This window comes from Salvelinus alpinus, chromosome 19, assembly GCF_045679555.1.
Source record: "Salvelinus alpinus chromosome 19, SLU_Salpinus.1, whole genome shotgun sequence".
NCBI lineage: Eukaryota > Metazoa > Chordata > Actinopteri > Salmoniformes > Salmonidae > Salvelinus > Salvelinus alpinus.
The window spans coordinates 49,182,343-49,254,431 of record NC_092104.1 but is presented as its reverse complement, the minus strand read 5'-3'; the positions used below and the strand labels follow the sequence as shown (position 1 = coordinate 49,254,431).

At 42.5% G+C, this 72,089-nt stretch overlaps 2 protein-coding genes and 1 long non-coding RNA gene across 10 annotated transcripts in view; 1 reads left to right on the top strand and 2 right to left on the bottom strand.

Moving 5' to 3' along the window:
- Window positions 1-27,563: 27,563 nt before the first annotated feature.
- On the bottom strand, window positions 27,564-36,402 carry LOC139545768 (uncharacterized). The gene is made up of 3 exons (XR_011669134.1): window positions 35,738-36,402; window positions 29,964-29,992; window positions 27,564-29,618 (listed from the first exon to the last, which is right to left on the bottom strand). It is a non-coding gene; the product is annotated as an uncharacterized lncRNA (long non-coding RNA).
- Window positions 36,403-37,500: 1,098 nt separating this feature from the next.
- Window positions 37,501-45,168, top strand: nr2f1a (nuclear receptor subfamily 2, group F, member 1a). Its single transcript, XM_071353920.1, has 3 exons — window positions 37,501-38,772; window positions 40,058-40,585; window positions 43,938-45,168. The coding sequence occupies exons 1-3, from the start codon at window positions 38,346-38,348 to the stop codon at window positions 44,210-44,212; spliced, it is 1,230 nt and encodes a 409-aa protein (XP_071210021.1). The 5' UTR covers window positions 37,501-38,345; the 3' UTR covers window positions 44,213-45,168.
- Window positions 45,169-68,908: 23,740 nt separating this feature from the next.
- Window positions 68,909-72,089, bottom strand: part of LOC139545765 (cotranscriptional regulator ARB2A homolog) — a 199,689-nt gene continuing 196,508 nt past the window's right edge. For all 8 annotated transcript variants that reach the window (XM_071353913.1, XM_071353906.1, XM_071353918.1 and 5 more), the window contains one exon: window positions 68,909-70,944. In XM_071353913.1, the coding sequence (XP_071210014.1) occupies window positions 70,881-70,944 (64 nt within the window). In that variant the 3' untranslated portion in view covers window positions 68,909-70,880. The remainder of the gene's footprint in view (window positions 70,945-72,089) is intronic.

Below are 72,089 nucleotides of genomic sequence, written 5' to 3'. Positions count from 1 at the left end.
CTAACCTGTCACACACTGAAGACCTATAGGTTCACCACTGTACTAACCTGTCACACACTGAAGGCCTATAGGTTCACCACTGTACTAACCTGTCACACTGAAGACCTATAGGTTCACCACTGTACTAACCTGTCACACACTGAAGGCCTATAGGTTCACCACTGTACTAACCTGTCACACACTGAAGGCCTATAGGTTCACCACTTTACTAACCTGTCACACACTGAAGGCCTATAGGTTCACCACTGTACTAATCTGTCACACACTGAAGGCCTATAGGTTCACTACTGTACTAACCTGTCTCACACTGAAGGCCTATAGGTTCACCACTGTACTAATCTGTCACACACTGAAGGCCTATAGGTTCACCACTGTACTAACCTGTCACACACTGAAGACCTATAGGTTCACCACTGTACTAACCTGTCACACACTGAAGACCTATAGGTTCACCACTGTACTAACCTGTCACATACTGAAGACCTATAGGTTCACCACTGTACTAACCTGTCACACACTGAAGACCTATAGGTTCACCACTGTACTAACCTGTCACACACTGAAGACCTATAGGTTCACCACTGTACTAACCTGTCACACACTGAAGACCTATAGTTCACCACTGTACTAACCTGTCACACACTGAAGACCTATAGGTTCACCACTATACTAACCTGTCACACACTGAAGACCTATAGGTTCACCACTGTACTAACCTGTCACACACTGAAGACCTATAGGTTCACCACTGTACTAACCTGTCACACACTGAAGACCTATAGGTTCACCACTGTACTAACCTGTCACTCACTGAAGACCTATAGGTTCACCACTGTACTAACCTGTCACATACTGAAGACCTATAGGTTCACCACTGTTCTAACCTGTTACACACTGAAGACCTATAGGTTCACCACTGTACTAACCTGTCACATACTGAAGACCTATAGGTTCACCACTGTACTAACCTGTCACTCACTGAAGACCTATAGGTTCACCACTGTACTAACCTGTCACATACTGAAGACCTATAGGTTCACCACTGTACTAACCTGTCACATACTGAAGACCTATAGGTTCACCACTGTACTAACCTGTCACATACTGAAGACCTATAGGTTCACCACTGTACTAACCTGTCACTCACTGAAGACCTATAGGTTCACCACTGTACTAACCTGTCACATACTGAAGACCTATAGGTTCACCACTGTACTAACCTGTCACACACTGAAGACCTATAGGTTCACCACTGTACTAACCTGTCACACACTGAAGACCTATAGGTTCACCACTGTACTAACCTGTCACACACTGAAGGCCTATAGCTTCACCACTGTCACATACTGAAGGCCTATAGGTTCACCACTGTACTAACCTGTCACACACTGAAGGCCTATAGGTTCACCACTGTACTAACCTGTCACACACTGAAGGCCTATAGGTTCACCACTGTACTAACCTGTCACACACTGAAGACCTATAGGTTCACCACTGTACTAACCTGTCACACACTGAAGACCTATAGGTTCACCACTGTACTAACCTGTCACACACTGAAGACCTATAGGTTCACCACTGTACTAACCTGTCACACACTGAAGGCCTATAGGTTCACCACTGTATTAACCTGTCACACACTGAAGGCCTATAGGTTCACCACTGTACTAACCTGTCACACACTGAAGACCTATAGGTTCACCACTGTACTAACCTGTCACACACTGAAGGCCTATAGGTTCACCACTGTACTAACCTGTCACACTGAAGACCTATAGGTTCACCACTGTACTAACCTGTCACACACTGAAGGCCTATAGGTTCACCACTGTACTAACCTGTCACACACTGAAGGCCTATAGGTTCACCACTTTACTAACCTGTCACACACTGAAGGCCTATAGGTTCACCACTGTACTAATCTGTCACACACTGAAGGCCTATAGGTTCACTACTGTACTAACCTGTCTCACACTGAAGGCCTATAGGTTCACCACTGTACTAATCTGTCACACACTGAAGGCCTATAGGTTCACCACTGTACTAACCTGTCACACACTGAAGACCTATAGGTTCACCACTGTACTAACCTGTCACACACTGAAGACCTATAGGTTCACCACTGTACTAACCTGTCACATACTGAAGACCTATAGGTTCACCACTGTACTAACCTGTCACACACTGAAGACCTATAGGTTCACCACTGTACTAACCTGTCACACACTGAAGACCTATAGGTTCACCACTGTACTAACCTGTCACACACTGAAGACCTATAGTTCACCACTGTACTAACCTGTCACACACTGAAGACCTATAGGTTCACCACTATACTAACCTGTCACACACTGAAGACCTATAGGTTCACCACTGTACTAACCTGTCACACACTGAAGACCTATAGGTTCACCACTGTACTAACCTGTCACACACTGAAGACCTATAGGTTCACCACTGTACTAACCTGTCACTCACTGAAGACCTATAGGTTCACCACTGTACTAACCTGTCACATACTGAAGACCTATAGGTTCACCACTGTTCTAACCTGTTACACACTGAAGACCTATAGGTTCACCACTGTACTAACCTGTCACATACTGAAGACCTATAGGTTCACCACTGTACTAACCTGTCACTCACTGAAGACCTATAGGTTCACCACTGTACTAACCTGTCACATACTGAAGACCTATAGGTTCACCACTGTACTAACCTGTCACATACTGAAGACCTATAGGTTCACCACTGTACTAACCTGTCACATACTGAAGACCTATAGGTTCACCACTGTACTAACCTGTCACTCACTGAAGACCTATAGGTTCACCACTGTACTAACCTGTCACATACTGAAGACCTATAGGTTCACCACTGTACTAACCTGTCACACACTGAAGACCTATAGGTTCACCACTGTACTAACCTGTCACACACTGAAGACCTATAGGTTCACCACTGTACTAACCTGTCACACACTGAAGACCTATAGGTTCACCACTGTACTAACCTGTCACACACTGAAGACCTATAGGTTCACCACTGTACTAACCTGTCACACACTGAAGACCTATAGGTTCACCACTGTACTAACCTGTCACACACTGAAGACCTATAGGTTCACCACTTTACTAACCTGTCACACACTGAAGACCTATAGGTTCACCACTGTACTAACCTGTCACACACTGAAGACCTATAGGTTCACCACTGTACTAACCTGTCACACACTGAAGACCTATAGGTTCACCACTGTACTAACCTGTCACACACTGAAGACCTATAGGTTCACCACTGTACTAACCTGTCACACACTGAAGACCTATAGGTTCACCACTGTACTAACCTGTCACACACTGAAGACCTATAGGTTCACCACTGTACTAACCTGTCACACACTGAAGACCTATAGGTTCACCACTGTACTAACCTGTCACACACTGAAGACCTATAGGTTCACCACTGTACTAACCTGTCACACACTGAAGACCTATAGGTTCACCACTGTACTAACCTGTCACACACTGAAGACCTATAGGTTAACCACTGTACTAACCTGTCACACACTGAAGACCTATAGGTTCACCACTGTACTAACCTGTCACACACTGAAGACCTATAGGTTCACCACTGTACTAACCTGTCACACACTGAAGACCTATAGGTTCACCACTGTACTAACCTGTAACACACTGAAGACCTATAGGTTCACCACTGTACTAACCTGTCACACACTGAAGACCTATAGGTTCACCACTGTACTAACCTGTCACACACTGAAGACCTATAGGTTCACCACTGTACTAACCTGTCACACACTGAAGACCTATAGGTTCACCACTGTACTAACCTGTCACACACTGAAGACCTATAGGTTCACCACTGTACTAACCTGTCACACACTGAAGACCTATAGGTTCACCACTGTACTAACCTGTCACATACTGAAGGCCTATAGGTTCACCACTGTACTAACCTGTCACATACTGAAGACCTATAGGTTCACCACTGTACTAACCTGTCACACACTGAAGACCTATAGGTTCACCACTGTAATAACCTGTCACACACTGAAGACCTATAGGTTCACCACTGTACTAACCTGTCACATACTGAAGACCAATAGGTTCACCACTGTACTAACCTGTCACACACTGAAGACCTATAGGTTCACCACTGTACTAACCTGTCACATACTGAAGACCTATAGGTTCACCACTGTACTAACCTGTCACACACTGAAGACCTATAGGTTCACCACTGTACTAACCTGTCACATACTGAAGACCTATAGGTTCACCACTGTACTAACCTGTCACACACTGAAGACCTATAAATTCGCCACTGTACTAACCTGTCACACACTGAAGACCTATAGGTTCACCACTGTACTAACCTGTCACACACTGAAGACCTATAGGTTCACCACTGTACTAACCTGTCACACACTGAAGACATATAGGTTCACCACTGTACTAACCTGTCACACACTGAAGACCTATAGGTTTACCACTGTACTAACCTGTCACACACTGAAGACCTATAGGTTCACCACTGTACTAACCTGTCACACACTGAAGACCTATAGGTTCACCACTGTACTAACCTGTCACACACTGAAGACCTATAGGTTCACCACTGTACTAACCTGTCACATACTGAAGACCTATAGGTTCACCACTGTACTAACCTGTCACACACTGAAGACCTATAGGTTCACCACTGTACTAACCTGTCACACACTGAAGACCTATAGGTTCACCACTGTACTAACCTGTCACACACTGAAGACCTATAGGTTTACCACTGTACTAACCTGTCACACACTGAAGACCTATAGGTTCACCACTGTACTAACCTGTCACACACTGAAGACCTATAGGTTCACCACTGTACTAACCTGTCACACACTGAAGACCTATAGGTTCACCACTATACTAACCTGTCACACACTGAAGACCTATAGGTTCACCACTGTACTAACCTGTCACACACTGAAGACCTATAGGTTCACCACTGTACTAACCTGTCACACACTGAAGACCTATAGGTTCACCACTGTACTAACCTGTCACTCACTGAAGACCTATAGGTTCACCACTGTACTAACCTGTCACATACTGAAGACCTATAGGTTCACCACTGTTCTAACCTGTTACACACTGAAGACCTATAGGTTCACCACTGTACTAACCTGTCACACACTGAAGACCTATAGGTTCACCACTGTACTAACCTGTCACATACTGAAGACCTATAGGTTCACCACTGTACTAACCTGTCACACACTGAAGACCTATAGGTTCACCACTGTACTAACCTGTCACACACTGAAGACCTATAGGTTCACCACTGTACTAACCTGTCACACACTGAAGGCCTATAGCTTCACCACTGTCACATACTGAAGGCCTATAGGTTCACCACTGTACTAACCTGTCACACACTGAAGGCCTATAGGTTCACCACTGTACTAACCTGTCACACACTGAAGGCCTATAGGTTCACCACTGTACTAACCTGTCACACACTGAAGACCTATAGGTTCACCACTGTACTAACCTGTCACACACTGAAGACCTATAGGTTCACCACTGTACTAACCTGTCACACACTGAAGACCTATAGGTTCACCACTGTACTAACCTGTCACACACTGAAGGCCTATAGGTTCACCACTGTACTAACCTGTCACACACTGAAGGCCTATAGGTTCACCACTGTACTAACCTGTCACACACTGAAGACCTATAGGTTCACCACTGTACTAACCTGTCACACACTGAAGGCCTATAGGTTCACCACTGTACTAACCTGTCACACTGAAGACCTATAGGTTCACCACTGTACTAACCTGTCACACACTGAAGGCCTATAGGTTCACCACTGTACTAACCTGTCACACACTGAAGGCCTATAGGTTCACCACTTTACTAACCTGTCACACACTGAAGGCCTATAGGTTCACCACTGTACTAATCTGTCACACACTGAAGGCCTATAGGTTCACTACTGTACTAACCTGTCTCACACTGAAGGCCTATAGGTTCACCACTGTACTAATCTGTCACACACTGAAGGCCTATAGGTTCACCACTGTACTAACCTGTCACACACTGAAGACCTATAGGTTCACCACTGTACTAACCTGTCACACACTGAAGACCTATAGGTTCACCACTGTACTAACCTGTCACATACTGAAGACCTATAGGTTCACCACTGTACTAACCTGTCACACACTGAAGACCTATAGGTTCACCACTGTACTAACCTGTCACACACTGAAGACCTATAGGTTCACCACTGTACTAACCTGTCACACACTGAAGACCTATAGGTTCACCACTGTACTAACCTGTCACACACTGAAGACCTATAGGTTCACCACTATACTAACCTGTCACACACTGAAGACCTATAGGTTCACCACTGTACTAACCTGTCACACACTGAAGACCTATAGGTTCACCACTGTACTAACCTGTCACACACTGAAGACCTATAGGTTCACCACTGTACTAACCTGTCACTCACTGAAGACCTATAGGTTCACCACTGTACTAACCTGTCACATACTGAAGACCTATAGGTTCACCACTGTTCTAACCTGTTACACACTGAAGACCTATAGGTTCACCACTGTACTAACCTGTCACATACTGAAGACCTATAGGTTCACCACTGTACTAACCTGTCACTCACTGAAGACCTATAGGTTCACCACTGTACTAACCTGTCACATACTGAAGACCTATAGGTTCACCACTGTACTAACCTGTCACATACTGAAGACCTATAGGTTCACCACTGTACTAACCTGTCACATACTGAAGACCTATAGGTTCACCACTGTACTAACCTGTCACTCACTGAAGACCTATAGGTTCACCACTGTACTAACCTGTCACATACTGAAGACCTATAGGTTCACCACTGTACTAACCTGTCACACACTGAAGACCTATAGGTTCACCACTGTACTAACCTGTCACACACTGAAGACCTATAGGTTCACCACTGTACTAACCTGTCACACACTGAAGACCTATAGGTTCACCACTGTACTAACCTGTCACACACTGAAGACCTATAGGTTCACCACTATACTAACCTGTCACACACTGAAGACCTATAGGTTCACCACTGTACTAACCTGTCACATACTGAAGACCTATAGGTTCACCACTGTACTAACCTGTCACATACTGAAGACCTATAGGTTCACCACTGTACTAACCTGTCACATACTGAAGACCTATAGGTTCACCACTGTACTAACCTGTCACATACTGAAGACCTATAGGTTCACCACTGTACTAACCTGTCACACACTGAAGGCCTATAGGTTCACCACTGTACTAACCTGTCACACTGAAGACCTATAGGTTCACCACTGTACTAACCTGTCACACACTGAAGACCTATAGGTTCACCACTGTACTAACCTGTCACACACTGAAGACCTATAGGTTCACCACTATACTAACCAGTCACACACTGAAGACCTATAGGTTCACCACTGTACTAACCTGTCACACACTGAAGACCTATAGGTTCACCACTGTACTAACCTGTCACACACTGAAGACCTATAGGTTCACCACTGTACTAACCTGTCACTCACTGAAGACCTATAGGTTCACCACCGTACTAACCTGTCACATACTGAAGACCTATAGGTTCACCACTGTTCTAACCTGTTACACACTGAAGACCTATAGGTTCACCACTGTACTAACCTGTCACACACTGAAGACCTATAGGTTCACCACTGTACTAACCTGTCACATACTGAAGACCTATAGGTTCACCACTGTACTAACCTGTCACACACTGAAGACCTATAGGTTCACCACTGTTCTAACCTGTCACATACTGAAGACCTATAGGTTCACCAATGTACTAACCTGTCACACACTGAAGACCTATAGGTTCACCACTGTACTAACCTGTCACACACTGAAGACCTATAGGTTCACCACTGTACTAACCTGTCACACACTGAAGGCCTATAGCTTCACCACTGTCACATACTGAAGGCCTATAGGTTCACCACTGTACTAACCTGTCACACACTGAAGGCCTATAGGTTCACCACTGTACTAACCTGTCACACACTGAAGGCCTATAGGTTCACCACTGTACTAACCTGTCACACACTGAAGACCTATAGGTTCACCACTGTACTAACCTGTCACACACTGAAGACCTATAGGTTCACCACTGTACTAACCTGTCACACACTGAAGACCTATAGGTTCACCACTGTACTAACCTGTCACACACTGAAGGCCTATAGGTTCACCACTGTACTAACCTGTCACACACTGAAGGCCTATAGGTTCACCACTGTACTAACCTGTCACACACTGAAGACCTATAGGTTCACCACTGTACTAACCTGTCACACACTGAAGGCCTATAGGTTCACCACTGTACTAACCTGTCACACTGAAGACCTATAGGTTCACCACTGTACTAACCTGTCACACACTGAAGGCCTATAGGTTCACCACTGTACTAACCTGTCACACACTGAAGGCCTATAGGTTCACCACTTTACTAACCTGTCACACACTGAAGGCCTATAGGTTCACCACTGTACTAATCTGTCACACACTGAAGGCCTATAGGTTCACTACTGTACTAACCTGTCTCACACTGAAGGCCTATAGGTTCACCACTGTACTAATCTGTCACACACTGAAGGCCTATAGGTTCACCACTGTACTAACCTGTCACACACTGAAGACCTATAGGTTCACCACTGTACTAACCTGTCACACACTGAAGACCTATAGGTTCACCACTGTACTAACCTGTCACATACTGAAGACCTATAGGTTCACCACTGTACTAACCTGTCACACACTGAAGACCTATAGGTTCACCACTGTACTAACCTGTCACACACTGAAGACCTATAGGTTCACCACTGTACTAACCTGTCACACACTGAAGACCTATAGGTTCACCACTGTACTAACCTGTCACACACTGAAGACCTATAGGTTCACCACTATACTAACCTGTCACACACTGAAGACCTATAGGTTCACCACTGTACTAACCTGTCACACACTGAAGACCTATAGGTTCACCACTGTACTAACCTGTCACACACTGAAGACCTATAGGTTCACCACTGTACTAACCTGTCACTCACTGAAGACCTATAGGTTCACCACTGTACTAACCTGTCACACACTGAAGACCTATAGGTTCACCACTGTTCTAACCTGTTACACACTGAAGACCTATAGGTTCACCACTGTACTAACCTGTCACATACTGAAGACCTATAGGTTCACCACTGTACTAACCTGTCACTCACTGAAGACCTATAGGTTCACCACTGTACTAACCTGTCACATACTGAAGACCTATAGGTTCACCACTGTACTAACCTGTCACATACTGAAGACCTATAGGTTCACCACTGTACTAACCTGTCACATACTGAAGACCTATAGGTTCACCACTGTACTAACCTGTCACTCACTGAAGACCTATAGGTTCACCACTGTACTAACCTGTCACATACTGAAGACCTATAGGTTCACCACTGTACTAACCTGTCACACACTGAAGACCTATAGGTTCACCACTGTACTAACCTGTCACACACTGAAGACCTATAGGTTCACCACTGTACTAACCTGTCACACACTGAAGACCTATAGGTTCACCACTGTACTAACCTGTCACACACTGAAGACCTATAGGTTCACCACTATACTAACCTGTCACACACTGAAGACCTATAGGTTCACCACTGTACTAACCTGTCACATACTGAAGACCTATAGGTTCACCACTGTACTAACCTGTCACATACTGAAGACCTATAGGTTCACCACTGTACTAACCTGTCACATACTGAAGACCTATAGGTTCACCACTGTACTAACCTGTCACATACTGAAGACCTATAGGTTCACCACTGTACTAACCTGTCACACACTGAAGGCCTATAGGTTCACCACTGTACTAACCTGTCACACTGAAGACCTATAGGTTCACCACTGTACTAACCTGTCACACACTGAAGACCTATAGGTTTACCACTGTACTAACCTGTCACACACTGAAGACCTATAGGTTCACCATTGTACTAACCTGTCACACACTGAAGACCTATAGGTTCACCACTGTACTAACCTGTCACACACTGAAGACCTATAGGTTCACCACTGTACTAACCTGGCACACACTGAAGACCTATAGGTTCACCACTGTACTAACCTGTCACACACTGAAGACCTATAGGTTCACCACTGTACTAACCTGTCACACACTGAAGACCTATAGGTTTACCACTGTACTAACCTGTCACACACTGAAGACCTATAGGTTCACCACTGTACTAACCTGTTACACACTGAAGACCTATAGGTTCACCACTGTACTAACCTGTCACACACTGAAGACCTATAGGTTCACCACTGTACTAACCTGTCACATACTGAAGACCTATAGGTTCACCACTGTACCAACCTGTCACACACTGAAGACCTATAGGTTCACCACTGTACTAACCTGTCACACACTGAAGACCTATAGGTTCACCACTGTACTAACCTGTCACACACTGAAGACCTATAGGTTTACCACTATACTAACCTGTCACACACTGAAGACCTATAGGTTCACCACTGTACTAACCTGTCACACACTGAAGACCTATAGGTTCACCACTGTACTAACCTGTCACACACTGAAGACCTATAGGTTCACCACTGTACTGACCTGTCACATACTGAAGACCTATAGGTTCACCACTGTACTGACCTGTCACATACTGAAGACCTATAGGTTCACCACTGTACTGACCTGTCACACACTGAAGACCTATAGGTTTGCCACTGTGCTAACATGTCTATAATAGATATAAAGGCTGTTAAGATTTAGTTTCAAGAAAGAAGTGTATATATTTGGCCTGGCGAAGCGGTTTTATGCGCTGACTGAACGGAAGCTGAACGGAAGCTCCTGGTCTCGGCTGTCCTTACTGTCCGAGACGGAGTCAAGACCAAGTACAAATGTATCCAACACAGAGACAAGACCGAGACACTCAATATGTGGTCTCCAGACCAGACTGGACACCGAACTCTACAACACTGGTAGCTAGTATTGAGGGAGTGTCAGACAAAGAAGGAGAGAAAAGGTAGAGTGAAAGAGAGGCCTGAGTGTCTGGATCTGAAGCGAAGTCTTGACAGTGCAAAGCGGAGATGGCGAAGACTGTGTGTTTTTCTGGAATTGCAGAGAGCAAAGAGGGGAATAGGGAATGCGCCCTCACAGAAACTGGAGCTTGCTTCAAAGACCACTGCAACTATCCCCCACCAATGGAGCGCACAGCGAAGGAAAACAGCAGGCAAGTAAGACACACTCCCTCCTCACTTAGGCACTCTTACTTTCATTTACTCACTTGCTTACTTGAAGAGTTTAATTCCAAAATGCCATATATACATTTTCAGAAATGTTGGTAAATGAGCTTTTATTGTTAAAAGAAATTATGAAAGAGATTGGTCGTGTTTTTTTCCACTTTCTAATCATGGCATGAGGCCTAATAGAAGATCATTAAAGGCCCAGTGCACTAGTTTTGTGAAATAATATTGTTTTCAGCAACAACAACAACAACAACAACAAACAAACAAAAAATATATATATAACTTTTTTTATTGAGATTTTTCATGCGGTGCTACGTCACCCTCAGCACCCCTACGTCCCAAGGAAGGCCAGAAAAAGATTACGAAGACTCTAGCCACCCAAGCCATAGACTCTTCACTCTGCTACCGTCTGACACAACGGTACCGGAGCATCTGCTCTTGGACCACCAGGCTCCGAGACAGATTCTACCCTCAAGCCAAAAGACTGCTAAATAGCCAGACTGCTATATAGTCAATTAACGGTACCTGGACTATCTGCACTGACTCTATCTTGCACTGACCCTACGCACCCTCACTAGACTATATACACAAACTATATACACACTCACTCGCACACACTACATTGACACTCCCACACAAAATGATACAACAAACACAAACATACACACACTTTTACACGCATCATTTGCTGCTGCTACTCTGTTCTGTATTTGACTCGAATTATTATCTATCCTGATGCCTAGTCACTTGACCCTGCCTTCATGTACATATCTACCTCAAATACCTTATTATTATCTATCCTGATGCCTAGTCACTTTACCCTGCCTTCATGTACATATCTACCTCAAATACCTTATTGTTATCTATCCTGATGCCTAGTCACTTTACCCTGCCTTCATGTACATATCTACCTCAAATACCTTATTGTTATCTATCCTGATGCCTAGTCACTTTACCCTGCCTTCATGTACATATCTACCTCAAATACCTTATTGTTATCTATCCTGATGCCTAGTCACTTTACCCTGCCTTCATGTACATATCTACCTCAAATACCTTATTGTTATCTATCCTGATGCCTAGTCACTTTACCCTGCCTTCATGTACATATCTAACTCAAATACCTTATTATTATCTATCCTGATGCCTAGTCACTTTACCCTGCCTTCATGTACATATCTACCTCAAATACCTTATTGTTATCTATCCTGATGCCTAGTCACTTTACCCTGCCTTCATGTACACATCAACCTCAAATACCTTATTATTATCTATCCTGATGCCTAGCCACTTTACCCTGCCTTCATGTACATATCTACCTCAAATACCTTATTATTATCTATCCTGATGCCTAGTCACTTTACCCTGCCTTCATGTACATATCTACCTCAAATACCTTATTGTTATCTATCCTGATGCCTAGTCACTTTACCCTGCCTTCATGTACATATCTACCTCAAATACCTTATTGTTATCTATCCTGATGCCTAGTCACTTTACCCTGCCTTCATGTACATATCTACCTCAAATACCTTATTGTTATCTATCCTGATGCCTAGTCACTTTACCCTGCCTTCATGTAAATATCTACCTCAAATACCTTATTGTTATCTATCCTGATGCCTAGTCACTTTACCCTGCCTTCATGTACATATCTACCTCAAATACCTTATTGTTATCTATCCTGATGCCTAGTCACTTTACCCTGCCTTCATGTACATATCTACCTCAAATACCTTATTATTATCTATCCTGATGCCTAGTCACTTTACCCTGCCTTCATGTACATATCTACCTCAAATAACTTGTACCTCTGCACATTGATCTGATACTGGTACTTCCTGTTTATAGCTCCACATTGATCTGGTACTGGTACTTCCTGTTTATAGCTCCACATTGATCTGGTACTGGTACTCCCTGTATATAGCTCCACATTGATCTGGTACTGGTACTTCCTGTATGTAGCTCCACATTGATCTGGTACTGGTACTCCATGTATATAGCTCCACGTTGATCTGGTACTGGTACTCCCTGTATATAGCTCCACATTGATCTGGTACTGGTACTCCCTGTATATAGCTCCACATTGATCTGGTACTGGTACTTCCTGTATATAGCTCCACATTGATCTGGTACTGGTACTTCCTGTATATAGCTCCACATTGATCTGGTACTGGTACTTCCTGTTTATAGCTCCACATTGATCTGGTACTGGTACTTCCTGTTTATAGCTCCACATTGATCTGGTACTGGTACTCCCTGTATATAGCTCCACATTGATCTGGTACTGGTACTCCCTGTATATAGTTCGACATTGATCTGGTACTGGTACTCCCTGTATATAGCTCCACATTGATCTGGTACTGGTACTTCCTGTATGTAGCTCCACATTGATCTGGTACTGGTACTTCCTGTATGTAGCTCCACATTGATCTGGTACTGGTACTCCATGTATATAGCTCCACATTGATCTGGTACTGGTACTCCATGTATATAGCTCCACATTGATCTGGTACTGGTACTCCCTGTATATAGCTCCACATTGATCTGGTACTGGTACTTCCTGTATGTAGCTCCACATTGATCTGGTACTGGTACTTCCTGTATGTAGCTCCACATTGATCTGGTACTGGTACTCCCTGTATATAGCTCCACATTGATCTGGTACTGGTACTCCCTGTATATAGCTCCACATTGATCTGGTACTGGTACTTCCTGTTTATAGCTCCACATTGATCTGGTACTGGTACTTCCTGTATGTAGCTCCACATTGATCTGGTACTGGTACTCCCTGTATATAGCTCCACATTGATCTGGTACTGGTACTCCCTGTATATAGCTCCACATTGATCTGGTACTGGTACTCCCTGTATATAGCTCCACATTGATCTGGTACTGGTACTCCCTGTATATAGCTCCACATTGATCTGGTACTGGTACTTCCTGTATGTAGCTCCACATTGATCTGGTACTGGTACTCCCTGTATATAGCTCCACATTGATCTGGTACTGGTACTCCCTGTATATAGCTCCACATTGATCTGGTACTGGTACTTCCTGTATATAGCTCCACATAGATCTGGTACTGGTACTTCCTGTATATAGCTCCACATTGATCTGGTACTGGTACTTCCTGTATGTAGCTCCACATTGATCTGGTACTGGTACTCCCTGTATATAGCTCCACATTGATCTGGTACTGGTACTCCCTGTATATAGCTCCACATTGATCTGGTACTGGTACTCCCTGTATATAGCTCCACATTGATCTGGTACTGGTACTTCCTGTATATAGCTCCACATTGATCTGGTACTGGTACTTCCTGTATATAGCTCCACATTGATCTGGTACTGGTACTTCCTGTATATAGCTCCACATTGATCTGGTACTGGTACTTCCTGTATATAGCTCCACATTGATCTGGTACTGGTACTTCCTGTATGTAGCTCCACATTGATCTGGTACTGGTACTCCCTGTATATAGCTCCACATTGATCTGGTACTGGTACTTCCTGTTTATAGCTCCACATTGATCTGGTACTGGTACTTCCTGTATATAGCTCTATTCTTGTGTATTTTATTTTATTCCTCTTGTGTTACTATTTTACGGGAATGTATACACCTTGTATTCGGCGCATGTGACAAATAAAATGGTTGATGACAGACGTGTGTTTGTTCAAAATCTATCACTTGAAGGTTTCATTTCAGATAAATAAGTACTACTGCTAGCTTTTACACAGTCAAATGTAAAAAATAACTACGTTTTTAATAAAGATAGGTACAAATGATACATTTGTGATGCAAAAAAACTGTTATTCAATACAGTAGTATGAGATCTGTATGTTGTAACGGCTGTCGTCGGTGGAAGAAGGTGAGGACCAAGGTGCAGCGTGGCAAGTGTTCATGATATTTAATAATCATCAAAAACTGAACACTGAATAACAAAACAACAAAGAAACAACCGAAAACAGTTCTGTCTGGTGCAGACACACAAAGACTGAAAATAACCACCCACCAAACCCAACAGAAAACAGGCTACCTAAATATGGTTCCCAATCAGGGACAACGATTGGCAGCTGCCTCTGATTGAGAACCATATCAGGCCAAACACAGAAAACCAACACAGAAATAGAAAACATAGATAATACCCACCCAACTCACGCCCTGGCCACACTAAAACAAAGAAAATACAAAAGAACTATGGTCAGAACGTGACATATGTAAAACATTGACATTTGACAGTTTAGTCATTTAGCGGATGTTCTTATCCAGACTGACTTACAGTAAGTGCATCCATTTTAAGATAGCTAGGTGAGACAACCAGATATCACAGTCAAATATACAGAACAGTCCATTCCAGCTAAACAACGGATATATAGCGTTTTGCAAAGAAATACTCATTTTCATACGCATCTAAAAACATTTGACACACAAGGTACAAGTAAGCAATCATTTCTGATGAAAAAACACAAATGTGAAAAATTGGTGGATACAGCGTTAAAAAATACAGAAATCCTATTTTTACTTTCTCACCCACTCCCTTCTACTTCCTTCACTCACTTCACACCCTTTGACTCCTTCATTCACTCCTTCCATCACTCATCCCCTCATTCCACACATTTTTTAAACAGTCATTTTTCTACCATCACTTTATTCAGTCCGTCACCCCCCCCAAAAAAAATGTATGAATCTCCTTCACACACACACACACGTAGGCACGCAGAAATGCATGCGTGGGAGCGCGCGCACACACACACACACACACACACAAACATGTACAGAGAAACAAACACACACCCTCCCTCCCCATCTCCCTGTCGTCCAGGTGTTTACTGTCATATTTACTAAGGGGTTTTGTCTAATCCTCTCACCACACCTGAGTCCTACCCTGTCTGACACGTCACTGGCTTTACTCTCTCCCTTTCTCTCTCTGTCTCTATTTCTCCCTCTCTCTCACACACACACACACACACACACACACAAACACACACACACAGACATTTACACAGACTCTCATGCTATCGCAACCAATACATGTTCATAGGATTTTACATGTTTAGTTTACTATTACCATGAATTCGAAATCCTGATTTACTGTAACTCGTTGACGCAATTAAGAAGTCTGTTTCCAGTGTGCGTGCGTGTGCGCATGTGTGCGTGTGTGTGTGTGTGTGTGCGCGTGCGTGCGTGTGCGTGCGTGCGCGTGTGCGTGTGTGCGTGCGTGTGTGTGTGTGAATGAGCGAGAGAGAGAGAGAGAGATCTGCTGAATTATTTACACTCCAAATCCCACTTAATTGGTATCAGGTTTTTAAACGGGGTCAAATGTTGCGATGCAGCTTTTCTCTTACTGCATCGCATCCGATGAGGGGCTCAGCCAAGCTCTATTGAACTGCGTCTTAGGCCTTTGACTTGGAAACCCTCTGTGCCAACCTAGGACAAAACACACCCAGCATCACAACAACGACAGTCAGGCTGTAGCGCTACCCATGTCTAGACTGAATCCTGGACCATTACTCCATTAAATAGAGTACATGCTAGGGGAGATTTGTTGAGTCACAGCACCATTGACATGCTGCCCGAGGCTGTGCAATGAGCGGGTATTAGATTTAAGCCCCTTAATAAAGCCAATTAGAATTATAGTTGCTCATGAAGGTAACCTTATCATGGCAAGGTAAACTTTAGCCAGACTGCGTGTGTGTGTGCGTGTGTGCGTGTGTGCGTGTGTGTGTGTGTGTGTGTGTGTGTGTGTGTGTGTGTGTGTGTGTGTGTGTGTGTGTGTGTGTGTGTGTGTGTGTGTGTGTGTGTGTGTGTGTGTGTGTGTGTGTGTGTGTGTGTGTGTGTGTGTGTGTGTGCGCACTCTCTCTACATCCCCCCAGAACCATGGCAGCAAACAGACCAAAATCGGTGCGGACCACACTGGGGTTGGACTCCACACCCGTTCTCCGGCTGGCCCCCGGCCGGCTCGTTTGATGACCAAGGGAAACCAGGGGCCCGAGACAGAAAGAGAGAGGGGAAAGAAAGAGAGGGAGAGAGACAGGGATAAGAGAGAGGGAGACGGACCGTTACATGATCCAGCGGTTGCCGTGGTGATGGCTCCGTCTGAGACGGACGGGCCAGGAAATGGCCACTCATCAATCAAATGCGGAGAGAGGGATGAAAAGGAGGATGGCAGGTCCGTGGGGACTTGCGGGGGATGGAGGAGGGGTGAGGTGGGAGAGAGGGCCAGTGTTCAGCTGTCTGGTTCCCCTGGCCAGGTCTGACGGGCCGTCTGGTCACCACAGACCCAGTACCCTGCTCCCAGCCTCCCACCGCAAACAGGACACCGGTCCATCAGGAGGCCTGGCGAAGAACAGGTGAGGTCTCCCTACTGACAACCAAACAGAGAAGCAGGAGGACAGACACTAGGTTAGAACCAGCACTCACAGTACCTGTGTTGACACGTATAAATCTACACTGAGTGTACGAAACATTAAGAACACCGTCCTAATATTGAGTTACACCCCCTTTGCCCACAGAACAGCCTCAATTGGTCAGGCATGGACTCTACAAGGTGTCTTAAGCATTCAACAGGGATGCTGGCCCATGTTGACTCCAATGCTTCCCACAGTTGTGTCAAGTTGGCTGGATGTCCTTTGGGTGGTGGACCATTCTTGATGACACACGGGAAACTGTTGAGCGTGAAAAACCCAGTGGCGTTGCAGTTCTTGACACACTCAAACCAGTGCCCCAGGCACCTACTACCATACCTCGTTCAAAGGCACTCAAATCTTTTGTCTTGCCTTTTCGCCCTCTGAATGGCACACATACACAATTCATGTGTCAATTATCTCAAGGCTTAAAAATCCTTCTTGAACCTGTCTCCTCCCCTTCATCTACACTCATTGAAGTGGATTTAACAGGTGACATCAATAATGGATCCTAGCTTTCACCTGGATTCACCTGGTCAGTCTATGTCATGGACATTTTTTGTACACTCAGTGTATATGCACATCAGTGTATCTTTAAGCGTGTTGTTGTAACTGAGGGTTGTTTGTGCGTGTGTTTTATGTTTGTGAATTTCTGTGTCTCTAGTGGAGCTCCACAGATCCACGATGCTGAAAGGGGTGATGGTGGTGGTGTACTAAAAGCCCCAGAAGCAGAGCTGTACGGAAGCACTCTGGTCCTTAAGCGCAGCCTGGCACGGCTGCCTGTCCCAGCCCCACCCACTGCCACAGACCAGGATCCAGACCAGGATCAGGCAGGATCACACCTGCCCAGCCCCCCATTCCTCCCTGCACCCCCTTCTTATCCTCCTCTGCATCAGCAGTGTGTCTCTTGTTATGTCAGTCACTGATAGTCAGTCTAGTTAAAGAAAGGTTCGATCAAATAAAATAACATAAAAGTCCACGTCAGCTAAATTGTTTTAGATTGCTAAGTTAGTTTCACTGCCAGCAATCTGAACATATTATCATGGTCGAATCACCAGCCAAGGGGGACCCACAATTATTTTATTAGTCAGTCTCACTCAGATGTCATATTACAAACTGCTCAAATTTCTTTCTCTCCACCCTGCGGCGAAATGTGTTTTAAAATTGCAAAATCTTCTCTCCGCCCCATAGTAAAAAGTGTAGAATTTCAGTAAACTTGCTTTTTATTTTCTCTACACGACATGGAAACATTTGTACTTACAAAATGTTTCTCCGCTGTCAAGAGTGGGGCCACTAAAATGTGTGTGGGGGGTCTGGGTGTGGGTACGAGCAACTGCGGCCCCTCATGAGTTCAGATTTTTTTGTGGCCCCCACCCCCATCAAAGTTGCCCGTCCCTCCTCCAGAGAGAACAACATCCACACTACTCCTCGCGCAGCGCCAGAAAAGAAAGGGCCATAGCCACCGAAGCTGTCCTGCCACACAGACGTGGACGCCAGCTCATCCAAAAACAGTGACCTCTGACCTTTCAGCAGAACTCAACTCTGTGGAATGGAGGCAGCAGCCATGTGTGGAATCCTCTGGGGTGGCCCAGCGTGAACAGCCACCTCTACGGTCCGTTGTGTTTCCAGGACAACAGAGCTGGATGAGTTTTCATTTTTGTTTTTTTTGTTCTCGTAAAAACCAGCCAAAAGTCATTCCTATAGGTTTGAATGTTTGTGGTTTTTGAAGGCATTTGCGCCACTACAGATCTGAACCTTGAGTAAGGCATTTCACGGTGAAGTCTTCTCTGTATTCCTCCATCTCAATCAGCCCCATGTGTCTGCTACTATGCTCACCTGACTATGAGAAAATGATTTGCTGCAGAGATAATACGACAGGACATGGCTGCCTTGCTTTCTGCGGAAACAGGATTATTACACAAAACAGCTTTTTTTGGAATCATCAGGAAATCTTGGCCTGTTTTGTTAAAACTTCCTGCTCTTTTTTCATCGTCAGAGGCCCCTCTCAAAGTACAATCTATAGACAGTATACACTGCGTGTGCGTGTGCCCGTGTGCCCGTGTGCCCGTGTGCCGTGTGTGCGCGTGTGTGCGTGAGTGTGTGAGAGTCTATGTCTGTCTGTGTAAGAGTGTGACGCTCCATGCGTGCCCTGCCAATCGATTCAAGGTGAGGCTTGTCGATTAAACAACCAGCACCGTGCTCCTTGCCCCACCCCAAAGCAGTCCCACCCCTTACACCCCCCTCCCTCCCTCCCTCCACCTCACCTGCAGTCTATCAATAACCCCATCAACAGTCCTATTGATCCATCCCCCCCCCCATCCCCGGCGAGACGACATGGCGTCTGCACAGGTTTAATTTTTGACAGATTTACAATAAAGGTGAAGTTATTATTTAACTCTTCCGGCTGTGGCGTGCTCTCTGATTTAGCACCCTGAGAGAGGATGAGTTATAGCCGACGTGGAGAATCTGCCGGTCTAGGATGGTAGGCCCTGTTCATAACTCACTGGCTGAATGTCTAGTTAGTCAATCCCTTGATCTGTAATCACAAATGCTGCCAGAAATTACATGAGTGATGAGCTGTAATAAAAGTGCTTACTTTTCCTGCTCTGTCTCTTAAGTGTTATTGGCAGAACCCCTCTCTCCCAGGAGGCCGCGGCTGTGAAACAAAATCCCGACATAAACTGGCTCATTGGCTCGGCTAGTGTGGGAGTGTGTTTGTGTGTGAGCGTGCGTTATTCCTCTACTGTACTGTTTCACCTCAAGTCTCTTTAGAGACAGTGTCTTACTGTATTTCGTGAATTGTCACTCCTTGAGACACGACTCTCCAAGCTATTTCCGCACAGCAAAAGCAGCAGGTAAGTCCCTCTCAGATGTCCACATAGCAATGGCATCCCAACGTCTCCAACAAAGGATTCAAGACAGCTATGTTCACTGTTGATCTGTTTTTTTTTCTGCCTTTCTATAGTATATACTTCCTATTTGAACTGTAAAATGGTCGTTACGTGCAGAATACCATTAATCCTATGAATATTCGCCGATGTGTGCTTCTCGGTCTTATTTATGGCAGTAGAGGGAATAGATCTGGCTTAGGAAGACGGAGGTGGTGTTTCTAAGAGGTCGACGCTCGACTTCAACAGCTCATATCCCAGTAATTCACAGAGCTCTGCTCCGGCCTAAAAGCTATAGGATCTAACGGTACAGTACTGATTTGACCTTTCGCTCAGGGACTCCAACCCAGTACCCAACAAACCTGTGTGATTCCTAAGCCTCGCAGTCTCTGGTGGGTGTATGCTGTGGGGCGTGACAGCTTTGTTGATACGCCCGCTGACCATAATAATTACACAACAGCCAGCTTGCACTATTGATCGCCCCTATTGATGAAATCATATTTTACTGTAAAGGTCTGTTGATTTGGCGCATTACAGTGTAAATCTCTCCGCACAAGCAGGCCAGCCATGCAGGACCTCCCACTACTGTGAGTGATGGATGTGAACCAAACAGAGATAAATACTGTCTCGCACACAAACACATCTATTCAGATGGCTCCGCTGAATGGGGAGTAATACACACGGTTCAAGACAGATACAGAAGTAACGATATCCATATCTCTATGCTCTCCTGTGGGAGTCGAGCGCATAAGGATGACAAGTGGGATCTCCTATCCAGACGCTGGTATGACGTGAGGTGCGCGATGGTGTTTATGGGGCGTCGGCTTCATCTTATCATGATTTGTATTGTCAGCGGCGGTTGAATCTGCATGGCGGTAATGGAGGCGTGATGTGGCTCAAGTGCCGCATGGTGAACGGGAATCGAGATGAATGTGATGGAAGACAGCGAGAACCGGCGTCTATAAACTGCCTCTGAGGCTGATGTGCTCAGAAAGGGGAGGGAGGGAGGGAGGGAGGGAGGGAGGGAGGGAGGGAGGGAGGGAGGTGCAGGCTAATAGAGGGGTGTCATTTCTGGTGTTCAAATGCCCAATCACAATCCATTCCTACAAGACACTGGAATCCACCATCATCATAGTCAAGAGGGATAATTTAAAGAACAACAGTAAGCATCATAGTGTTTTATTGTGGTATTTTGTTTCCCCCCATGCTTTATATGTTGTTATCTGATTACTAATGTGACATATGACAATGGCTGAGCTATAACAGCAGCAAAGTGGAAAGGAGGTGTTACGTAATATACACTCATGTCTACGGTGTAGCGCATTATCGCCCTGTGATCTTCTCATGGAAAAACATAACATGGGCATTAAAAGGAAAGACCAAATTTATTGCTATTGGAGGAAAAGAAAATAGGCTTTTATGGTTCAGGTTAAAATGTGGTCCACTAGACCGTGTTTCCGCTTTGGCGCACAGTTCAAACGCATGTTTTCTTTTTCGTATTTTTCTGGCTGAGCTCTGAACCACTTGGGGGCCGTTCCAAAAGGCCATGGTACAGGCTGGTTTTCCCATTTAGGGGCCAAAATTATGTGGAGAGCATGTTCCTCTCCTAGAGGCCTGAAAAATGCTTGAAGCCTGGGTGTAGAGTAATTCACTAGCTCAGCCTCGGCTGCCACAAATGCAGCCACTCCCGAAAGGCGAAACCACGTTTGGTCACTACATATAAAACTCCTTCTGTGGGAGGTTGAAACATAATTTTTTTGTGATTTTAATCAGTAGTGAATTGTTTTACAAGCTTAGAGTACGCCATAAGCTAATCTGCTTGTAACTGTCCAGGTATTTTGATGAAAGGCACAGTTGATCTCGGTCCATTTCCTTCGTTTCCTTTGCCAAGAAAAACCATGTATTCATATATTTGGCAGAGAGTAGGGACTGAGTTCTCTGGCGTAAAGAGGTAGGACATTAACACAGTATAAAAATGCTGTCCTATGGCACATTCAAATACATTTGCAGTAAAAGACTTTTAGGTGAAAGCTAATATCAAACAGACTAGACGACAGGATGTGATAGGATGTGACAGTGAATTGAAAGAGTGTATCTGTTCTCGATACAATCATATTTACACAGGCTACTTTTTCACATTGCTGCACATAAGCTATTCTTGCATCACTATATGAGTCCGTGAATTCCGTGAAATCATTGAAGGAGAGAATAACCACACCAGCCGGTCATATCTATCAGACAATACCGCCGGCAGGAGAAAAAAAAACACACGTATCACAATTCCTGCTGGTAAAAATGCTAATGTCAAGCCACAGAATTGCTACAATACAAGTTGTCTTCCCCAATGTAGAAAGGAGCCGGCGGGATGAGACAAAGGGCTGTTTCTAATCTCAGCAGGAAACATATAGTAACGATGCAGTGTGACACAGTGATTGATATGAGTAAAGTTGTCTATTTACAGAAGAGAGTAAAGAGAGTGTTTTCTTCTCATCCCTACGCTTATCTCCTGCCATAAATCACCGCCAATGGCATGCATAAATACGCCCGAGTGTCGTCGTATGGCTCCAGCACGGCCAATTCCACTTTGACCTTTACATTTTGCATTGGTCACTCGTGCTTAATGCGTGCCTCGACCCCCCTGACCTTGGCCATTTATATTTAATAGTCATACAGGCTGATGGTTCTCCAGACAACAAGCACAAACACACACATAGGCCTACTATATGACCAAATGGCGGCTAATGCCATGATTAATATTGTCATCATAACATGGTCACATTTGAAATCCGTCTAACGATGAAGGTCCATCTACTGTTTCTCATTAGTCCTTGTCCCTCCAGTTACAGCCCTTTGATACCATTACGGGAGCCCAGCGGCACTTCATATAGTCGTATGGCCATCCTAACCTTTGACTTCAGCCACCGCTTTAAAGGTTTTGCTCTTTGCCCTCTCCCATTTGACCTGTCTGAAGTATACTTTAATAATTGCAGCTGACGCTATCAAATGCACATACGAGAGGGTGGCAGGGCAGGGGCCGAAGTCTGTCCAGTAACCTTTTGTCCTTTCAGTCATCCGTTGTGCCTGATGCAACCATGGGGTTTGTGCCCCCCCCCCCACACACACACACGCTATTCCATACTGTATTAGTCTGCATGTCACAGTTATTGATGGAGCCTTGGAAATATTTTATTGGTCAGGGTGACCTTTGACTCGGGTCAGCCAAACGTAACCCGTCGTCCCCCTCAAGCTCCTACTGACCTGATCATATGATCAGGTGACATTTAGATTAGGGAAATATACACTGCGCTCTGTTGGTAGGCTGTTTGTAATCACTGGAAAATAGAATGCACACTTCATGTCATGACTGTTTCCTCTGTCTTCATCCATCCTTTTGGAGGTTGTGTTTCCTGTTTACATCTGGTATTTGCACCAGTTTGTGCAGGTACAGGGACCAGTAAGTGAGAAGTCAGTCATTATTATTTATGGTTAGCTACCTGTGGTAAGACTGCGTTGTGTAATTTTGAGCTCAATGTAACACCACAGGATCACAAAAAAGGGAAGGAAATAATTTTACAAAAAATACATATATTATTCATTTTGAGCGCTTAATGTCACACGCATTAACTCTGCAGTGCAAGATAGTACATTTTACATTTTAGTCATTTAGCAGACGCTCTTATCCAGAGTGACTTACAGTAAGTGCATTCATCTTAAGTTAGCTAGGTGGGACAACCACGTATCACAGACATAGTACGGACATTTTCCTCAATAAAGTAGCTAGGAGGGGGGAGAAAAGGGAAGTGATAGGGGTTTTATTTTTTTGTTAAGTTGTGCGCAAGGACCACTCTGCACATCCAAGTAGGCCTACGGCAAAACGTTGCTGGTCACCACGTTGATTAACTCACATGCATTCTTTTGAATACCACACAATTTTGCAATGATGTCCCTCCCACTCGATGTGGGCCTTGTTGAATTGCAAGGTAGGCTAGTCGCCATCAACAGAAATGTAGCTTCGCGTCGACGTGTGTTGCTATTCATGGTTATATGTTGTTATTGTTGCTGAATGACTGATTAGCGATGTTATTGATATTGGTGGACATATTCAAACAATGTGTTTGGAACAGTTGATAAATAATATAAAATCATTCCAAAAATGTTTGCATCAGGAAATGTTTCGATCCACCATTGGCGCAGATCCCTGCGTGACTGTTTTCAGGTAGATACCGCCATTTGAGTTACATCATTTCTTCTCCAATAGTCTGTGTGACAGCTACGTCTACAAAACAGTTAAATCACTGTTGTCATATCAGTTGTCATATCATGGGGGTTGTTGAAAACATAAGAAGCACTGCCATAGCAACCAACGCTCAAAACACGCTACACCTCTCTCCGCCGTCCCCTCTCCCATCTCCTCCTTTCCCTCAAAGTAAGCCTCGTTGTCACAGGAAGTATGGCTTGCGTTGAAGCACCTGCAATTAAAATAAGCCTGATCACAGCTGGACAATTACCTGCCAACTAACCTTTTCTGGAGGCACTTAAGGATGTAAGGACCCCGAGGATAGATGTGCCCTGAGTGGAACAGGCACTTCACCAGGACAGAGAGAGAGAGAGAGAGACGGTATCATGGTGAGATTACCTAATCCTCTGAGAGCAGCCCAGTTGTAGGGCTTGTTCATGTCAGACGTGAGTGGGGCTTTGGCTAAGTTTACCCCAGAGAGGGCCACAGAGCACACAGGGATCTGGCCCCTCCACAGCACCTCACCAGTGGCTTGGTAAACAGTGTTAAATTGGTTGCAGGGAGCAGATAATATTTCCCAACACTTGCATTCATTAGCACGGTGGGTATTATTATTCACCCTCCCTGACTGCATCAAGGTCTACCCTGGAGGTACTGCCCCCTCAGTGCACTGGGTTAGGTTTCACCGTGCTTGTGTTATTGGAGATGTAGACCTGAGGGGCCGCCACTGAGAATCAACAGTGGAATACCGCTTGTGTTTATTGGCATCCATCGAAAAGTGATGGAGAACAATCACCTAGAAGAAGGATGCAGAATTTTCAGTTCTCTAACCACAAAAATCTCCGATAGATTTCATGAGGAGTGCAAGACGGAGTATCCTTGGATCAGTGAAGAGGTCTCTTTTCACTATCACTTAACAGGTGTGTGCATGTGCCAGAATTCAGGGGAACCACTGAGTATAGAGTGTGAAATAACATGATTTAAAGGGATACTTTGGGATTTTGGCAATAAGGCCCTTAATCTACCTCCGCAGAATCAGATGAACTCATGGATACCACTTGTGTGTCTCTGTGTCCAGTAGGAAGGAAGTTAGAGGTAGTTTCGTGAACCAATGCTAACTGGCGTTAGCGCACTGACTGGAAGTCGACGGGTATCTGCCAGAGTGCTCATTGCCAAAATCCCGGAGTATCCCTTTAACACACTAAGCAGCATGTTGCCGTGAAGTGGTGTAGTAAGGCCTACCATAGATCATGTCGTTAGCAGTTAGCTGGTGCTGCAGGTGTGTATAGACTAAGGGAAGGCTGTAAAGGCCTCCATTACAGTGAAAATAGCCCACTCCCACAGCCCCTCCAGACAACCAGTCATTATCCATCTATTGGGAGGCCTGAGAGAGAGCAGTAAGTATGGGAGACGTACGGCTTTGAGAAGGCGCCTGGATGTTCTCCGCGGGGTTAATACTACCGGGGTCTAGTGCCCAGCGTATCGAGCGCCTCTCCCCCAATGTGCTCGTGAGTAGAGTCAGGGGTTATTTGATGCTATTTTTACAAGAAACTGGTTAATTTGTCTTAAGTCATTACCGTCTATTACGGCTGGAAGTCTTGGGGAAAAGGTGGGAAGCGGCAGACGCTGGCATTCTGCCTAAAGAGAAATCAATGAAACAAATGAATCCTTTGCAGGCTGCGGTGACACAGTCATCCATCATTCATGGGCGCTTTTACCCAACGAATCAGGGAGCAGGGCAGGGGGAGAGAGAGACTCAGGGGACGGGGCAGACAACCACGCAACGCCCAACACTGGGGCAACAGCGAGGAATCATCTCGCTCGGAGCTGAGCCCCCTCACATTACAGCTGACTGTCTGTCTACAGAGTGCAAAGCAGGGATAGATACAATTGGAAGAGCAACACCATGAACAGCCATGATTACACACCGTGTCACTCTCTCTCTCACACACCAGTATTTCCTCCCTCCCCCAGCTTGTTCTGGGTCTCCAGGTTGATGGGAAGACTGACAGGTGATCTTTATCATTTATTTACACTGGACATACAGCCCGCGTATTGGTAATTAATTCCTCAGACAGCGAGGGCAGAGGAGGGAGAGAGAGGGATCAGAAAGAGAGGGATAGCGGGAGAACGCGATCCCCACTGTGGGGGTGAGCATTGAAAACAGACATTCCCCTCCTATCATCACATTGAGCACAACCTCGCTATGTGACGTTGCCTTCTCCCAATTCCGTCGCATTCTGTTGGCATTGTTCCAATGATGACGTATTCTGTCGGCATTGCAGACTCCCGCGGCTCGGGCCCCCAGTCCGACGAAAAGGGCCACGTGTCGCCACCCACAGCCTCACTGGGACCACACCCCCACCCCCCGTTCGCAAGTGAAAATGAGAACCACGCTACCATAGAAAGGTTAGATCCTCATGCATGTGTCACCGCTAGGGCTGCCATCTTGGTACGCCTCAATTCAGCCACTTTAGAGATCTAAGATCTATGCACATGATCGCGTCACATGACCCACACCAGGAATCGTCAATCCCCTCATTGACACATGCAGTTCTATTCTATAGCAGCTTGCAATAGCAGACAACAAAATCAATGCAAATACCCCCCCCAAAAAATGAAACATTAAAATACAAGTGAAATGGATTGATTCTTTTATTCAGACAATTATTTTGCTTTCTCTGACAGTAATGCTATTACACATGATTAAAACGCAGGGTATCCACAGCACATCGTTGCATCAGCTTCCTACGTTCCCGTATGGTCTGTGACATGCAATGGCGGCGCCGACGTTAACCTGGGGCGACTGCATGTGTTCTTAAAAAATGTAGAGAGTGGGTAGGACTGGGGATGGAGGTGGTAGGATCACTCCCTGGGAAAGCATAAATAAATCATGGGGAACCGCGGGAACAAGCGGCATCATTACTTGCCTTGTCATCGTAATGGGGGCTGGCACTTACCTTAACCAGCCTCAAAGAGGAATACCAATAGCCTTTTTTTTTGCACTGACACAGGTGGCAGGATTCTGTGGAGGAACATTCTGGAAAATCAGAGAGAAACAGGGAAGAGAGGGAGGGAGGGAGCAAGAGATGGAGGATAGGGAAGAGGTAGGGCTAAAGAAATGGAGGGATATTGCAGGGGGAGGAGGATAGGATGCTACAACCTACACATCCTGATTAAACACAGCACTATATTTTCTCTCAGCCTCTACATCACTGATCAAGAAAAGTCGACGATACTAACATCCAAGGGGTTCACTTCTCTTTTTCTACTAACACCAGTCTCTTTTTCCTTTATTCATCTGCAAATACGCCAGAGCTTTGTAGAGCATTGCATTCAACTGGCGCTGTGAGGCTTGCCTTCCTCGGAAGTTCATGCTCAGGGAGATTCCCACAACCTCTTCCGATACATACAACAGGTTTATGTTTGATCGATAAGTGAATCCGTACAACCTTGGAAGAGATAGATGTTTAGAGGAGAAGTGTAGGAAGGGATAAGGAGAGGAAGGAGGTGTTGAACAGGAACATGTTGTGGAATGTCTGCTGTTCAGCCCCAGAACCCATTTGTCACGGCTTGAATTCGGCTCGGACGCCTCATGTCAGCGGGGTCATCTGAGGTAAACTTGCCATGTGGTCTCTCACACACACACACACACACAGAATCGACATACATAAATTAAAAGACTAGTAAAGGACGGGGCACATGATCAAGTACGTCCAAAACCTTTTTGCCCAGCGTAGCATAACACAGCTAGCTTCACCTTAGCTTCTGAATATGACAATAAGAACATTGACAATCAAACACGAATGGCATCACAAATACATTTGGACTTGAGAATGACATTATACATTATATACATATTCATAAAGTATTGATTCTGTTTCCGTTGACCCTCGGAGCTGTGTGGGCTGCTGGGTAGGAGGGATTAAGGTTAGCTGAGTGAGGTGGAGAGGAGAGCAGCGTGGCGTTAAGCTTAGTACACCCTGTAAATATGTCCTCTGGGTCCAGGCCAGGGCAGTGAGGACACAAGCACAGGCATGTTGATCATCTCTGACACAGGCATAACTCATAGCACAGTAGATATCTTCAGCTACGGACACAGGCGAAGCTCATATATCCTTAAGGCCAAGACAGACCAACAGGAACGTCGGCCGTGCACAGCAGGTGTGCAGCGGTTGGACGTCATATCACCGCTGACAACAGTACACAGGCCGTGATTTTCTGATCATTTCCTAACGACTCTACATGTTGAATCGCCACCACTCGCCGTCACCCAGTAGGTGATCCACCGTGCACAGTCGACATTCGTGTTGGTCTGTCTTGCCCTTAACCGACTGACACAGGCATAATAGCAACCCTTACCTTGTAGACAAATGCATAGGTCATAGAAGTACCTACCTAAGCTGGGAGTTTTGATAATCAGTATTTTTTTGTGTCGTTATTATTACTCCTGAAGACTACATTATTCGGACGTCAACGGTCAAACAAATCCAGGTCGCGGCCGTTGTGAGCCGCACCTTGTGTGACGGTGCTGACGTCACGATGTCATGGGTGCTGCTGTGACTAAGCTTATACAAACAGAGACATTTATTTTCCACATGACACCACAACCCTCTGTCGATTCTGACTGCGTGACAAGGTGATGCTCTTTATTCCAAAGGAGGGGCGGCCTGCCATGATGTTCCTTTCAGTCTGAGAGAGAAAAAACAACAACACAGAGACATTGATGAGAGGGGAGAGAGCTGCTTAAAGACACACTTCCAACGCAAGGCAAGCCAGATAAAAAAAAGTGGGTGGCTATCATTGGCCCTGTGTGCGTCACGCTGCCTTCTGATTGGCTACTTGACTTTGGCCATGCCCCGGACACAGTATCAAGATGGTATTACGGATCTGATTCAAGGGAGTGTTCGGGTTATACCAATACAATAAAGGTGTGTCGTTGGTCGATTATTCCATCCTTGAATCGATAAGTGGTAGACTAGTGAGATGTCTCAGTGAATTGGTGAATGGGGCCTGTGTGGCAGCAGTGGAACTTACATGGCACGATCCGTTTGCACAGTCGCTCACTCCCTGTTAGGAGGAAACACAATTAGTTCATTGTTGATGAGGGGAACACACACACACAAACAAATAAACTTGCCATATGATTATTGCCATAAAGTAATAACATATTGTTTGGTTTAAAGTTAAGTTGGTTTTGAATATAGATGTTTTCTTCAATGTGACCCCTCTGGCTTTCCACCAACAAAAGTATAAATAATTTCTCTGAAGAGTTTCATGGGGAGAGGGAACAACCGACTGATAAGGTCACAATCTGTCAGCTCGAGAATTAAAAATCAGCAGCCTTGTTGCTTTTCAGTGGGTGTGTACTGTATGAGGGCTGGGGTTGATATTTTAAGTTGCTTGTAATAAGTATCTGATGCATCCTGAAGAAAAATGATTTAACCCTTTTACCCAAACTGAAAGGTAAAGGGAGATATTCTCTGTTTAGTTCAACAGGCCTAATACCACAGAGGTGTGTTCATCATCATTCGGCAGGAACACCTGACATTGGTTTACTTCAAGGCAAAAGGTCCTGATGTAGCCATGTCCAAAATCCAGCGTAGCTTTGATGGTCAATTTAAATAGTGGGCAATAGCTGTGGAATCATTTGATTTCACACACACTCACTCACTAACGTGTCAACTCAATCGCACATAGATACACACACTCCATTTCCAAATAAATATGAAAATGTCTAAAAAAGGGCATCTGTAGTCTTTTGTGATTTGCCCATGTGTTCTTCTACCAACCAGGTGTACTGAACAGTTCAAAGCACCTTACAAAGGCTATTGTGGCCAAAACATTCTCTATTTTGTTGCCTGAAAGCAATTACAGCACTTGGAAAGGGAACAGTGCCGACTCTCTTTCTTCGTTTTCATGATTCATCACTGGCCCAGCACTGGTTGCCACACTTATGGATGTTCATATCTGGCTAACACCTCTGATCATTTCACAACCGTTGCCGGCATTATATTTCTCTAATGATAACACCCCACCCCATATAAGATGCGAGTATACCAAAGCACCTGTGTGTGTGTGTGTGTGTGTGTGTGTGTGTGTGTGTGTGTGTGTGTGTGTGTGTGTGTGTGTGTGTGTGTGTGTGTGTGTGTGTGTGTGTGTGTGTGTGTGTGTGTGTGTGTGTGTGTGTGTACTGTCGTGACATTATTATTATGATTCGGATTAGTATTATGATTACACTTATCTGCATTCTTGATTTGTTCTAGCTGTGTAATGACAAGGGGATGCAATAATGTAATGTTCCATACAGTTTGTGGGATGCACTTATATTTAACACATCTCATTTTCCCACTATTAATCACATGAATTTGTTCAGGGATCATGCTTAAACCATAGCTTATGGCTCACATAACTGTCCACTATTCCCTGGTTTGTAAAACGAATGGCTACATGTAAATTAGTCTATGCAAGCATTTTATCATCAGAAGCAAGTCATGTAAAATATATGAGAAATGATCAGAAACGAGGTTGAGCGTGATTTTTTTTCTTTTCTTGATGTAACATGTTATTCTCTGTTTAAACGTGCTCAGTCATGCCCTATTACAACACCGTGGCGGTTCAGCCAGACACAATTCTAATTAAGCGCCCACTGTGTGTTGGTTTAAGAAAAACATTATGGATACTTGAAGTGATGGCACTCATTTCACTACAAAATATGCACAATGACGGGCAAGTTTACATTGGAAATGTATCTCATGATTTAGTTCACCTCCCAGCTTCAGGATGGACACGTGAGACAAGCCACTTCTCCGGGCTCTGTGTCTTCCTTTCTCCCTTTACTCCAGTTTTAGTTTAATACTCCTTAAATGGTGATGTGCGGGGTCGCAAATTTGCACGGGAGATAATCTCGTTCTGCCTTTTTTGTCATTGGTCTATCTACAGTGTGTTTTCGGATAATGTGGCGATAGGATGAAAAGTAATCCGCGTGCAGAAATCTAAAAGCTCCTCTATCCTTGTAGAATTTCTCAAGAATTCCACCTTTGCCCTCCGGTTTCGCCGAAATAAATTACTTTAAGGGTGAAATGCCAGAATCCACTGCATTTGGAAAACTGTGTTCATGTTACCTCGGTCGCTGTAGATAGATGTAGTTGAGAAAATGAACAATTGTTCAAGCACTATGCGGCAAATGGTTGTCCTTATATTATATGGAATGAGGTGATTTTAAAAGTCTCAAGACATTGAAACTATCATAATAGCCTAAGCGCTTGGCCATTGGTTGCATTCACTAGGCTAATATGGTGTCTTCTCCCATTCAATGATACAATTATGATTTGAGTTGTGTTTTGCTAATTGTCCTCTTTGTTTGCCACCCAGATATTAGGCGTACCATTTTAAATCAGTATAGGTGTTTTGAATTGCCCTCCTTGAATTGCGTGCTGCACACGTTATACCCTACTAAGCTAGGCCTACCTTACATGTGATTTTAATCACTTATAACAATGTAATTTATGTCACGTTGCCCGTTTTGCCGGGTTAACAATTCAGAAAAAGCTGTTACTTTGATGTCTCTACTGGCGCTTGCAGTTTGGGTTTTTGGTGAACTACAAAATGACAGTGTTTGCACTGTAAAACTATCCGGATTTTAGCGCTAATGGATTTATGATCTCGGTCTCTGAGACCATCCAAAGTAATTAGCACATGTGCTCTAAATAGATCATGGTTTTGTGAGCAATAAAGCCATTACCCATCGAGTAAACTGACAGTCCCTCCAACTAAACTCCAACCACAAGCTAATTGGAAAAGTCATTTCGGCCTTATTGTCTACAATTATAGCCTTGGCTTTCCCAGCCCGAAAATCCTAATGTGTGGTGCTTTATTCATCCTGGTGTATTCAGGCCCATGATTAAAACCTTGAAGAAACAATCCCAACTGAACCTGTTAGCTACTTTGACAGTGTGAGATCGCGTTGGTCTGTCAATCTTGCATGTCACAACGCAATAGTTGGGAGTTAGGCGGTACGGTAAGAAGTATTAAATATCATTTCTTACACGTTTCATGTATAGGACTACGTGTAACAGGCATAAGCCTAAAAGTAGCTGGATATACACGAAGGACAGTAGGTAGCCTAATAGGTCATATTTCTAGCGTGACTTAACTGCTTGTTGACTATCTCAGGTGATACTTCATCATATTTAGTTCTGAAAGAAAGGTGTCACGTTCATGATATAGCTTTGAGTTTATTCTAAAATCCTAGTCCTAATAGTTTACGTTTCAACTTATGAAAAGCATTTCCCTTTAGTCCGTTTAACCATCATTTACGTCAGATAATTTTGTCCATAGGCCTACATTAAACATGGCGATTTTAAGTGGCGAGGCTCTAAAATATTTTCCCTATTTCTCACGAATAGCTTTTCCATTAAGAGCGATTAGATTATGTCTATTGAAAGTTGCTGATCCATAGAGAAAATGGCAGCGGATAAAAGGCGATTTCAAGTGACCTTCTCGTCCCTTTCACACCAATCTGAGCCCCGAATAGTTAGGGATCAGATTGGACAAAAGCCTCCTCCTCTTCTCTTTCAACTCGTAACGACTCAAAGTAGAGGGGCACGCAACAAAACCTCCAACTCACACATTAAAGTATAACGCACAGCTTGGGTCTACAGAAAAGTAGCAGCACTGGCCATCTTCATTTTTTCTTTATGTCGCCAAATTCACTATGCAAAATGTATTTTTCTAAATAATCTGTACGCATGGATTAAAGTTGAGAGACATTTATAACAAAACTAGGATATTAGGCTGCATAGAACACATCAAAACAAATCTAAATAGTACAGAAATTATAAACTTGTTTCATTATGCCGGTCTAGCCTTGATACATCCAGTGATAAGCTGTGTGGAAAAGTTTTAAAAGGCGCAGAAGAAGGAATTCTTAATCCATCTGTCTTCAGATGTTTCTGTTATCTGTTCAAACATTCCTATGTTAATTTAAGTTGAAGTTATTTTATCAAATTGAATTATCATAAATCACTCAAGTATAGAGTTTTAGTGAAATGTAGTTGCACATGTAAGCTAGGCTATTACGCATATTAAGTGGTGTGCAATAATTGACAGCACCCCTCATTTGTAGCCTAAATTAAAACACGGATGCAGGCCCCATGCACTTGACACGTCTCTAATACCATTTTCTCATAGTTTTTTAGACTCGTATTTTTCTTGGTTGACATATAGGCTATATGTTTTTGGAACAAAACACCGCAGCCTTTTCTTCATGGAAGTTAGTTCAGTTAGAGGCAGATTCTTAAGGCGGGCGCGGGATGGGAACAGCGGAGATCGGATGTGTGTTACCCTCTCTCGTCGTGAAGAAACATAACACTTGTTTTTACAGGAGGCATTTCGACTGAGGCCTCTAAAGCATCAGGTAAAGAAAGCAATGAATGCTCTCTGTCAGCTTGAACGGTGTCGTGACTCATGACTATATATTCACTGCACTGAAGCGTCTACATAACCTAAACTAAATCAATGAGGATTATATTATTAGCTATATTCCTGCAACGTTGTTAGGTGTTTAAATGATCTGAAATGCCTATATATTTGCCTCCGTGTTCACGAAGTAGGAGGTCTGGCTATCATGGCCTGTTATTGCTTTCACAATTGCTCCACAAGAGTTCATAACGCTCGATTGACTGCTTGCAGAAGCGAAAAACATGTTTGTGGGGTGAAGTCGGTCTGCAGAATTCGATTTATTTGTTGTAAAAACGGAGAGAGAGAGACCACATCACTTGGAAATGAGCCTAATGTCGCCTATATTTAAAACAAATACAGTATATGAAGTCCACGTAGGCCTATTTATATTGACCTCACCGCAGATGCTCAGAAAATATATGTATGTCAGGATGCATAGGCTACGTGTGCAAATATATTGCACTGCGAAAAGCATTTGGTATTTTTGGTAATAACATATAACATTCCTCAATGTGTAACATAGAAATGAATAGTAAGGCCTATAAGTTCCTGTTATGGGGAACTTTAAAAAAATGCATTTATAGCATCAACTTAAAATCTGAGACACAAGGGATTCGAAGTTGATTATAGTCTCACCAAACATGTATTTCATAGCCTATGCTTGTATCAATATCGCTCGATGTAAGTTGTATTTATGGCTCAATTATCTACTAAACAATAGGGCATTTGTGGTAATTAATTTCATTTACATTCCCTTAATCGTAAAACTTGCCTTTAAATTGACACACTTTCTTCTATTTATCTAACATTGTGTGGTTGAAATTGTAACTGCAAACTTTGCAATGAAATAATGATAATTTGATGATCGTGAACCTCCTAGATTTTCATATGACGAAGCAAAACAGCCGGAAAGTCTTCCAGGAACTATTCTCATGCCTAGCTAGTAGCCTACTATCCCTGACCAGCTCGGTCGAACAACTGTCCTATAATCCGTTGACACTATCTCTGAGACAAACAGGCTGTTATCGATCATTTCATTATGTGATCAAACAACAAATAGCCATGCACAGGTGAGATGCTCACGACTTGGAAAGGGTTCCCTGAATTGTGGTAACAGCATCAACGGTGCCAGTATATACTGGCGAAGACAGCTTAAAACGGAGAAACGGGTCCCCAAACCGGTTAGAATGTAAAGGAAAAGATTCAAAGTACTGCAGTTCAAAAGTTTCGCCCTGGAATGTAACAGTGGCTGTTTGGCATTTAGACAGATGGTCGTGTGGCGAGGCAAGAATGTATTCTTAGCATTTAAAGCTACTTGTGAATAGGTGAAACAGAAATTAATTGTGTACTTGCCTGGCTGGTGTTAGCCAAATTCAGTTACCGATGTTTTCCGTCCACCATAGCCTAATAGTCGTCGCTGGGTGCTTCTTCTTTTAATGTCCCGCTGTCCACTTTCTCGTTTTTCTCGCTGTTTTCGTGCTTTAGCCTTATTTCCCTCTGCTCTTATTCGCTGTCCCCCCCACTCTCTCTCTCTCTCTCCGTCCAACTCTCTTCCCAATCTGTATAGTAAAATCTTAATGATACACTTACAGAATATTCTTTGTCCGATTTAATCTTATTCGTTTCACCTTTTCAAAGAGCTGGAGACATGACCGGGAGACTCAGTGCAGTGTCTGAGACGGGGACGGGAAGAGCTCTGCTGTTGAATAGGCTACTTAAAAACACCCATTCCTCCTATGCGTTTGCAAGGGGGGTACTTGCATAATAGCGCTCCATTATATCTCTTAATAGCTGACCATAGTCGGAAAGACAATAACAAATGTGTTCATAAACTATTCACTTCATTTGAAAATACTGAAAATACCCTTTCCTCTATTTAGTGTATGCTATTATGGATGCATGTCGACGCACCGGGCTTGTAGCCCCACTGAACAAAGTTTTGATGACTTTGGTGGCTATGTAGCCTACATGTTTTTGTATCTGTCATATTCACACTACCCGAGTTTGTAAGTTTCATGTCAATGTTATCTGAACTAAGTTCCACTCATTTCAAGTGATTTTACCTTGAAGGACTTTTACCTTGAAGCTCAATCTAAAAGAGAAGCAGTAGCTGTTGTGTTTGGAACCTTCTTCAGGAACACAGCATCTGTAAAAATATGAATAAAAAGAAAGCAATTTTCAGGAGTTTACTTGTTTTTTTACAAACAATTTTACAAGGGTTGATAACAATAGATGTGAGTTATGCATTACTATGTGGTTGTAATTGTATACTGTACGCTAGATGGCAGACCGATCCAGACATTTTTTAGTTGGAGGCGCATGCAGGCTTCAGTATCCACACACAAAAAGCCGGAATCCCCGTGCAATTTTCAAACAGCTTCACATGATTTTGAGTTATTGTCATTATTAAGACATAATATGACACCCATTTAGTGATTGTGCAGGCCTTAAAACCACAACTGTTACAGAGCATTTCTTCTTCGTCGATGCAATTGTGAGATTCGTTGGCGCCGTCGCACCCTTTCTGTCTATTCTAACACGACTTGTCTAGGCTACTATGCATCATTTCTTACATTGTCATTTCCCCTAATTTGACCCTGCAATTTTGGAACCCAAACATTTTTTTTACAATGGAAATGTAACGTTGACGTGTATACCACAGTATTACGCATCACCAAATGCTGTAGGCTGCATGTAGCCTATAATAAAATACATCATACATTAATAATTATATCTCCCGCATTTATAATTAAGATAGCAGTCTCAAAACAAACCATTTCAAACTTTGGGGAATTCTATGCGAGTCCTTCTATGCGAGTCCCTTTCGCCTCGCACGTTTGTTTATTTCACGTGCGCAAAGCTTTGTCCCCTCTTTTACCCATCTTTTCGGCTATTCTATCCAGGGTTTCTTCCTGTTTTTGTGACAATAGACGGCCCGTAGGCTAATCAGGTTTCAAAGTAAATAGCAGCGCGAGGCGAGCTCAATGTAAATTGTGCTTGTCAGAGCCCCCAGTCGTAGGTAGCGAGGAACGAGGACTCTAACCAATCGAGAGAAAGAGGCTTGGCTAACCTTAGCCTCCCATTTTCCCTCTCCCCCCTCAATGCAGGGCTCTGGCCAGTCAGTCGCCTTTGATTATCAGTTGCCAGCAGCCTCTCTCTTGGCTCCTTGACACGAGCACCATATAAGGCGCAGCGATCTCCATAGAAACGTGTCAGTTTCAATAGTAGTGTCAAAGTTCACTATATACAGACATTCGCGAAGATCCCGGTTTCGGAAACATTGCTCTGCTGGTCTTCCCGTTTAAACGCATTCATTTTTGGGTCTCTCCGTCTTGCATATTCTATTAGTTGTTTTTTTTCTTCCTTATTTTTATCTCTTCGTGTTCGCTCCATTCCTGCTGGAGAGGTGAAACTACATGGGCACTACGGCGACGCGGTCTTTTTGCTGGACGAGATGAGGTTTATTTAAGAATATAGATGTAAAATCCTGCTCTTCAGTTTTTTCCTCCCCTCCAACAGCGAAGACGGGAGTAAGGAGCAAGGAAGAGAAGAGAAGGGAATTTATTTCTCGCAGCACTTTGGATCGCGTGTCTTTGAAAGATTTTATGTTCATTTCTACGTCCATGTGAATCGCTCCTGCCTCCTTTCTGGCTATTTTATACCAAACTGCATTTTTGTTACGTCTGGCTCGCTTTTTCTTCAAGATAGGGTACCTGAATGGCTAACTGCAATTTACCTTGGAACTGGCCTCCCGATACTTGCATATCCTGATCGGGTGCTTATTCTATCGTGTCCTGTATTTTGAAGGTATTGATCGTGTTCTGCTCCCTTCTTTCACATAGGAGATTGTTTGCTCCGATTTGACTTTGCACTGTCGTGTTTGAGATCTTTTTTTCTCCCCTCGCTTTATAAATCCCAGCGATCAGTTCGCTTTATCGCACTTTTCGGGCCCGAGATATGGCAATGGTAGTTAGCGTCTGGCGAGATCCGCAGGAAGACGTGGTCGGAGGACCTCCAAGCGGCCCAAATCCAGCAACTCAGCCGGCGAGGGAGCAACAGCAGACGGCGTCGGCAGCCCCACACACTCCGCAGACCCCTAGTCAGCCAGGACCCCCGTCAACACCTGGGACTGCTGGGGACAAGGGGAGTCAGAATTCTGGTCCACAGCATATAGAATGTGTTGTTTGCGGAGACAAATCGAGCGGCAAGCACTATGGTCAGTTCACCTGCGAGGGATGCAAAAGTTTCTTCAAGAGGAGTGTCAGAAGGAACTTAACGTATACATGTCGTGCCAATAGGAACTGTCCCATTGACCAACACCACCGAAATCAGTGCCAATACTGTCGGCTGAAGAAATGTTTGAAAGTGGGAATGCGGCGGGAAGGTGAATATCTTTTTTTAATGCCACATATGATTACGCATACTGAGTTCCATAGACGAGTAGAGCTGCCATATGGCATAAAGGTCATATACATAAGACATCCGTTGCACATCCATGTTTTTTTTGCAGGAATGTGCGTGTACGCGTTTAGCCTATAGAGGGTAAAATGTAATGAACGCAGCTCCAAAAGATAGGTCGTATAACAAAGCAGCATATTTACTTGACGGACGTTTTTGTGACCGTCAAAACTAAACATAACTATTTGCTATTTGCTTTTAGTGTTTTATAGGTTTTTAATAGTACTCGTGTGTGTGTGTGTGTGTGTGTGTGTGTGTGTGTGTGTGTGTGTGTGTGTGTGTGTGTGTGTGTGTGTGTGTGTGTGTGTGTAAGAGAACATGAAGTGCACTTCCTTACATGTGTAGTGATACACAAGTGTTTGGTTTGTCTGTGCATTAAAACGAACAGACAACATAACCACATCACCCTCCTGTTCCATATGCTTAGGCAGCTTGAGGAACGCTAGAGAAGTTGTGTGGAGCACATTGTTTTGCCTCATAATGTATGAGAGGCCGTAACTTTCCCTCTCTTTGGAGCACAAATGATAGCAATACTCGTATTTTAAATAAACCCCCACAATTACCATACATGTTATTTAATATATCCTCAATAAATAAATATTTTAAAAAAAATATATATAGACCAATTATACTTTTTCAAGCATATTGTCAAACGATTCTTCCTTGACTAAACTATTGCTATGCTAAGAAGGGTTTGACCCTTACTTGGTGTTGATGTATTTAGGCTATGCCATTCTTCTTCAGTGCAGTATAACACAGGTGTAATGGAGGAATATAGCTTTACGTTGATAAATACAGTGGTAAACTGACACATCGGCTGCATTGAACAATTAGATGTAGCATATACCTAAATGACACTATAGGCCTGTATTACTGCAATTTAGCAAATGGCAACACCCGTTATGTTCAATATTTAATATGTGTGTGTGTGTGTGTGAGTTAATCTAGATGCATGCATAGTCAATGCAAATGTAAACAGTGCAACATTGAGCATGGTGACATTGAAAATGGTATCATTTATTTAAACAACACACAATCTTACACACTACATAATTTACAGTTTGAGCTAAATTGGGATGGGAAACGCTACCCCCTTATTTTGAGAGCAGAAAACACTAGCTTGCCTTATGCTTCTCGGCATAGGTTGCACATACAACAATGTTCATCAGTTCTGGATGCACATTTCCTCTCCTTCTCTTTCTTTTTGTCAGCGGTTCAGCGAGGACGAATGCCTCCAACCCAACCGAACCCAGGTCAGTACGCGCTGACGAACGGGGACCCTCTGAACGGCCATTGCTATCTCTCCGGATACATCTCCTTATTGCTTCGGGCCGAACCATACCCGACGTCCCGATATGGAAGCCAGTGCATGCAGCCCAACAATATCATGGGTATCGAGAACATCTGCGAGCTGGCCGCTCGCTTGCTCTTCAGCGCTGTGGAATGGGCTAGGAACATCCCTTTCTTTCCCGATCTGCAGATCACCGACCAGGTGTCCCTTCTCAGGCTGACGTGGAGCGAGCTGTTTGTGCTAAACGCAGCTCAGTGCTCCATGCCTTTGCATGTGGCCCCTCTGCTTGCCGCGGCAGGCCTCCACGCTTCTCCAATGTCTGCGGACCGAGTCGTGGCTTTCATGGATCACATTCGAATCTTCCAGGAGCAGGTTGAGAAGCTCAAGGCCCTCCACGTTGATTCGGCAGAGTACAGCTGCATCAAGGCAATAGTACTCTTCACATCAGGTGAGTGTTTTCCATGCCACTATGTTAAGGCCTTCTCTTATAGGCGGGCAGTGAGGGGGAAGACTGGGTGAAAATCAGACTAGAGGCCATGGCTGTCTAGTGCAGGCTACTCCATTATGTTTTGTATAATAACATGCTGCATATATCCACAGTTATACATTTTGTGTGTTAGCCAAAGCGAAGTAAACAAACCGACCCACAGACAGCGTCTAATGTAATATTTTCAAAAACGTAATTTAAATGTGTATTTTACCTCGTATTAAAAGATTGAAAGCCAATATAATATTTAATAACTGTTGAGAAAATATGAAGCATTATATTTTTTATAAATCTGGATAACTATAGATATTTGTTTTGGTCTATGTCCCAGGCGTATTGTTTTATAACATTATATCCGTAAAGAAAAGCATCATTTGAGTATGACACTTCATGTAGGCTTTTAAAGTTGTGGCGCGTGTTTTTCATGTTTTGCGCGCACAAACACGGGTCATTTTAAAACAGGAAATGATCCCTAGCTGCCTGATCAAAGAAAATGATGAAATAGCCTAAAATGTCATTGTGTTACTTTGCTCGCCGCGGTAGACTACGCTTGAGATTGATATGGGAATGTAGGCTATTTTGTTTACTGATATTTCCTCTCACAATTATTGTCTTAAACAATTAGAATCCCACATTTTGAAAAGTAGTCTACACAGGGCAGCTCATTACTAGCTATCTGGCTGAGGCAAGTTTACCATTGGTGTCGCGCGTAATAATAGGCCTATAGATATTTAAAGTTTGACTGTGGACACTTGCTCTCATTACCATTTGCAAGTACCGCGTAAGGATAGTGGAGAGTAGGCCTAGTGGATAAAAAAGCCAAAATCGACCGTGGCTCAAAATAGCTATCATGTGGCTATTTAAAAGTGACCAAATTCTTATTAAATTGCCTTAATTCAATCAATACATTTCACATTTACGCACAATTTCGCTAATGATTGTGTTTTGTAATATAAGAAAATGTATTTATTTTTAATAAACACATTTTCACTCTCGAGATCCTCAAAAAAATATGACATCACCTATAGCCTACTTTAGCCTAAAGTAACCTAGTATTAGCATCTTACTTAATACTTCTTCTTTTTTTGATTAGGTCTATATTAAACATATCCACACTACTTGAAATACTAAAATACATTCATTGCATATTATATTGGGCATATATTATATTACATGATATGTAGGTAACATATAATGTTATGCATTTTGTAATTATTTTGTAAAAAATATGTGGATAAACAGACTGAGGTTGAGTGTTCAGTGAACTTGTTTTGATTCGTGGCCAAAGGGGAATTCAAAGGAAGTGTTTTATTCAATGTAATTAAACCTACCCCAGTCCTCTAGTTTGCCCTCCTCAGTGACATGGAAACCTTTCCCACTGCTTTATCTGTTCACGAGGACTTTTCCTGGATTTTGGGATAGTTTATGGCATTTCTGTCCTTAGCATCGAAACGTTGAGTTCTCGTTTGAGGCATCATTGCAAATAACATTTAAAGACAAACATATATTTACGTGCATTTATATGATCAATCAAGCCAATCTGGTCCACCTATAGACTACCTTTGCTATTGCAAACTTTTTTTAAATGTTTTATATTTTATATTAGGCATCAACCTAACATTATGACATTGAGGGCCTAGTGCCAAGTTGTTGTTACATTATGAGATAAAATATAACATAAAATAGCCTACAACTGAATAGTTAGTTGTTTAAGATGACTAGCTAGCTTAAACTTAGATTTTTGTCCATTTTAGCAAGAGACAACATGTAGGGCCAATGATATATGTAGCAAACTATTGTAGTCCCGGTTTACAGTGGTGTACATTGTAATTGGGTTACTTATAGCTATTTTCAAACAGGAAACTCATAGGCGTTAGCCTAGTTTAGGTGATTGTCTTCTTATGATTCCTAATATGTCCAGTTATCTATCGCGTCTTCATAATTAATTACATGTTTCTATCTGTGTTCAGATGCTTGAACGTGAATCTAGAAAATATATATCTTATGTTTTGTCAGTGTTAGTTCTATGTTTGGTGTACTACAGGGTGCCCTTTCACGAGCTTTCTTTTGCTTTTGACTCGTGCGTTCACTGCTGCGCAGTCGCCGAAATGCTTTGAACTTAGCCATTGCGTTGCGTTTCACAAGTTTATATTTGCAAGAGGTTTTTGAAATGTAATTCATTTCTCCCCGATTATTCATTGAATAGTGACACTCAAAAAAATAATCCAAACGGATTTGCATAGGCTACATGGGGTTGTGCCACCTATAAGTTCATACATAGTAAATCAACCCGAGATCTCCGAGTTGCCCCCACGCAGTCCGCGAGTTCATAAGGTTATTGTGTCTGGCCATAGTGAGTTATAGCCCTAGAAATCAAGATGAGGCTTAAAAGCCTCTCGGATAGCATTGTCCGATGTTTAATGTATTAGAGCTGGAGAATTGAGGCTATCGCTCCTGTGCACTTGCAACAAAGCAATGACTTAATGCAACATCGTCAGGCCTACACATAACGGTCCATATGCCAGTATGCTTGGCCTTGCACAACCGTCTACTGCAGATTTTTAAGCACGGGCAGTAAGCCTATGCCATGGCGACAAAACCGTTTAGTTTGTACTATTCGCAAACATATCTTAAGACATTGACATTGAGTGTATTTCTCTATTTAGGCCTATGCAGACTGCAATCCACAACCCCCGACTGTGTACAAAACACATTTCGCATGTGTTGTTGTGCTGGCTCCTTTTCGTATTTTTACGTGTTTTCTGCGTGACTATTGACTTCACCCCGCTAATAAATGTGATTGCTTCCAGCGGCCTTTCCTAGGCTACATTGAAAAGCAGGCCAAGCATGGTCTATCAAGTAAAGAGCGGAAAAATGTCTTAACAGCTTATTGAGAGTAGACTAATTAGGTCATATACAGCCATTGCAATTTCAACGTAATCAATGTATTTTCTACATGTGTATAGACTTGAGTCCCCTGATTCAGAAAGCACGAGTGGGCCTATACCTTTCCCCCTGCTTCCTCCAATTGGAAATGCTATAGGCTTATGCTACACACCATTTTCCATCCCAGATAGCTGCATATTCTTTGTTTTGATCGGTTTATGAACGTGTAGAGGTATCTGCCGCTGTGTGGTGCGTTCCCCACTTGAACATATCGCCCTTGTTTATTCTATATGACAGTCCCTCTTACTCAATGTGATGTAGCATGTTTGGGCAGTGTGTTTGTTTATTTCACTTTGTCAATAACACGTAACGCTGATGTTGAATGATAACCAGAGTGCTTTTGTGTTTCTATTTTTTGCCTGCACAGACGCCTGCGGCCTGTCAGATGCGGCTCACATCGAAAGCCTGCAGGAGAAGTCTCAGTGCGCCCTGGAGGAATACGTGAGGAGCCAGTACCCTAACCAGCCGAGCCGCTTTGGCAAGCTCTTGCTGCGGCTGCCCTCTCTCCGCACCGTCTCCTCATCGGTAATTGAGCAGCTGTTCTTCGTCCGCTTGGTAGGTAAAACTCCTATTGAAACCCTCATCAGGGATATGCTATTATCCGGGAGCAGCTTCAACTGGCCTTACATGTCCATCCAATGATCCGAATGAGAGTGACAAAAAAAAGAGAAAAAGGACCAAAATTCAGCATCCCGTACAAGAAGACTATATATAGGACCTTTTTGAACACATTGGAAGACATGACATGCTTTTTTTTTTGTCTTCTGGGACTAAGATCTGAGATGGAATACGTTATGTACAGAAAATATGGAACTGGACTTACACCTGTGTAAATCCACTCTCGTCTTCAAGAACAGTACTCTTCATTTTGTAAAATACTAGTCTTTATTTTCCTTTTTTGTAAAAAAAAAAAAAAAAAAATCATACAAATAAAATGAAAAACATCATATGCGCAGTAAGAAAAAAAAGAATCAAGATTTAGCGGGAAAATAATGTTTCCAAGCAATTATAAGAAATGTCCTGTGTCTATGTACCTGTCTGTTTTGTATTTTTTTCTGGTTCTAAACCAGCTTTTCTGTGATTCTATACTAATAATTTTTGATATAACCTTTTGCTTCTTATAATGAGTGCGATATATGTTTTGTCGAAGCTATGTTCTCCAAGAATTAAAATTGAAGTGAGAATTTAAAACAGAAAAATAAAGAAATTTAGACAAATAAGAAACAAGTCTAATCGCTATGACAATATCGCCACTGATGGTTGAACTTTTTCCAATTGATACTATGGACCTGCAACTGCAGCTTACTGACCTCGTGGACATTTTGAGGAGAGGACATCTGTGGCACCTTTTTCCTGGTCATGAGTGTGTGTGGAGTCGATCATCAGTCAAAGAGGAGAGACATGAAAATCAAAAGCACTTTTAATATATCGTTTCAAATACATTTTGTTTGTTTCGTCTTGAAATTTTCATTGTTTCTTGAATTTTATTGGTTGTTGCCTTCAATTTGCTTACTCCATGATGCAGCTTTTGCAGAAGGGTCGGTTGATGAAGTTGTGTGATGGTGACTGTACTATTAAAAAAGAAATAGGCAACTATGTCTCACTCTCAAGAATGTTCATCTGAAGCTCAAGATGCGCGCTGGCGCTTATTGTGTGGGATAGCATAATGCCAAACCAAATAAGGTGGTCCTCTTTTTTTCTTTACGCCACTCTTCATACACAGGTGTAGGCGACACAATATGTTTGCCTTATATATGCGTTCTCCAGTTTTGTCTTGCACAATTACACAAAAATTCAAAAACATTATTGTCATTTTGCTTCTAGTGTGGCTTATTCTTCAATGTAGGGGAGCGATGGAAAAAGATGACGTGAACATAGAACTGGCGTTATTTAGGTTGGTTGGCTGGTGTGTTCATTGCATAGCTAGCTGTATGTTACTGTTTCATGCACTCACTCACGACTGGGTATGAACACAAAGAAGCACATGTTATGTGCCGAATTAGACGGTAGTGACGCTGCTCGCTGTCTGTGAGCGCGTTAATGACTGGTTCATATGTTCACAGACAGCAATGAAAAGCAGGCGCGCCACCGAGGCTTCTCTAAACTACCTCCTGTGGCTTAATCAAGGTGGATTCTCAATTCACCTTTCACTCAATTCACGAAACATATGCATTCGCCCCTTCAAAAATATACCCTTTGGAGGTATTGCTTCAAAATTGATACACATCTTGGCTAGGGATTACGCTAGCTGCAAAACAGATGTAAAATGAGTGATCAATTTGGAAAATGTATTTTACAGCATGTACGCCAGTCGATAGGAAGGAACATCGAATGCGATGCGTTGTGATGGAAAACAGAGAGTGAATGAGACAGCGGTAAACAAAGTGCACAGTGCAGAGACAAATGGCAGAGGAAATGTGCAGAGGCAAAGCACTGTGTTTGTGGCCTAGGCTTGAATATAGCCTACACTTAGAATATAATGAATACATCGACGAAGTCCTCAAGGTGTTGGGATTCTGATTTTCGACTGCACGGTACTCTGTGGAGTAGCTTCATGTACAGAGGCTGCATGTCTCTTTGCGTGCCATTGTCTCCTTACCCTTTAAGAAATGGTTTTGAGAGGAGACCTCTAAGCGTACAGAATGAATCCAGTATAATGTCCATATACTCTACTGCACGTAATGTAGCTATTAGACTCAAATAGGGACATATTGGAATATGCCTATGGTGGGAGGAATAAAACAATGGGCCTTGTAGCCCTTGCCTCGCAGTCGAGCTTGGGATAGTAAGTAGCATGTAGCCTATAATGTCTTTGATTTGATTTATATCTCCATGTTGGGGCTGGGGGAGGGGTATGTGTATCGTGACAGTGGTTGATTTGAGTGTGTGTTCCCTGATTCATTCATATACCAGTAACTTGTTGTTGCTTAAATGCCAGAGATGTTGTGACATTTCCTAGGCCTAAATGTACCTGTCGTAATAGTTTAAAAAAAATGATCTTACCCCTTGCAAAATTTAAGTAGGCTAGGCCTAGTTCTCATGGCCTCATCGGGTCAAAATATGAGCAGGCCTTATTTGATCCCAGTCGAACTGTGGTCCTGATTGAAGCGGTGTTCAGGCTCTAGACTTTCTACAAATATCTCAACACGGTATTTCTTAATACCAAGGTAACCCTTTAATGTGCTATGTCCTTAATGTGTAATGATACGGCTACGGTTATGAACTAACAACTGCACGGGCAGTTTGCAGGTCGAAGTTGGAGGATGAGGCCTTGTAGTATTGCTTTGAATTAATACGTTTAAACACTCATTTTAACATAGCATAGTCAAGCAGTTTACAGGTGACCCATTTTCTCTTATAAGAAAAAGAAAATAACTTAGTTTAGCTTATAGCCCAGCCTACTCCACATATTTTCTTGGAAATACAAAGATTGTATAGCATACTCCCCCTACTCATTTTCTTTTGTAAATCTGGTTGTATTTATATTACTTGTTTATTCGGGGCAAGTAGTTTATGATTACCCGCAAAGGAAGAGTTGTTGAATTTGAAAAAATACATTTACTTAAAATAGTGTCATTGATGACGAGTCCCGATCAATTCGAGCCTATATTTACAGCCTTCGACTAAATTGTTCACCAGCATATTAAACGCAGCTTTCAACTGGTTGTCTGTCCTCACATAATGTATTCTAAACCCCTCTAGAATTCACACTTTCATCCTTTGCTGAGCGCATTCTGTTACACAATCGCTACACTACGGGCTAAAGCAATTCAAAATCACATAATTCGAGCCATGTGTATGAAGCAGTAGGACTAACTACAAACCAGAACGATAGGCTACAGAGGTGTATAGCTTCAATTTCCTAACAATTATGACAATTGAAAGAGCTTGCTATAATCCCAGATATGCAATAATTACATCTAATCTCATAATGGTTTAGTATTTGGCTTTCCAGTAGCCTAACCTCGTAGACCGTAGTGTATTGGGATGATAAGCGGTCTTTTTTTTTGATCACTCAACGTTCAAATATTTGAGGCTATACAAAGGCTCTCTCTGGGTCTTGTATGCTGGTGATATCTTAGCTGCCATTCTGAAGAAGAAGAAAAACGTGTTACATGTTTGGAATGTTCTATTATATTGTTACACTTGACTGATGGTGGTGGGTAAAGGGAACGTGATCTGTAACACACTATAGGCCCCATCTCGGTCATTTCGGAAACTCTGGTTACAAAAGTGTTATTCCTAAATTAGTTAAATAACCATTTACCTTTGTCTGGTTTCATTCATCAAACCACAAGTGAAGGACTCCTAACATGGGGCTGGCTATTTGTTTGCTTACACAAGCAGCTGGGTGCGATTTCACGTTTGAGATATCTGAAAGCGAAAAAAAAAATTCCCGAAGTTGTCAGCGAACCTATTTCCAAACCTTATGCAACCAATGGCTCCACACGTCTTGAGAGGTCACGAGGCAATAACAAGCTTGTGTGGGGTAGCACAGTTCATTTCGCCTATGTCAGGCCTAAGCACGTTAAGTCACTGTTGACAAATAGTTCGACAAAAAATATTTTCTAATAGAAGCTTTGGGATGCGTGGACAATCCTCTAAAGCGTGGGCTATGACAATGTTATACGCTTAACTTTTATTTTAGGTATTGGCTTATGCAAATGAATACACGACAATTGACTTCCAAGTTTTTCCAGCATCGCTTGGGAATTCAAACGCTTCTGGTGAATGGTTGAAAACAGCACAGGGGGAAATAGCCTATCATTCTAAATATTGTCCATGTCTGTTGCGTTTTGTTTATTATAAGATGGCCTAGGTTGCTTTCTATGTGGAATGGTGACCATATGTAGTCGACCTGGAATTAACAATGTCAATGATCGCAGAGCAATTCTGTCGTCCGCAGACCTCACACGCAAGCTCTAAGCCATGGATCAAATCCAACACTACAGGGTATAAAATATCCCCAGTTGTGAATGTAACGTAAGGTGACGCCTCCGTGTGTGTGTTGTGCGCGCGCGCTCGTGGATGTGCAAGTGCGCGGGTGTGAGTGTGAGAGAGTGAGAAACAGAGAGTGAGGCGGTTGCGAGAAAGCACAGATCGCTGTGTAAGCGATCTCTTTGTGTTGATTTAGGAAGACATTTGCTGTATATAACGTTCAAGGCTGATAATATCATTGCCTGGCCAGATAAAAAAAAAAAAAGCATTGGCCAAACCATCGGGTCAGCTATCGATCTGCTTCTCTCCGTGAGCGAGCGAGAGAGAGGGCGAAAGAGAGAGATGGAGGAGGGAGAGAGCGAACGAGGGGTGAGAGACAGAGAGAGACCCTTTACTCATTAGTATTCCATACCCATGGACAGGGACAGACTGGGACCAGAAATCGGCATGGGTATTTCTAACACACCGGCCCATTCTTTTCCTCAATGTCCCAACTCCGGGCCATTATCTTTCTTGATGTGCATTTTTGTTGCCAAATATGTATTTTTTTTGCATTAAACCCCCGAAGTAGACAGGTCCATTGGGCTAAAGATGGACCAACACATCTGGCATTTGCCAGAATTGCCCTATGGCCAGTCCGTCCGTCCCCATGGACTAACGCCGACAACTAACAGAGATATCCAGGTCTACACCATGCATTTTCTCCTTTTGTCTCCATACCCTTCATTCCAACTGACAGATTTCGTCACAGCAAACACACAATTTATGCATTTAGCCCTACACTCTAACATAATCCACGCACAATATAAGTCCTTTTAAAAGGATAGGCATATCAAAAAAATAAGACGTGAATTGTTATCTTCATGCTCATTAATAGTGCTAAGACATTTGAAATCTGTGTAGCCTATAGTTAAAGCTATAAGTGAGAGTATAAGCATAGGCTAATTACGATAATTGTGTGCCTTTACAGTAACATGGTCAACTAAGTTGTCCAAACTCTTACATAGAGTACTTTTGGTGTATTTATTATAAGAAAACATTATTTTATTATTGATTGGCAGGTGAATCGTCAGAGGGTTGAATTCATCTTAAACTAGCTACCTCAAGGGAAGATGCTACACAGTTTAACGCAATGTATGCTGCTAAACATCAGCCACCATGGATTGTACTGCCATCTGGGCACACACTGGTTGAATCAACGTTGTTTCCACAGTCATTTCAATTCAATTATGTTGAACCAACGTGGAATAGACGTTGAGTTGACGTCTGTGCCCAGGGTGGTAGAATGCACCGGGATGTTAGGCCTATAGAATATTATCTCCTGCAAGCCTTATAGGCTAAATGTTGTTAAATAAAAAATATTGAAGTTATTATTTATGATTTGGCGTAAGAGAAAAAAAATCATGATCATCATCAAGGGACATTTGATGATAATTCTTTGACAGGGGCTTTGGGAATCTATATCTTAATACGCGCGCAAGACTTGCCCAACAATGACAGCTGTTCATCAGATAGTAACTTCTTTCCAAGTTTTTTTCCCCTCCCACCCGGAGCCCGGTCTCTATCTTGCTTTGTTGTTTTAAAATATGCATGTCTCTCCGGAATGCCAGTCACGAGTCCAAACTTTGTGTCCAACCTCCCACATGAAATTATCCTTTTAAAGCGGGCTCAATATGTCTCAATCTGCACTGCACTTCATTCTAAGCTTTTGGGTATAGTCTATGGGACAGTGCCCAGCAATATATGAATTAAAGCGAGATGTTGTGTCGAACTGAAATATTTCAGACTTTATGACTGTGAAGAGAGGCGGCTCAGAGAGACGCTGAAACAAGAGACGACTATGACGGTCCGCGAAAAAAAGTAAGACTTTTGTTTTGATTTTGTCCCTCTTGCACAATGTGTGTGTGCGCGTCTGAGTGAAACGGATAAGCAAGGGGGAGAGGAGAGAGGGAGAGAGCGAGATCGAGAGTGAGAGAAGGGGGAGGGATATGTGAGAAAGGGAGAGAGGAAAGGATGTGCCTATGCGTATGTGTATGACTCCGGTTGTCATTAACAACAAATTAATCAACATGTGGCATTCAAACTCGAGAGCGCTATTTTTCAGTGTATGTAGGAAATAAATCACAGTACCGGAAAAGAAACCCCGGAGATTGGAAAGGAAAGTTTATTTTGAAATGGAAACCGTGAAACGAGGTAACCGAGTCGAAACAAGGAGGAAAGGGGCTGTTTTTTGAGAGAAGAGTATAGCTCTATTTCCTATGGGAAGTTTATAAGGATGTGTGTGATTGTCAGTAGCAAATGTCGTCATTATGGCTAATGGAAAATCGACTTGCAATAACAAGTAGGCTATAAGAATAATATTGTGTAGCCTAATAAAAATGTGTTTTGAGTCAGAGGAGAGGTAACATTTTGCTTATGGATACTTAAAAACTTGAGGTGCTGCCCGAAAAATTCCACAGTGGTGCAAACATAACATCATCACCAGCGTGCTACCGCTAACTAATTCATTTCCTTAATCCCTTCAGAAATGTCAGAGTCATCGGGAGAGCCACACAACTAAATTAATTTAACTACCGTGTTAATTTATTCATTTGGATATGTTTTAATAGATATCCCCACAGTGTGATATGTCAATATATGGGAGGCCAGCAATGCCGGGTTTACATACCTGATAACGTCCTGGCTTTTCATCTATATTTACCGCTTCTCTTTCTAATACACACCAGATGGTTTGTGACTGTGCCACCGCTGCCAGTGAGCTACTCAATTTGACTCAGCTGCATTTTGTTGCAATTACACATCATGCTGAGACCAAATTTACTGGTGACCTATTTTTTCAGCATTTTATTTTGTATTTATTTGTTTAACTATTTGGCCAACACTGTATAATGTTTCACTTCAACGTCAGGATTTTCACATGTGGGAAATGTTGCTTTAAATGCATACGTTGTCTAGCCTAGGCCTGGTGAACACACGTTCAATGGGTGGTGTAATGAACAAGACAATACATAGCATGTCTTCAAGGTTGACCAAACTGTGTTGATAGGCCGCTCACTCAATCAAATATGATGCTTATGAAGCAATTGGCCGTTTGTCTAACTAGTCTGTATCTGTAAGCTTATTGGCTGCGTCTTCAAAACAATACACTATAGACCTATGTTTTTTGACAAAACAAACAAAACAAAACTATATATATAGGCCTATATGCAATGCACTGTAAAGCCCCTAATTTTGGTAAAGGCCAGCTGTCTCCTAGCTGAATCAATCAATTTGTTTAATTTCAACTATGTTTATGACGAGATGATTAGGCTTATAAGTCTGAACAATAATAGCCATTATGAAAATAACGGAGACATTCTGGGGCCGTTCCAACGTTACATATGTAGGCCGTCATAAAATTATATGTGAAAAATGGTACATCTGTTTTCCTACTATGAAGTGTGCTAGAATATTTGTATGATCCAGGACTGTCAGAAAAGAGTTATCCTTGAACTGCTATACATGTGTGGCGATATAAAAGACAACAACATATAATTAACATTTTATTAACCTTACACTGAATTTAGTGAGCTTATCTAATAACCTTGCTTGATAATGGGCACCCATTCGTGGTATACTTAAGCAATAAGGCCCGAGGGGGTGTGATATATGGCCAATATACCACGCTAAGGGCTGTTCTTACGCACAACGCAATGCGAAATGCCTGGATACAGCCCTTAGCAGTGGTATATTGGCCATATACCACAAACCCCGGGTGCCTTATTGCTATTATAAAGAGGTTACTGACTTAATTAAAACAGTAAACAAGTAATTTTGCGTCATACTTTGAGCCAATCAGCATCGAGGAATCAAACTACCCGGTTTATAAAATGTATGTTGGTCTTTATATTGTAACAATTTAGCCTTTGTTTATCTGGTTGGCGCAGAATGGTCTGTTTTCTTGATTGACTGAAACGTTTCATAAAGGGCATTTTTTATCTATGCCATTGGGAAAGGTCTTGACAGTTGCAGGGTTTCGTAAGGTTGATGCTGCACACACATCACCTCGCTCTCTCTCTCTCTCTCTCTCTCTCTCTCTCTCTCTCTCTCTCTCTCTCTCTCTCTCTCTCTCTCTCTCTCCCCCCTCTCCCTCTCTCTTTATCTCTTTCTCTCTCCAGCCTAGAGGAAAGGCAGACTGTTGATAAATAAATGTATTTTTTCGATCTTACTCAGCATCATCCATCATATGTGTGTGTCTGTGCAGCAGCATTGGTGCGTCTAAGCAAAGAGAGCCTGCCAATAGCGATGTAACACACTGGAAAAACCTCGAGGAAGGATGTAACGCGAGTGTCTTCATGTTAGACAATTACTTCAACATTTATAGGCTAATACACAGTGGCCGTTATTATCCAAATGGAATATCCTTTGGCATATAGGCTACTGATAATATAAGCAGGCCTCCCTTTTGAGATAGGCTACCTGCATAAATAATCTTTTAAAATGTCCCAAATCTATTCGCTTTTAACACATATTGTGCTTTGATGATTGTAAAGCATTCGATAGAACGTTTTTCTGCTCGCCTAAAGCGCTTGGACCGCTCCATAGAGAATCTCATCTCGCTATAGCTGTTACCACTTTGCCTAGGCTACATACAGCCGCTGTGATTATAGAAGTGCCTCCTCTCCTTGTTAGAGAAGCAACGCTCCAATCTACCCTCTGTGAAGCCTTTAAAGTCCGCGTGATATAGTAAAATACGTGTGCGCGCGCTCACGTGTGTCTGCTGAGAAAAGGTGTGGAGTCGGTTGGTTAGAGGGAGAGAGGGGTGTAAAGGGAGGGGGTTAACGGAGTGGCCTTTCCTCGATGACTGACACGACCCCTCTCTCTTCAAAGGCCATGCAGAAATAAATGCATCAAATTTGAACGGCAAATGAATTTTTGGGTGGTATTTCAGAGTACGAAATTCAGAAATTGGAATGTGTCTTTTCTCTGCAATATTGAATTCAGGATGGTTCGAACCATCACCACATTGGCGAGTATTCAATTACTCCATCTACACACGCGCATTCTCAGCTAGTGTGGTATTTATTTGTCCATGGCTACCACCCCTCCTCCTGCTCCTTCCATGCAGCCCCCCACGTCCAAATTCATTTGCATTCGTTGATGATATCAGTAAAGAATAGCTAGCATTCTAGATGAGGCGGGGTGGGGGAAGGAGGTTTATGTGGATAAAACTGGACGGAGAGTGGACACGGCCCGAAAGGTCAGCCGCCCATTCAAGGTGGCGGGGGGGGCGGGCGGGCTGGGATTGCCAGAGAGGCTTATTTGAAAGCGGGAGTATTTGAGGCAGGGGAATGAAAAGGAGTGGAGCACAAAGCTCGTCATACTTCAAATACGCCCAGTCACATCTTCACTCTTTCCACTCCACGCAGAGGCGGCAAAAAAAAGAGTGGGGGGGGGGGGGGGGGGCTACAGAAAAAAATTAAGATGTGCAGGAAAAGAAGCAATACGGGGTTGGAGCAGGACTTGGAGCAGGACACACTATCCTGAAAATCAATAGGCTAGCGTAACATGCAACATTATTGATTGTTTTTAACTATAGCCTATATATTTATGCCGGTAGCCTATTTGACACACATAGCTGCCTTCACCTTGGAGATGCCATGCACGCTCGTGCACGTGTCTACAACAGGTTAATCGCGTTTGTGTTGTTTTAGCAGGAAACGACTCTTTAGGTCATTGTTCATATAATAAATAATTGGACTGCATGAAGCCATAAGGGATATATCTGATTTCTGTATGAAATTAATTGACACTTCTCCGGATTATTTTTATGAGAAGAGGCATACTTTCATCACACTGAGAGGTCGAGAATGTAGGCCCACACACACACACACACACACACACACACACACACACACACACACACACACACACACACACACACACACACACACACACACACACACACACACACACACACACACACACACACACACACACACGCCTGGATTGAGGACCTGGATTAGATTGTCATAAAGACCTAATGATGGGACACTTCTGCAATTACAAAATAAGAAAAAGAGTAGTTTATATGCGCAAATGTTTTTATAATTATTATCAATGTGTAGCAGCCTATATGCATGACAGCGACGTCCACTTGAATATTTCGTACACCTTACTTTTAAACTAGGATGCTATTTCTTAATTCCCTTGCAATTTGATATTAGCGCCCACATCTCTCGACGAAAGTTATGACACATTGTGGTATATGCAGAAAAAAGCAACAGCAACTGATTGTGCTATGTCTCTGACATGTCTCTGACATAGCCTATAGGCATATATTTATCACCGTAAACGTCGACTAAGACCAAATATTCCACTTGAACATCAGGATATATTGAAAGTAGACTATGAGAGAAAATAATGATTCAAAATATATTTATAATAACACACACTGGCATTTATAATATTTCTAATTATGTAAAATATCATTTCCATCAAAAAGGTCCGTCTCTGTAGATATTCGCATGCTTATAAATTGAACTAAGACACTATAGTCTTTGTCTCCATTTTAGATGACATCTCTGCTGGACTATAAGATTTGATGGCCATACTAATCATGGTTATTACATAGCCTAATGATTATTAAGAAGATCTCCATTGTGACGATGATATGTTATTGCTAGGCCTACCACTATATCATTATTAGTAGTGCGGGGACTACATTTAAACTAGTGGTATTAGTGATAGTGTTAGGATACGGGAGATGACCTTGGATCGCCATATTTGTTGGTGTTCGAAGTAATGGCAGTGGAGATTAAAGATGACATGGAATAGTGAGGGTGGGGACGAGCCTTTGTTGACTTGTGAGCGTGGTCATTTACACCGGTCCTCCGGTGTAGCCTACTAGTCATGCACTCAGTGGCTTGGCGAGAGCGCATGACAACACAGCTCACTGGCCCTCGGTAGCCTATCCCGCCACAGCCTACATTTGAGACATTTCAATTGATTCGAAAGTACATCCGACAGAAGATGTATTGTGTGCTTGTGGTATAGTGGTATAGTGGAGTAAAACACCGTTACGGGTCTTGCGGATGTTGTTATCGATTTTGTCAAGTTGATAGTCGCCACCTCTTCCTCGGCCAGTTTGACATACGTTCCTAAACATTTAGCTTGAACACCGATGACAGGATTGGTTTATTTAGGATCTTGACCCTTCGAGGTTCATTCACATTCGAGCCTCTATTAAAATGAACATTGCCTTGTTCTAATTAATCGATTCGTTCATTTATTCATAATTTACGAAAATACACGGACTATTTCAGGGTGGTTTATTGATGTCAAGCATCAATCGTGAATAGAGAGCAGTATACTGCTGAATGAAGGCAATGCAGGATGCAATGTCTCCGCGGTGCTGCTATACGCGGCTTTGTTATGGTGCTCTCGTGCATCAGTGTTCGTGCAGTGGAGTGCATGGAGGCTGTCTCGCGCTGTTTGTTTCTACTTTTGTTTGCTAGATGGCGCTCTGCGTACTGGGACCCTAAGACCAAGGAACCACACGAAACTCCTTCTGTCCACGCTCAGCCTCAACCCACAGTCCACCGCATTCTCTCTCTGCAGCTTTCCTGAAGCGACTTTCCGGGGCTGTAAATTATCCTAATTTAATTTCGCTGGTGTGTGTATAGGAGAGCAAAGTTTTTTTTAAATTGTTTAATGTGTCAGAGGGGTTTTGTATTATTATCAAATCAGATTGATTAAACACAGCAGCCAAATTAGAGTAGGCTACTAATGCATGTTTTTTTTATTTTAATATAAACTGATAATAAGACATTTGTTTTGCTTATTGTGCATTGCTTATACAGCCTAAGCCTAATAAGCTCATTAGGTTTAATCTTATTTTATTTTAAGTCTCCAGAAATTTTAGATTGCATACTCCAAAATGAATTGTAGGCTTAACATTGTTCAAAATTAACTGTGATGGTAATTATTTCAACAACTCAAATTCGTGTATAGTGTTAAATGCACTGCTATAGCTAGCATATATCAACGAGCATTTTTGTAATATATATATAAATATAATTTAGAACCACAGTTTTCAACAATGCTTTAAAAACAATGCCTAATTCCACGAAACACGGCCATTTCAACACATTGTATCCATCCATATATCCTGTGCAATAGCCTATGGATTTTTCATGTTGTAATATTTCAACCTTTCGAGAAAAATATAAATATGCATTTTATTTTAAAGCGCTTTGCAATTGAGGGGAAAGGTGCATTCTTTTCTGTGAGTGTCCCACTCTCTGTCAAGATATAGCCCACTGCTGCAGTTAAACTTTCACTAAATAGTGTCGTGTCCATGTCTGACGTTGATGAATGTGCTGGAGACTTAGAGAAGCTTTTACAGCTGTATTAAAAGCAGGATCCTAGACCAAGGCACTGGCGATCAGGTGCAGAGGCCGCCACCACGCTAGATGACAAAGAAACACGTTAGAGAGACCCAAAGAACAGGCATATGTCCTGTTATGAATAAATACTGCCCACTTGTAATGTTTATATTTCTTTTACAGGATTTCATGATTTGTAATAATGACTGGCCCATGGTAAGGGAACATGCGTTTTGTATGCAGTTTCAAACCGCTCATATATTGACATGTATTTCTAGATTCTATTTCCCCTGTTGGTTTGGGTATAGGATTCAAATGCAATTGCAAAACACGTTTTCAATGGACCGTGTTGATTATGACATTGAACTTTTAGGCACTAGATTAGTCTAATGGGAGTGGAAAACTACGATAATAGTGTCTCTATGTTTTCATTCACGGCCCAGAAATATTTGATGTCCAGCGCCATGCATGAGGCTATGTTGTGCAGGCGTGACAAAGAATGGTGGTCGTTATTGTGAAAGTAATCTTTCAGCAGGGATTGAGCTGTATTGTCCGCTAGTTCACGTCACCCCCTGTTGGATCCTGGGTGGTATCTCACCGCAGGTGTGCGTGTTCTTCGACCCTCCACCTGGAGCAAAAGAGCTGCATCAAAAGACCCACATCTAGCACGGCTAGAACTAAGAACCAGAACTTATCTATAGGTGTATTTACATTAGTAGCATAGGCTTGGCCAACACATTGAAGTCTACATTAAGAAAGAACGCATTTCAATTACTTTTTGTAGAACGGCCATGGATTCATCCTGCGTTTGAGTGTTTAAATAAGGCTCTCGGTATTTGTTTTTCACTACTTAACAAGACACGATCTTACATATGCAAATACAATGAAATAGCACACAGATCCCGCAGTCAAAGGGCGGCATAAAGGTGGAATATTGCATATGGCAAAGCTTTTTACCGACCTCAAAGACATTTATCAGAGAATATCAATTCGTTCTCACCGAAATGACAGACGTTTCACCTTTTTAAAAATTGTTTCTTTATTTCACAAGGTAAACCCCAAAACTCAGAAGTGCTTTCAATTTTAGAAGAAAACGATGCTTTAATTTGGTCAAAGTGAATATGTCTTTTCAGTTATTAGACCACCCAACCAAGACGTCTTTTCTTTCTTCACTCTTTTACCTTTCTCTCTTAAAAAAAAAAAAAAGCCTAATCGAATTACCCGCATTTTTAAACGGACATGGGTGGATTTGGGAGTATAAGAGCAGTCAGTTGGACTATTTTCCTCAAATAAGACAGTGAATACATCGGTTTGTCATAGTTTCGTTAAGTAGAAAACAAGATATTTCACCGCCACAGTGGGATTTTAACGAATTAAATTATTTCACTGCTAGCCTGTGATAATAATAAAAAAAAGGTATGGGATTGAAGAGCAAGCACAAAGCCGCACGCACGCACGCACGCCTGCTTGTTAAGTAGGCATAACTTGCTGTCAGACTAGTTAGCAGTGTTCTGATATGGACGGTGGCTCCAGAGGCTCATCTCTTGGGGTTTTAATTAACAAGCTGTCTCAAAGCTGTAGAGCTCGATCAAACAGCCTCTCTCTCTCCACCAGCAAATCCGCCTTCCGTCAGCGCCTTCGGTTCCCTCTCCAACTATAGACATGAGCCACACCGACTCTCACTTCAACTTTTTCCTCACATGTGCGCCTGACATGGGTGTGGGGAGCTTCAATGTCTTTCTGTATACACATCTGTACATTGTGTGAGCATGAATGTAGACTATGTACACGTATGTCTGTGTCTATGCATATACTGTATGTAGGCTACATATAACATGTCACTGAGTCCAGGCATAAGCGACATAAGCGGTCGCTTAGGGAATTTACAAGGTGCAAATTCATTTTGTTGTTGTTGTGCATCTGCAGATTTTCTCTCGTTTTGTCAGTCACTGACAGTCACTCAATTAACCATGCCAGCTAACAATTTTTGGATTGATAAGTTAGTCTAGCCAGTTATCTAAACTTGTAGTCATCATGGCCGACTACCAACCAGGATGCAGGGCATGTGCCCAGGGGCCCAGACCTCCAGAGAGCCCCATTGATTTTGTTCGTCACTCTCACTCAGATATCATTAACATGGCATAAGTCATGGCAAAACGTGTTGGATTTCAGGAAATGTGCTTTAAAATGGCAAAAATGTATCTCCAACCCATGGAAAAAATGTGTAGAACTGCAGAAAACCTGCTTTAAAACTGCAACATTTTCTCTATTCCACATGGCAACCTTTCTAGAAATGCAGGAAATAAACTTTCAAATCTACATTTTTCTCTCTGCTGTCAAGAGGGAGGCCACTAAAAAAATGGTCCAGCTTGGGCAAATCTCGTTTAGGGCCCCCAAAAGGCAAGAGCCGTGTAACATGTGAATATATGTATATATGGACGGAGTGTGTGTGTGTGTGCGTGCGTGTGTGTGCTATTTTGGCTTGGTAGGCGATTTCAATTGACTGATGAGGAACATATTTTGAATGCATGAGTTTCAGACTTTTAAGGAGAATCTCACCATTCTATACTGATTATGGTCTCTCTCTTTTTGCTGATGGATAACATATTTACATAGTTAGAAAGGCTTTCACACACTGTCTCCATTCAGGCACAATACCCCTTTAAGGACAAGGCATGAGGAAGTGTATAGTTTTCTCAGCAGATACTGGGCCGTACTGACAGTAGCGAGAGCATGATTGAGGGGCTGTATGATCAGGTTTGAGGAAAAAAATAACCAATTCCCTCTCTGTCTTGCGAACTTGGTGTTGGTCTCCCGTTCTGTCCCAGGCGGGGGTAATTTGATAGCAAGGTCAAGAACGAGCGTTCTTCATGCACGTTTCTATGAGGAGAGCTGGATGCTAGCATCAAATTAGAGAGGAGAAGTTTCAAATCGATGCCGCGCCGTGAGCGTCTGGAGAGAGCCAGCAGTTGGAGTTACATGCTTAACACGTCCCGTCTGACAGGTCAACATCTCGGTACCAAAACACACACACACCCGATAGCCTATACGGTGGGTTACTACATCCGCATTGTGTACGCTAGATTGCAACCATTCCAGCAGGTTCGATGTTAATTGCAGTGAGGTGTGTTGGATTCTGTATTGTTTTTCATGATTTATTTGAGTATGTGATTGTAATGGACATAGACATGAACCATGAGACATGAAATAATAATATGTAATATACTTTATTTTTATATGATTATATTGAAAGAGGAAGAATTAGTAATGTTGCATGTAGCACAGATATATAGTTTATTTGGCAAACGTAATAGCACCCAGCTGATTAAGTTATGTAAAAAAATAAAAATAACAGCCACAAACAACATGCTTTTCATGTCGTTGAGATCAAAGGATGTTCTGTCTTTGCTATACGACTCTTTAAAAAAAAAATCTGATACATTACATAGATTGCTATTATTCAGATGAAACATGTTTTAATATAAACAGTAGGATCCCATTATAGTTTATTATATGCGTTAATTGCAAGATGTTTTCACAAATTAATATCCACTGCATTTTTTTAAATGAATCCTAACCTATATCGTTTTTTATATGATTTTGTTATTAGATGGAAGTTTTTTTGGAACAACAAAACTGCAACACATACTAGCTATAATTGTCGGCTATTATTAGCCTTGAATTCTTCAACTTTTGCACTGATCCGTCTTTTGAATAAAACCGTCTCATCGAAATAACATTGCTAAAATATTAAACCAAATAATCAATAAAGACCTTGTATAAGTATACAACGTAGGCCTATTTAAAACGTACTTTTGATTGTGTTCTACTTCTTTTACTATTTTTCAATAGCCATGTAAAATATCGCATGATTACTATCCTTAAAGCCTGTAGCGACAATTATTCGATTATCAAAAGGAATATGAACGAATGCAATCAAATTCACTGAACATTCAAAGTATTTCTGTTGCTTAGTAATAGCGCCCGGGCTAACTTTCACGGAGACAAGGCGTTTGGAATCAAACTCCGATAACTTGGTGGATGTCCAAACGAAAATGTGCTTCTGCATAATTTAGACTCTTTGAATGTCTCAGTATGGGTGAGTTGAGAAAGTAGCTCAGGTAACGCACGTTTCGATGGTAGGAGGGATGACTGTTTATGGAGACGCTGCCAGCCTGTCACTGTTATTCTGACAGGTTTGCTTTAGGGATAAACAGTAGCCTAAGAAAGTGCAGTTAGTTGCTCTGTTGTTGACTTCACAGACTGTATTAAAAGTATCCCACCCACCAGAGCGCACATACACACAACTCCTTTCAGGCGTTCCTCCCCGCCATCACAACTCACCCCCTGTCCTGTCAACTATTCCGTCAAAACCCCGCTTTTCATCGTCCCTGCTGACTCAGGTAACAAACACAATAACGACTTAAGCGCCGACAAGAAGAAAGCTAGTCAACTGGATGGAGAGATTATGGACAGTGGCAGGGAGAGAGAGACGCTTGTCAGACAGGGAGAAAAATGGCTGATAAAGAAATGACATGGGAGAGGAACAAAGTAGTCCCATCCAAAAGGGAGAAAGTGAGCGGCATCAAAGAGCGCTCTAGAAGGTGCCTGCAATGCCTTTAATAGCGTCAGTGTAATAAGTACCAAGGAGATTCCAATTGGGCCCAATTTAACCAGGGGGCTCTAAACCATGAAATGTACTTAAAAAACACACCTGCCAATCCGGCCAGTCACCCCCCCCCCCCCACAGCCCCTCTCCACCTTGTTGCCTGTCAGGGTTTTAAAGCGAGGCCCGTCTGACGGCCACCTATGCGGCCTAGCTCATTTGAGTTCATTGGTTGGCAATAACTTAATTTACAGCTTCAGCTTTTTGGGCGTCCGTAATGAGGATGCGCGCTGGAGCCGATGATGACTGCTTGGGAGTAATAACTCGTCTCTTACTCTGGTGGGGGGAGGGGTGGGGGGTGGCCAACCTCTCCGACTCAGCCTACCGGTATGTTTAGCCTCGGAGGGTTGTGTCCAGCTGATGAAACGAATATATAATGTCTGATTTAATATAACGTTGCAATATTTTTTTTGTATACGTATAAAGCCAAAAGTGACGAAGAGGAGCCAGCGGGTTCCCTTACGGGCCATCCTTCGTCTCTCACGTCAATCTCACTCCCCCTCCTGTAGTCATCGATTAGAGGACTTTGAGGATTTTAGGAACTACCTGAGGTTAAGTTTTGTTCGGAAGGAGATGCCTCTTGTTGTGCTTGTGCACATAGATATAGACTTAGCAACATCTTGTATTGTTAAATGATTGTTGGTTATGAAGTTGAAAAACACCTGCATTTCCCTTTATATCATCCAAAAGAGAGGAAGTTGATGCATACGTTTGTGGTTTGATTGGACTTCATCATAGCACACAATAACACAAACAATTATATATAAATTCAGATAAACAGTAAGACCAACGTTTTTTTGTTGGAAGTGGTAAGAAAAGTTAAGAAAAGAACAATAGGAAAAGCGTAAATACACAATCCTGGGAGATAACACGTACAGCTTTTCACCAGTGCGGTTGCAGAATTTGAAATGGTGTTGAAGTTCAGTCATATTTGATCACTCTCGGAAAAAAAGTTCCAAAAATATGATATCGCTTGCTTAAAGGCTCCCCTATATAAGACCTCAAATGAAGCCCTTTCATCTAAAAAAAAAAAAAGGGTCCATTGGATTTCAATATAGAGCCGTTAGGGGTGCCATACATGACGCATGCGATAAAACCCTTTTTGGTTCTTTAAAAAACTTTTTTTTCTCTAAGAGTATATCTAATTAATTCCCTTATAGCACACAACACTGAATAACCAGTAGGCCTACATTTTCGTTTCACGTGTCGATATCATCTGATTATTATTGTTGATTATCATAGGCAATCATCACTATTATTATTTCTATTGCGTCTATTCATGTTATTACCACGTTACTACTACGCTTAAACTAACCGGAAACCATTGGTATCGTAATAGTTAGGCTAACTACTCAACAACACATTCTGTTCACTAATAATTATGTCGGTAAACGAATTAAATGGCACAATGTCCTCAAGAAGACATAATAATGATGATAATAATAACGAAAATGCCAGGGCATGGTTAAACAAATAGCCTTATTGCGTTTAAGATTAATAGCAGGTTCATATCCGTTTAGTGGTTGTCTATAACTGACAGATTCGTTTCAAGTGATATTAAACTATACTGAACTATAAAACTTGTACATGTTGTGACTCTTACAAGTTTTTCAAAGAAACTACATCTGCCCCTTACTTCCATATCGAATGAATATGGCATTTAAATAATACAAATATGCAAACTCATTAAATAGTATAATAGGCCTAATGTTTTAGGCAATTTAATTGTTGTTAATGTTTCAATGTTTATTTTTTTCCCATTTGGATTAGACTATTAGCCTGTAAAATGTAAGTATAATTCATCCACATTGCAGCAGTATACATTTTTCAACTCTGTTAGATCAAACATAGGTTGTACCTTTCAGACAACATTGTTAAATGGTAACTGCCTTTTTATCAATAATACATTCCTAAAATTAACTATTAACTTAAGTTATGTAGTAAAATGTTGCCCATTTAATTTCCTACATAATTCCATGTTAACAGTGCATTTGAGTGGAGTGGATTTTTCTAACTTAGAATTCTATCATGTGAATTTTGTTTTCCAAGTCAATTGGTTCAGAAATCCCTTGAGTCATTTTTGATAGAGTGAAGTTGTTTGAAGGACCAACATTCCCTCTTATTTGCTCGTTATTTGTTCCTTATTTCACAAGACAAACGGTGTAGTTGAAATAGGTCGTGCAAAACTCCTGCACAACTACAATACTGAATTTCCACATGAGTTAACACAACGTTACATCACAACTCATAAGAACAGCCCATTACAGGCCCACTTCAAAACGTCACATTGACTGTCATTCATATATCATATCGAAATTAGCCATTTCCTCCAATGGTGGGCTCTTAAGCACTAAACTAATTTACTCTTTACCTTACTTGGTCTCTATACTCGAATAATATACAGTGCCATCACGTCATTTGTAGAAGAGTATCATCTTTAAACTCGAAGCCCATTCTTCAAATGTATTCCATTTCAGAGGCGGGCTTTTACTAGTGGAGTCTTTACGACCCGAGACTATCAGGGGGGGTGTAATTGAGGGGGCGGTAAGGGTAGGCTATAGAGTAGCGGCCGCCTGAAAGCTAGGCTACTAATAAAGCCAAAATGGACTGCACACCGTAAAACGGCTCTGCCTGCCAACAGCTGGACACAATAGGTGTATTATAGGCCAGGCTCATCAAAACACACCGCACACAGAGGCTATATAGTGACTATGGTTATGTCACATTGTCAGATTATCAGACAGGTGAGGCCCAATTAATCGGAACGTGAAGCCACTGTCCGTGTGTGCGTCCGTGTGTGTGTAGCTGTTTGTCACAGGGATGTAGGCACGGCTATGTTTGACCAAGGATTCTTGAGAACCGGCTTCTTGAATTTTGGGAGCTCTAGTTTAGGCCTACCTCCCTACTTCACGTCCATGTAGCCAGGACTATACCGCCTGCCTGGCTTTCTCTCAGCTGGATAGAAACACCTGTCGATGTTTTGAACAGCCAGATTGGGAACAAGGTCTACATTGTATCTAATGAGAAGTATCCTCTCGCGTAGGCAACGTGCCACTTCCAGCGCCAAGTAAAACAATAATTGGGTTTCTTAACTGTTAATAACACTCTGTTTGTGCGGTAAGATGCATGTTAAGGAGGTATCTTAATGATTCCCTTGAGTCTGATGTCTTTGGTCTCCAGTATAACTCTTTGACCGGGCTAGTTCTGTTTCAGTGCACAAATAGCTTTGCTGGGTAGAGAGGGTTAGTGATTGAAATGAGGTGGCTTCCACTGGATTCATGGTTTGGTCAGTCAATGAATATGTAATACCCAATACCGGGTAGTGCTTTCTTGGGTAGACCTATTTTGGAAAATACACAGTATACTCTGGGGGGGGGGGGGGGGGGGGACAAACTTGAATACACCTCAAGCTTAAACTACACATTCCTCTTCCGTCAATAGATGAAAAACGATTTGCTCTCCTACTTAGAGAGAGAGAGAGATACACTCTTGAATGGATGTTAAGATAGTTTTTTAGTAGGCTATACACGATAAAACATTGATTGTTGCAGTTTGTTGACCCGTACAATTTGGGGGTTAGTTTTCTCTTCATAGCGGAGCATATAATTATGCAAATAGAGATCCGACAGTGATCTGGAGTGCTCAAGGTGCCGGTGAGGGTGACGTTCCAACTTTGCTTAATGCTGTCTCGTCCTTCTTTGGAAATAGTTCATATTTAGCAGTGCTGGCGAGCGTGGAAGGGGATGATGAGAGTAAGCGTGACAATCTGAGTCTCCTGGAAAATGTATAATATCATTTTGGGATCCCATTGCCATTGGCATGAGACCATGCAGGCGTTTGAAGTTTCAAGAGCGAAGACATTCTAGTAGCCGACGCGAGGGAATGATCATGTGGTCACGAATATGTAGGCCTAGGTCCTGCATACTTCAAATAATTCAACAGGAGTGGAAACTGGAGTTCAATTGAATGTTGTTAAGTGTGACATGACTGATAAAAACGACGCAATTAGTGTAGGCAGATATTTTTGACGCTTGCTAATCAGAGTTAAGTTAAACTTGTTCCCCGTGTGCAAATGTATCTTCCTTATGGTGAATATAAATACTGTAACATGGGGCTAAATTGATTTAAAACGCTCTATTTGAGCATTGGTGGTAAACTCTAGCGCCTGATAATAGAAACAAATCTTTGAAAAGTTTTAAGGCTACCATGTTATTATGTGTCAACCCTCGCCTATACTTGCCTATTGCATTTGAGTGTGTTTAAGACATTTTACGTGTCAGAGAAGTGAGACCAACTCTCAATGATGGGTGATTGAATGTTTTATTTTTTATTTTTATGAGGGACCTGACTTGGTGTGAGGGATCTCAGCTGGTTCCACCCGCTCGCACTTGTTGTTCGACGGTTAATGGAAAGATTTCTAAAGATTTATTGAGGGGGCGTTTAATGACCTTATCGGGTTTCACCATGTGAAAACAAATGATCCTGTAAAACGTGCTGGCATTACAGCTCTCTTTGCAAAGATGAATCGCCATTTGAGGAGTTTTAATTGATATTTAACCGTTTTCATCTTTCTTTCTTTTTTAAGCGAGTTTAACCGGTTGTAACTGGAGATTGTAGAGCATATTTTTATCCGCTGGAGGTGCAGGCCAATAAACCGTATGCAGTCTAAAACTTGAAACCAAAAAGCTTAACTTAATATGGATAAGGCATGTTTTTTTGCAGTTCTATCTGCGCTCTTTGAAGCAGGACCCGATAAAGAGAACTGTTAGGCCTAATACTAAAACAAATCATTAAACTAGATTTAAGAAGGCATTTAACGTTGGTTAACGCTAGTCCAATTGTTGAGGACTGGGCTCCTCTGTCTTGAGTGATGGATCGTCTTCCTCGGTAATGTTTCATAGCTGTTATGTGAGATGATGACTCTGATCCTTTTTTCTCGCAGCTCAACTACCCCGCGCACTTTGCAGTGAAGGCAAGCGAGCCGATGTGGCAGCGCATCAGGCTCTATCTAGATAGGTACCAATAACCTTCTCTCAACTTTTTCTCAGCGTTACACTTTCTATAATTTTCCCTCTTGAGTAAGCCTGCCCCTATGACCTGGGTAGCATACCCTACGATCATGTTATGTGTGGTAAAGCAAACGAACTATTCTATCGTTGAACTATGTAGACCTAATCGATGGGTTACCGCTCCGATGGCTTATGTTTGTTTCTAAATTAATTTATAACAATAGCCTAAATGAAGAACAAATACTGCAGGCTAATTGATTAACCACGGCAGGCGTATTAGAATAAGCAGTGGTCGAAATACAACAAGCTCTCAGTCTCACGTCAGAATTAGACATTCATCCGTGTTCCTCCAACATTACATTTTGAAGTTGATCCAAATGTCAAAGTGTTTAAGGTTAAGTTAGGTATTAACTCCGATATCTTAAGGTTAGGCATTAACTCTGAATGGTTAAGGTAATTATTAAGGTTTGGGATAGGCTTAAAACTAAAATAAAATTTAAAAAAAACTTTCTATCGCTGTCATTAGGCAACGTTTTCCAACCGAAACCTACTTGAAGATACGTGCTCACTGTTGCCCCTAGTGGCCGGTTCCCACGTCATCTCCCGATGACCTCAGACGTGGATGGACATCTAATACTGACTTGTATCACCAGTGACCTGGCTGCTATATACATATAAATTAGGCTATTTGAAACAAATACCCATACGCCATGTGTTCGTTGTAAACTCCATAAACACTACCACTTCTTAATTCAATTTCAGCAACTGACAAAAATGTTTTAATACATGGGAATGGTGCATGGGAAACACATGATTGAAGGGATAGTTGCAGGAAAAATGCTAATATTGGTACCATGTCTTGAATGGGATTTGTGACACAAATGCTAAAACGTTAGCATTTGGAAACAGTGCCAAGGAAACTAAACCAAAGCATGGATGGCAGTCATACCTTGTCCATAGACTGCTTACAGGGTAAGGAAACCAACGTGTCATTTTGTAATTTGGGTAAACTCTCTCTTGAAGGTGGATGATTGGAGTGTACTTAACATAACACAATGGACATTTTAATACCAACAGCCATAATGTATCTGATTGGAGAATGATTTGAACCAAAACGTTTTTCAAATGCTATATTTAAAGGGAAACTTCACAATTGTTCAACTTCACATTGATATTCAGCACCACCCCAACATCAACATATGTGAAAATACTGCATTTCTATGTTTTGTAGTAAAAACAATTGAGGAAGTGTTTCCAATGACATCAGTGTGCATCTTGTGATTTGGACCAATTGCGAGTTGACATTGCCTACTACGTGCCTACTAATTGTCTAATTGTCCAATGACATTGGAAACATCTTGATCTTTATTTACTACAAAACACAGAAACACGCCATTTTCACGTATGTTGATGTTGTGGTGGGTGCTGGAGATGATCAATAGGAATTTGAAAAATGGTGAAGTTTCCCTTTAGTCAAATCACAAAGCATGAATGTCCTTCGATAGATGACCCTTTTGATCAATAAAACATACAAACAATCTGAAAGAATAATATATTCAAGAGTATTTGTTCAAATCAGTCACAATTTACATATCAACTGTGCTTTAGATTTGGTGCTATGGCTGCATGCAGTACTTTTGATCCATTCACATATGGCTTGTTGGACTTTTGGTTGATCCAACAATATGGTGCCTTCTGAGTAGTGTAACTTGGTGACTAAAAAAACCTTTTATTTCACCAAATTTTTATATTCTGTCATAAAGAGCACATGTTCAACTGAATGAAAAACACATTTTCCCCATCTCAAGAGCAAAAAATATATAACTATATTAAGTGCATCTTAAGTGCCAAATAAAGTAACAGGGTTGATGACTTTTTAAATCAGCCATGAATCAACCCCCATGTGATAGGGGGAATGGAGGCTTGTTGTATACAAAAGGGAGGAGCAATTGAACGCAAGCTTCACAAAAATGTTTTAATTGTTAAAAAATTTATATCCCGTCTATCTATGGGTAACAGGGTTGATGTCTTATGCTCAATTTCACACCACCAAACACCAGAAAACGGTCAAAAAACAGTAGAACCAGCTCTCCCGCTTTTATACTAGGATTTGACAATTAGATGTTCAATGTCTCTTTTGACATTAGAAATCAGATCAATTGAATGTTCCACGTGGTCTATATTAAAGGGCACTTCATTTAATATAACAGGCTTTTAAAATTCAACACGCGTGCACAATTTCTACTTAAAATATCAAAAGGGATGCAAAAGGCACTCATTTCGTGGAACGAGCCCTTTATTACAAATATCGAGTGAACATAGGGTGTTGTATATTCCTGAGGCAGCAATATACACATAATGAAGTAAAATAGCAACTGTTTATTCTTTCACGCAAAGGGAACACACATGAACAACAGCATCCTAAAATGAAACTTCTCCACCAGTCCGCATATTCCCAAATCAAACAACAAGTTAACTTCATGAGTGACATCCAAAGAGACATTTAATACAATTAGATGAAAATTACAACAGCTCACACACTGCTTCCCTCATCACTGACAAAAGCAATGATGTGTTTAATAACCTACAAAAGCCTCAAAATATCACCCAGTGGCTGTTATTTACACAGAATAAAAAATAAAGTATAATATATTCCAATATATTTCTTAACACTCCTTATAAATACCTCGCCTGAAGCTGTGGAAAGGTAAAACATGTCTGGATAGACAGTGGCTGTGTTGAGAAGTGTATTCATGTATCAGTGGCTTACTGTCTCCTGGTGATACAAATATCTGGGCATATTAGAATGATATTCCATTCATCTTTGAGTGATTTCTAATTTACACGTCGTGGAAATATTTAAAAAATCTTGTTTATGTCCCTGATTGAGATTATGCGAGGCTGACCCACGCAGGGCTCTCCTCTTTGTCACTTTTACGTTTGCACTCGAGGCAAGTGTTTGGAAAATACATTCCTCCCAACATCTGAAGACACATCATCTAGGCTAAGGATAATATTGAAATCTTGGGATTTCCTGACACGTGCAAGGGGATGTATTGAAGTTTTTATGACTGTGTTACTGACTTCTTGTTTCTGTTAAAATGAGATATCCCTAAAACTCATTTTGATGCTGGGCTTTGTAAGTGATTTAAAATCTGCTCAGTTTCTTGAATTCTCAAATCTAGGACAGGGGTTATGGTCGGTTTATTTATTTCATCAAATTAAATCCTCTGGGGACATCAATTTCATGGATATCAAACAGAAAAAAAGGGTACAGTAAAAAAAAAGAGAGAAAAAAAGAAGACATTTTTACAAATTACAAAATCATAGACAATCTACCTCATTGTCAACATTTATGACTCTGGGACTTCATTTGGTCCGGTACAAAATCGAATTAGAGTGCATAAAAATCCAATGAAACATTGAGCGAAAGTAAGATACAAAACACCACCAGTATATCAGCTGTCATAAACATTGCAGTGCAACTCCCCAAAGTACGATCGTATAAATAGATCCTCATTTGACAGAAAATGTAACTATCGTTTTAATAAGTGTGTGTGTGTGTGTGTGTGTGTGTTTGGAGATGGTAAGGCAAAGGGATGGACGTGACTACGGAGCCATAAAAACAACACACTCACTTTACATTTAAAATGATCTCATGTTAATGGAGAATGTTTACTCTAGTTAAAACCATCGTTTTGTGGTGACGGGTAGGAGGTTGGGTTGAGGGAGGGAGATATGCCAAGTGTATGAGTGGTGTTTGTTGAGGAGGACTGTGTGGGTATGAGGCGGGCTCTAGGACCTCGGGGAGTGGTGGGGAGGGCTGCCGGGGTATTAGCTCAGTTCAGGGCGATGTCAGGACAATTAGAGGTATACCACGGCGCACTGTGCACAGCGCCTGTCAGCCTTAATCTCAGCCACTGCAACCACTGCTCCGTGGCCCGGACCACAGCCGAGCCACAGCCCACGGGAAACGCAAACACTCAGCCCATATTGTTTTGACAGTTGCGCTCATCTAGAAATAATGCAAAACGCTATTGCTATGTATACACCATCACCCTGCACTCTGCCGGTAAAACAATACATGTGTGAGCCGGGTGATAGATTCAGCCACAAGAGAGAGAGATCACACAGAGATGAGGGAGGGAAGGAAGGAGGGAAAGATGGAGAGGGAAGACGGAGAGGATTTGGCACCTCCTCCACCCCTCTGTGTTTCCCTCCTGTCGGTGTCGTTCTATAAGTCGTTGTGGTTGTGGTCCGGTTTGGTTCTGTGGGAGCTGCGTGTAGTGACCGCGTTGGAGGTCTCCTCCTCCTCCCCAGTCTGTAAAGCCTCACCGAAGAACTGGAAAATGGAGTTGAAACTCCTCCACGACGTCAGCTCGTGTCGCTCTGTACCTGCACAACACGCACGCACACACGCGCACACGCACACACACACACACACACACACACACACACACACACACACACACACACACACACAGCACAAAGAGACAGTGTTAACTTAACAGTCCACTGTGTGACCATAGAGAGGATAATCAAATAATGAAAACTAACATACACCATACACCACAGTTACATCACACACACCTAATGGGTTACAGATAAATCATGTTGTTAACAGAGCATGTAAATCCCCTCCTCTACACCTGGAGAGCTTATTGTGTGTCCACTTTCAAGCAAAATGCTTATAGGACATTACACCCATTCCAACCTTTGACCTCGCAGTCCAACGGGATAGTCTTAATATTTGATCCAACTTGATTCACGATCGTGCACACCCGATACCCTCCCGTGTCTGCCTTTTAATTGAATGGGAGTTATGCACAATGGATGCACTAAGCGAAACCAGTGGACCGTTATTCATTCATCCTCAGAGCTGCTTGAGAGAGGAAGCTGTGAGAAGGCACTAAGGCAGCCGGCGTATCAGGTGGTCCGGGTTTCCCCTCCCTTCTCCAGGTGAGCCGGTTCCCATGTTGGGGTCACAGGGAGCCTGAAATCTGGTACACACGCCTCGGGTTCCTCTCGGCTCTCCGAGGTCAGGGGATCGCTGCGTCGCTCTGAACGCTGCCACAGTGCGGCGGCGGCACACCAACGCAGCTGCTCCACCGCCAGCTCCTCGGCAACCATTTACAACCAATGGCTTATGGCTTAGTTCCCTACTAGCTGGCGGGTAGGCTGCTTAGCCACATGCTGTACTGTACCGTGTTGAGAAGCAGTAACCAGAGACCATCCCAGGGAAAACGGGTCACAGAGTGATACAATGGTGTTCTATCCCCTGATATCACATATAAACAGTGAGAACTAGTCATAGCAGGGTACAGTTCTAGTTCTTCCACTGTATTAGCCCACGAATAGACTCCTAGACCATTAGGCTTATGTACCTGTTACCAATACAGCCGCACACTATCAGTTAATGGGGCCATTGTTGCTTTGTTGATGGGTCAAGGCACCAGTTAAGTGAGAGCCCTCTCCTCTCCTGTTCTCTCCTCTCCTCTACATGCACCAGGCTGGAGGGATACAATTAAAAAGCACCTTTA

Bases quoted from the DNA above. Each gene is read 5' to 3' on its own strand.
- nr2f1a (XM_071353920.1), top strand. From the start codon at position 38,346: ATGGCAATGGTAGTTAGCGTCTGGCGAGATCCGCAGGAAGACGTGGTC. The intron at 38,773-40,057 runs GTGAATATCTTT...TCTTTTTGTCAG, and splicing joins AGTGGGAATGCGGCGGGAAG to CGGTTCAGCGAGGACGAATG. The intron at 40,586-43,937 runs GTGAGTGTTTTC...TTGCCTGCACAG, and splicing joins AATAGTACTCTTCACATCAG to ACGCCTGCGGCCTGTCAGAT.